At 31.1% G+C, this 72089-nt stretch overlaps 5 protein-coding genes and 2 pseudogenes across 11 annotated transcripts in view; 4 read left to right on the top strand and 3 right to left on the bottom strand.

Moving 5' to 3' along the window:
* Nucleotides 1-420: 420 nt before the first annotated feature.
* LOC146886121 (protein FAR1-RELATED SEQUENCE 5 pseudogene) lies at nucleotides 421-1095 on the top strand (annotated as a pseudogene).
* A 19208-nt stretch (nucleotides 1096-20303) lies between these two features.
* Nucleotides 20304-25637, top strand: LOC114185058 (uncharacterized). Of its 2 annotated transcripts, none has more exons than XM_085673531.1 (5): nucleotides 20304-20450; nucleotides 20983-21122; nucleotides 21208-21261; nucleotides 21484-21535; nucleotides 25162-25637. In XM_085673531.1, exons 2-5 carry the CDS (start codon nucleotides 21037-21039, stop codon nucleotides 25369-25371), a joined length of 402 nt encoding a protein of 133 aa, XP_085529657.1. In that variant the 5' UTR covers nucleotides 20304-20450; nucleotides 20983-21036; the 3' UTR covers nucleotides 25372-25637. The 2 variants fall into 2 exon arrangements, with proteins under 2 accessions (XP_085529657.1, XP_027928355.1); XM_028072554.2 differs by having other exon boundaries at nucleotides 20971-21122.
* Nucleotides 25638-26555: 918 nt separating this feature from the next.
* LOC114185057 (large ribosomal subunit protein uL13w) lies at nucleotides 26556-28202 on the bottom strand. The gene is made up of 4 exons (XM_028072553.2): nucleotides 27840-28202; nucleotides 27263-27379; nucleotides 27065-27152; nucleotides 26556-26887 (listed from the first exon to the last, which is right to left on the bottom strand). Exons 1-4 carry the CDS (start codon nucleotides 28109-28111, stop codon nucleotides 26744-26746), a joined length of 621 nt encoding a protein of 206 aa, XP_027928354.1. The 5' UTR covers nucleotides 28112-28202; the 3' UTR covers nucleotides 26556-26743.
* Nucleotides 28203-32413: 4211 nt separating this feature from the next.
* LOC114185056 (cytochrome b5-like) lies at nucleotides 32414-34331 on the top strand. 2 transcript variants are annotated; one of them, XM_085674080.1, is made up of 4 exons: nucleotides 32472-32606; nucleotides 33405-33515; nucleotides 33639-33705; nucleotides 33806-34331. In XM_085674080.1, the coding sequence occupies exons 2-4, from the start codon at nucleotides 33468-33470 to the stop codon at nucleotides 34060-34062; spliced, it is 372 nt and encodes a 123-aa protein (XP_085530206.1). In that variant the 5' UTR covers nucleotides 32472-32606; nucleotides 33405-33467; the 3' UTR covers nucleotides 34063-34331. The 2 variants fall into 2 exon arrangements, with proteins under 2 accessions (XP_027928353.1, XP_085530206.1); XM_028072552.2 differs by lacking the exon at nucleotides 33405-33515 and having other exon boundaries at nucleotides 32414-32606.
* Nucleotides 34332-51947: 17616 nt separating this feature from the next.
* LOC114184389 (DNA-directed RNA polymerases IV and V subunit 2-like) lies at nucleotides 51948-55636 on the bottom strand (annotated as a pseudogene).
* A 7377-nt stretch (nucleotides 55637-63013) lies between these two features.
* LOC114183132 (uncharacterized) lies at nucleotides 63014-66651 on the top strand. 4 transcript variants are annotated; one of them, XM_028070030.2, is made up of 3 exons: nucleotides 63014-63171; nucleotides 65130-65528; nucleotides 66108-66651. In XM_028070030.2, exon 2 carries the CDS (start codon nucleotides 65173-65175, stop codon nucleotides 65521-65523), a length of 351 nt encoding a protein of 116 aa, XP_027925831.1. In that variant the 5' UTR covers nucleotides 63014-63171; nucleotides 65130-65172; the 3' UTR covers nucleotides 65524-65528; nucleotides 66108-66651. The 4 variants fall into 4 exon arrangements, with proteins under 4 accessions (XP_027925831.1, XP_027925830.1, XP_027925832.1 ...); XM_028070029.2 differs by having other exon boundaries at nucleotides 66094-66651; XM_028070031.2 differs by lacking the exon at nucleotides 66108-66651 and adding an exon at nucleotides 64823-64908 and having other exon boundaries at nucleotides 63024-63171; nucleotides 65130-65819.
* Nucleotides 66652-69456: 2805 nt separating this feature from the next.
* The window catches only part of ICK3 (Cyclin-dependent kinase inhibitor family protein), a 3071-nt gene continuing 438 nt past the window's right edge, over nucleotides 69457-72089 (bottom strand). The window contains exons 1-3 of one of the 2 annotated variants that reach the window (XM_028070684.2): nucleotides 71955-72089; nucleotides 69981-70169; nucleotides 69457-69873 (exon numbers count right to left, since the gene is read on the bottom strand). The exon at nucleotides 71955-72089 is cut by the window's right edge and continues 438 nt beyond it. In XM_028070684.2, the coding sequence (XP_027926485.1) occupies nucleotides 69804-69873; nucleotides 69981-70169; nucleotides 71955-72089 (394 nt within the window). In that variant the 3' untranslated portion in view covers nucleotides 69457-69803. Of the gene's footprint in view, nucleotides 69874-69980; nucleotides 70173-71954 lie in introns of both variants that reach the window. The other variant, XM_028070683.2, reaches the window with a different exon arrangement.

Genomic DNA, 72089 nt, shown 5'->3' with positions numbered 1-72089 from the left:
CCCTTCGAAGTCCACCGTGCAGGCACGAAGTCCACCATCCGTTTCGAAAATCCACCATCACGACGAAGTCCACCGGTATGATTTTCATGTGAAGAATATTTATTATTCTCCTGTTTCAATTTTGTCTCATATTTTTTTGTGTTTCATTTGTAGATATGTAATATTTACTTTTGTAATTTTATCTATGTTTTTAATCAACCAAAAATGAACAATTTTTTTTGAAACCCTAATTTGACATCTTTGACTGTTGTAAGAGTGTATCTAACTCTTTTGAAATTGAGATCAATTTTTCATTTGTTGTCATCCAGTTATACGAGGCATATCATGTAGTCTTTTTTTATATTTTTTGGTACATAGGTGATCCTCGAGTTTGGGGATGTTGTATCGTTTGATACAACGTACTTAACCAATAAGTACGACATGCCATTTGCACCATTTGTTGGGGTTAATCACCATGGTCATTCAATCTTACTAGGACGTGGACTTTTATCTGCAGAAGACAGTAGTACATTTGTGTGGCTATTTCGATGTTGGTTGCGATGCATGGGAAATAAATCCCCTGAAGGCATTGTCACTGATCAGTGCAAGGCTATGCAAAATGCAATCCAAATGGTCTTCCCCAACACACGACATCGTTGGTGTTTTTGGCACATAATGAAGAAACTTCCTGAAAAATTGATTGGTTATAGAAACTACAAGGAAATCAAGCATACCATGAAGCAATTGGTGTATGAATCATCTACTGCAGAGGATTTTGAGAGTGGATGGAATAATTTCATTGAAATGTATGAGCTACAACTAAATGAATGGTTGTACACCCTATTTGAAGAAAGGCATCGATGGGTGTCATGTTATTTGAAATGTGATTTTTGGGCTGGCATGTCGACAACACAAAGAAGTGAGGGGATGAACGCCTTCTTTGATGGGTTCATAAACTCTACAACCACACTCCAACAATTTGTGGTTCAATATGACAATGCCCTTCGTTCCAAGGCAGAGAAGGAGTACGAGGCGGACTTCAGATCTCTTAATACTACCCTTCCTTGTGGATCTCAATCATTTATCGAGAGACAATTTCAGGAGGAACTAGTATAAGACTCGTGCCTACGCACTGGTCATTTTTTTTTGTTTTTTTTTTATTTAGATAAAAAAATTAATATAATAATATTATATTTGAATGAATTATTTATATATATAATTATATTTTACTATTATATAATTAATATAATTGGTATATTAATAATAATAATAGATTATATTAATAATAATAAAATTTAAAAATAATAATTAAATACGATTTTATTTATTTTAAATCATAAAATTGATAATTAATTAGTAATGCTTAATAAAGTTACATGATTAAAATTTAAATAATATTTTTGAGTTATATACTATATTAAAATAAAATGTATATGCAGGGTCGTGGTTAAAATAAAATGTAGGTATATTGTGTAATAATGTCCCGTACAAAATAAATACAATATGAAATTGATGTTAAAATTTTTAAATAAAAACACATGTAAAAATAAATACATGTATATTATATTAAAATGAAATTCATATACACATGTTGTTCTTAAGGTAAAATGCAGGCATAGTGTATAATATGGTCTCGTACAAAATAAATACAACATGAAATTGATGTTAAAATTTTTAAATAGAAACACATGTAAATGTATAGATGCTTGTATGTTATATTAAAATAAAATGTGTATGCACGGATATGGTCGTGTAGAAAATAAAAATAACATGAAATTAAGGTTAAAATTTATAAATAGAAACACATGTAGATATCTACAAACACATAAATATTAAATATATTGATATATAAAATCAAATATAATAGTACTAACATTACTACTAATAATAATAAGAATAATCTCAATAATAATAGTGTTACTACTACTATTGCTCATATTAATTTAAATAATAATATGATCATCATGTAAAAAATATGCACATAATCGAAATATGGTCCCATAGAAAATAAAAATAACATGAAATTAATGTTAAAATTTATAAATAAAAATACATGTAGATATCGACAAACACATACAAAGATATTAAAATATATTGATATATAAAATCAAAGATAATAGTACTAACATTACTACTACTACTAATAATAATAATAGTCTCAATAATAATAATAATGTTACTACTATTGTTGCTTATATTAATTCAAATAATAATATGATCATGTAGAAAATATGCACATAATCGAAATATGGCCCCATAGAAAATAAAAATAACATGAAATTAATGTTAAAATTTATAAATAAAAACACATATAGATATCGACAAACACATACAAAGATATTAAAATATATTGATATATAAAATCAAAGATAATAGTACTAACATTACTACTACTACTAATAATAATAATGTTACTACTGCGCAAATAAAAAATCACTACAAAACTTAAGGATATATTAATTTTCGTAAAAACAGTGCAGACAGAAAAATATATTTATTAACCACGTATGATATTAGTTTATGTTATATTAGTGTATGTTATATTTTACTTCCAGTTATATAATAATAAAAATAAATAATGTTTTATTTTATTAGTTTCTATATTATTTTACTTATCTATTAAAAAGTAATTTGATGTATTGGATTTGTAATTAAGAAATATCAAACTATAAGCTGGAAGGGATAATAGTAAGTTGTGTTGTTGGATTTCATGACCGCAAGTAAACCATTGCATTTGAGGAACTTTTTTCAAAATACGTTGATGAGTTATGAAATTGGTGTTGTTATTGATTATCGACTAATTGAATAATATAGTTATATTATATTTAAATATATTAGAGGCATCACTTATGTCAATGGTAAGTGTACTGTATGTCCTATCGGTCTATCAGCCATACCCAGTCCTCAGGTCCATTGAACAAGGTTGGGAAGGCTCGTGTATAAAACATATCCACCGGTCGAACGACATTACGGATGAACTGTATAGGACCACCGGTCAATCAGTTTCACAAATGAACCACGTATTATATCGTAAGGAACCATCGGTCGATCGGTCTCGCAAACGAACCACGTTAAGGGCCATCGGTCTATCGGTATCACAAACGAACAACATTAACTTATAGAGACCAATCGGTCGATCGGCCTACATATTAATTTCGCTTTACTCCTCAACGAACCATCGGTCATTCGGTCTCACACGAACAACGCCTTAACTTATAAAGGACAATCATTTGATCAGCCACCAGGTCGATCAGTCGGTCAATCTCCTAAGATTTGCGTAGTGCTTTATATATGATCATCGGTCGATCAGTTATAAACGAATTATTCACTTGTTAAAATCAGGAGATAACCAGCCTTGTCAAGCGGCCATCGGTCGCACGGTCAAACAACACTAGTCAATCGGATTAATTAACGTTAAACAAGTCAGTAATATTGATTAGAGGATCATTAGGCCGTGATTAAGAAACCCTAATCACAGGCCCACACCGAAAACTATAAATAGGGCCCAAAGGTAGGTTGGTGAGGATCTTTAATTCGCATTTATTACGACAGTTATATTGATACACTAATCGGTCCAGTAACTGACTTAAGCATCAGAGCCTTTTAGACAGGTACTTCGATCGTCTGCCCAACCGATCGAGCGAGGAAGTGGATTTCTTGGAGAAGAAGTTATCGCAGCTGCGAGGAGAGGAGATTTCGAGAAAAGGAGTAAGATCGAAGAGGCTCTTAGTAGACTCTTGGTCCCTACACCCGAAACAGTAAGGTTGTGCAAGATATGATCCTTAGATTGCAATATGTGGAATGTAATGAAGTGAAAATTCGTTGCAGTGGATTGATCTTCTTGGTGCTAAGGGCATGTGATCTTATTGTGAGGTGTTTATGACTTCATGCATATAAGCTGCTTTTATGCCTTGTAATATTTAACTTGAGGTCAGTATGAACTCATTAATAACGGAATGAAGCTTGCATGCATCAGACACTACTTCTGCCTTTAAATGCTCTAGCATTTCTTATTCATTTGGGTCAAATTTCACTCCAATTGGTGAGCCCAGGAAGTCATGAATTCCACCCTAACAGTTCATCACACGTACAAGACAAATAATTAAAGGCGGTGCGAAAAAAAATCTTTATCAAAGATTAAAGCATCTAAAATTTTGAAACCTCTGAACAATATAACAAAGAAAGCAGCGACGAAACATTAAATGTTCAATCTTCATTACATCAACTACTTGAAAAATCAGTTTTTTCTTTTTCTTGCATTTACAATTAACCTCATTTTTCATCCACATAAATAATCCTCCTATTGGTACTGTTATATTCAAGGCTATGGTTCAGAGGTTGCTACTTTTTTCCCATTTACTTTCCTTTGGGAGTTGTATGTTCTAATTGAAGAGGGAGAAGTATGGAAGAACAGTGCCACACTTAATTGTCTTTGAGACAAAAACAACCTAATAAATTAAGACATGCCCACATGATGTCTCTTTATTAAGGACATGATGTCTACATACTAAGCACACTCATCTAAAATGTTAGAATCTACCATGATAGGACAAAACTTTAGCCTTGTAGAGAAAACTACTGAAACCTATATTTTTACTAAAAACTACCGAAAGACATGTACATGCCATGACCAAGTTAAATTTTCAAATCCATTTTTACAGAAATAGGTTAAGCTTTCTTTGACTTCTATCCTTTGTTTCACAGGCACTCAAATCTCATCCTTTGCTTCACAAACTCCACAAATTCCTCAGCTTCATCACACGCTACTCTAAAAAATTATGACATTTTTTGGGCATCTAACACATTGGCAGCAGCAAAAATAAAATCTTGACAGGCATTATCAGAGGATCCACTACGATGTCCATTGGGTTGTTTTATGTTAACCAAATAAATTCTAAGATTCTTATAACTACAAATCCTAATGAAAAGTGACACTAATGGAATTAAAGCTCAATCATTATGGGTGTAAACAATTGTTTCTATATTACCTCTTATTTGGAAACAGATTCAAATCACACATTTAACCAACAGAGCATTTAACCAACAGAGGAAGGGAAACAATAATAAATTCAGGACCAATTAAAATGGGGCATGGGACAAGGAGTGAATATAAAAGCTTACATGTTCATGGGTAACTTTTCCTTCACAACCTTTTTTCTGGGTTCAAAATCATTTCTTGTAGCTAAATTTTTCAGGATTTCTAGTAATAAAATTATAAAAAGATCAAGATCAAGATCAAGGAACTAACATTCAAGAAGAAAAAAAATCAAACCTTTTTATTGCTTTGTAAGTGACGATCTTCTTCCTAACAGGAAACTTCAATCTCTTCAATTACAAAATGGTATTGTCCCTACTTTTCATCACAAAGAATGGAACGTCAATAGGTATTCGTACAATAGGTAAAAAAATCAGATGAACACTAACTACAATGCAAAAACCAAATACCAAAAAACAAAACAAATTCAATATATAAGTCATAAGCATGAGTCATTATGGTGGTAGAAGGCATTTTGATAATGAAAAACTCTTTTGCAAGATCTCAAAGTCCTTCATTTTTTACTCAAGACAAATGTAAACTATAATATACAAAAAGAAAAACAAAACAAAAACCTAGACAAATTTCTAAACTCATTTTTGCCCTCCATGCGATGGAGATCTGGAGAGGAAGGAAACCCATCAAAGAAATGTGAAGATATGAAGAAGAAGAAGAAAGAGCGGAAAACCAACCATTCATCATTTCCTTGGTGTACATCTGATACAATGACCTTGAAAATACAAAAGAAAAGTGTTAAACACAAAAGGAAGAAAAGAAAAATCATCTCAGAGCAACTGAGCTCTATGATCAAACCAAAAACTCGGACACACAAACGAAGAAAAGAAAATGATGTTAGAGCAAGTGGGGTACTGGATTGAACCAAAAACTCAGACACAAAACGAAAAAAAGAAATGCCATACCTAAACTGGAGAAAAGAAGAAGCAAGAACCATATAAAAAACGAAACCACTAAACATCACCCTTAAAAAATGATTTCAAACGCAGCTCAGATAATTAATGCATGCAACATCAATCAACTCATGGACAATATCCCTCCTTCCAACACTCAACAGGCGGGAAATATGAAATTACTTTAAACCCCGGTCAATGAAGTCATATTGAGTCTGGAGAAGAGGGTTACATGAGTAAAATACTTAGCATTGTGTTGCAAATCACGGGTAATCACATGGTAAAAGGTTAATTTACGAAAAATGATGTTAAAAGGACACGTGTCAACGAATTAAGTTAGGGTATTTGGGTAATATCCATAGGTGAAGTTGCGAAAAAACCTGTAAAAAGGACACGTGTCAATGTATTAAGTTTGGATATTTGGGTAATATCCAGAGGTGTTTGTTTTCTTATAGTTTAGATACACTCATGAAAAATTTAGGGAAGTGCAAAATGAATTTCGGTGCAAAATGAATTGTAACGTGAAAAATGTTGCATTTGATGGGATTAGGACAAAATATTTTGTCAAAGAAACTTTGATATGGAAAGACCAAAGTGCAGACAAGATGCATGAAGTTTTATTTGATCCTTCAACAAAAGACATTGAATGCTCTTGTAGGCTGTTTGAGTTTAGAGGTATTCTTTGTCGACACAGCCTAATGGTCCTTGCACAAGAAGATGTGAAATGTGTTTCACAAAAGTATATTCTGGGTCGGTGTAGCAAACAGATACGTAGAAGGCATACTTTGATACGAGCATCATACAACACTAAGAAAGACGAACCAAATGTTAAGAGGTATGACTTTTTGTGTAAGAAATTTTATGACATTGTTGAGGTTGCATGTGAAAGTCAAAGTGGAACAGAATTCCTTGTTGACCAACTGGAGTCGTTGTCAAAAAATGCATCCATAAGATGGTCCAATGTGGGGGCAACTTCATTAGGGGCTCAAAAAGACATGTCTTCTACACTTAATACTGCAATTGAACACAACAATATACTAAGCCCAGCCCATGTGAAAAGAAAGGGTCGACCATGAGGATTAAGGAAGCAATCAATCGTTGAAAAGGTTTGCAAAAAAAAATGTAAAGCTGCAAGGAACAAAGCATGTAGGGATGGAACCTCAGTCCATAACGGTGACCTTGGAACTTCTAAACAATCTACTGATGGAGAAATGCTTGAAGAGATACAAACAACATGGTAAGTTTTATTGTAATAAGCATGTCTGCTGAGTTATACAAAGTCATTAATTATTTTAAATTATGCAATGGCCAGGTTTGTGATGTGCAGTGCACATGCTTTGTATCCTTGTTAACATCAGTACAAAGCACACAACTTTTTCATGAAAGTCAACACATATTTAGGTCAAATTCAGATCTGAGATCTTTAATTATAACTACACTTCATCACTTCTACCTATTATGACTGTAAGTTTTGTGTTATATGCAGGAACTAGTTTGCAAAGAACATCTACTTTTGGATTGGTTGATTTAATCAACATGGCATAATCAAACACCTTTTGATTTTGGATTATGTGTTTGTGAATGACATGTTTAGTTATGGACATAATTATTTTGCTTTAAATTTTAATGTAGGTGAACTTCACTGCAGTGTATCCTTGTACAAAAATATTGTCATGGGTCACCACTTATTTTGTCAAGACTCATCACATTTCACAAATGCTGATAAATGTTATTAAAATAGTTTACCCTACAAACATTTTTATGGATGTATTTTATTGCATTTAAAATGCATGTGGAAGGAATGGTAGTTTTCGAGTGGATATGTGGTGATAGCTTCCCTCATTCATCTCGCTTGCACAACAGACAAATTTTTATTCTAATGATTTCAGTTAAGGCTTTAAATACCCAATTTTAAAAGCATATTGAATTAGCAACACTTCCTATTGATGTGATCCCAACAAGCCCAACCTCAAATGCATCAACAAGCCCAAGTCCACATCAAGGCCCAATCATTAGAAGCATGATGAGAAAGATTCACATGGGCCTCTCACAAGATGATCAAGTCAATCATGGGCTTTTTACATTATTCACATGGCTAACCTTCTCCTTCATCTCCTCTAGCCACCTTCCATACCATAGCTCCACTTCTACTCTTGATCTTCACCAAATTCTCCATTTCCGAGAGCTATTTTCATCTATTTCTCCAAATTCCGCTGCACTTCATCTCCTCCTCATCATTCTCCATGGATTTCCTTCCTCTCCTACACCAAGGACGTCCATCACCTATGAAGGAGTTGATTTATGACATTGCATAACTAATTTAAAATGATATAACTTCAATTTACTTAAAATGAGTACGTCGAATTGATTGTATGGTTGGTTTCATTTATTTGGTTAACTAAATTAACTATCTCTTTGGTGAGAACTTTCTTTTAAACAAAAGAACATAATTAATTTTTACTCCATCACTTAAGTAAGTTAAAGGTCATGTCAGTTTAATCATTATACATGAAATAAATCATTCAATTCAAAACAGGAGTGTAAACTACCTTATTAACTAAACATCTTGTCATTTTAATCATTGTACATGAAACGAACATTCTTTTCAATTTTGGGGACAAGATATTATTTATCAAACAACCCAATATTGACATAGAAAGTTGCACTTCCATTTAACATGGCCACAAAGTTACATTAATAATTGTTGTCAAATGCATTTAAAAATTCTGATGTCAATATTTAAAAGCGTAATCAATCTACAAAATATTCAAAAGACCATTGCACACCCATATATGGACAAACCCCCATTGACTCCCATATAGTATTAATTCCTAAGGTATGGTTGAAATCTTTGAAGAACAATCTCTCTATGCAAATTTTCTAGGTCAAGCAACCATTCACAAATGTAATGTTGTCTCAAATGTTGCAGCTCCTCTTGTAATTCGGAAAATAATTAGAAAATTCCTATTTAAATACCTTAATTTTAGGAAATGAAAGTTGAAGGCAACCACTAGGTTTTCGTACTTACACAAGAGTATGAAGGCATGTTCTTTCCATCAAATCTTTTAAGTCCATCCCACATCTGAAGATACTTTAAGACCAGAATGCCACAGTCATGCCTGAAATCACCAAAAATTAAATGTAATCAAATATACACAAATTTTTACAATGCCATTGCCAATATAGAACATCGATGTCCATACAAATTTGGTTGATGAGGAAGGTCGTCAATGACTAGTTCAAATGTTGGTTTCATTTGGTTCTTATCATTCATCAGAAGCCAAAAAAGGTTCTCCACATTCTGCATCTGAAAACACAAATATGTTACAATTCAATTGTGCAAATTAAGTAAGCAAACAGATTTACAATTATCCAAATGCTATAACATACTTACAACATGATTATCTATTTGTTTTTTGCGACGACAATTGTGAGGAAGAGAATCCAATATAATAAATTTCTTGCTGTGAAATTGGATAGCATAACACCACCAGTGTCCATCGTAAACCATTGGTGCAAATAACTAAATGGAACAACCATTAATTAAAATAAAATTCAATTTTTTAAATTCATTACTTTATCACATGACATTGGATACTAACCAGATATGCTCTTAAAATTTCTTGAATAGAACACAAATCAGGCGGAAGGTAATGCCTATACTCGTCCATCACTCAGAGACCAATCCAAAACAACCTACACAAAAATTAATATATTTTAAAAAAATTTAAACAAAAAAAAAACAGAATTACATAACACTAAGTTAAAAATCTCAATTTTGCATACCTTAGTCTTTTCAAAAAGGGACTCGATGTTAACTGTCCTAATCTTAACCAATGGCCAGTGCAAAATTCTTGGGAATTGATTTTCAGTTTGTACATCTTCTAACCTAAGTCGACGGGTAGCCCAAATCTATATAAATGAATAATCAATTAATATATCAAAATTCATAAAAATAATTACAACACAACTATTGAAATTATTAATTACTTGTATAACTGCAACATAACCGGCTATGTTAAGGCTACTTGAATTTTGGTTTTCTAGTAGAACCTTATGTCCACGATTCATACCACCAATCAAAAAGGTATGAACAGAATCAGCCCAATTAAAGTCACTAAGGTTGTTCAGATTGTCTAAGATTTTGAAAGGCATATTGTTCACAATCCTAGATGTCCTAGGAAAATAAAAGACAGAGAAACAAAGTAACAAGTACAACCTACAAACACTTTGTACATCATCATCATCATCACTACTAACATAGTTCTTAATCTTGTTACTTATATCTCGGACTGAAATAGGTTTGTTCTCAAAAAGTGAACCTACCAACCCACTAACTTCACTATCAAATGGAACAGATTTACCAACCATACTAAGACCTAAGCATATATAAACATCATATATTGATAAGCGAACTAAGTGCGGGCCAACACGAATGAATTCCCCATCTACAACCCACCGATTCAAAACTTCCCTAATCAAAGGGCAATTTATTTCCAACACCTTGTCCAAAGATAAACACCATCTAAATAGTGTTCCTTCAATCCGCTTACGGTGGGTTGCTTTGACAACATTGTTTACTTCAACAATGTATTTCGTATCACAACGATACAGGATCCTCACCTATGATACACGACAGTACAATTTAGTTGAACAATTAGTAAACATAATTTCATTTAAATGGTCATAAGGAGTGAAAATTGACCTGGGCATCCTTCTCCATCTTGGTCTTCTTACCCTTATTCCATGAATGCGGAGAAGATTTCACTTCCCTTTTCCCTGCCATATAACTAATTCAACTATTAATCAATTATAATAACTAAGACCAAAATAAATAAGTAAGCACGAACAAATGTTACATAATACTTTTAATTATCAATAATATCCATACTACTGAATTCATTCAAGTAAATTCATGGGATCAAAAACTTATAATCTAAAGTGAAAACCCACAAACATTACAACGGTATACTTATACAACACTAACAATTGAGATTTCATATCAAAGTTAGAATTAGATTATTTTCTTTATAAAAGGTATTGCATTATGAATGACTAAATTAGATTAAGTACAAGGTACTTCATTATGAATGAATAAATAATAGTTTTAAACTAGTTCTATTTGGGAGAATTAAAATCAATATTTTCTTTTTGATTCAAAACTACATATATCAAGTGATGACTTACATATGGATTTCAATTCTCTGATGATTCATGAATTGGTATGATTTCCTATAGCTGACAATGGTCTAAGGCTTAGAATAGCAGAAAATGAGTAAATTACTTGCTAGTCACAGCTCCTACTATTTATTCTATTACAGATTCGTCAATTGCATGAATTATAAAGGTATTAGGATAAGGATGCTAAGTACAACAGTAAAATACTTGTCAACACAAATGCACTGATCAAAATTACTACAAATCATTCAGTCAATATTACAATTAAATAACACACTACCAATCAAAACCTAGATTCAAAACAACTATTATCATGCAAATCTTAAAAAAGTAAGTAAACAGTGATATTAGAGATACATTTTTGATAAAATCCACCATTATTAGACATATATTTTTCAATGTCACACCAAAACGATACAACCACGACGTCAATGCTTTGGGGAAAACAAAAAAATCATACCTTGAACCAAATGGAAGAATACCTTGCAAATGGAGAACACTGTGATGTTAAAAACCCCCTTTCACTGGAAAACCATAACACTTACCATTCACACAACAACACAAAGAAGGTACCTTTCGGTGTTTCGGGGTGGTGGATTTTCGAAGGAGACCACCAACACGGTGGACTTCGCAGGGATGGGGGACATCGCAGGGACGGGGAACTTCGCAAGCACGGTGGTCTTCGCAAGCACGGTGGACTTCGTCGTGGTGGTGTATTTTCAAACTGGACGGTGGACTTCGTGCCTGCGCGGTGGACTTCGAAGGGATGTTGGAGTTCAGAGGTGCGGTGGAGAAGAAAACTTTTGGTATGGAAGCTGAAACAGCGACTGCAAAGTTTTTTCTGCAATTTCACTTTTTCCTTCTTTTTTCAATTTCACGGGAAAGCTGTTAATTGACGACAACATGTAAAATGGTAACTTAATTTCATATTTCTTTCCGTCACGTGCCACTCCATTTGATGCAACTAAATAAAATTAAATATTATATTCCACGAAGGTAGTAAATTGGGTAGTCAAATTGGGTAGTCATTGTGCCATTTTCCTTAAACAAAATATTTATTTCAAAAATGTAAGATTGAAGATGTAATTAAATCAAGAAAGACTTCATGCAAACTATTAACAAAATATTTATTATTATCCACCAAATATGCGTTGTGTCATATTATATATCTCTTAAATAGTGTTCATTTTTTATTAAGAAATATGTGATCCTTAATTTTCCGTTATAAATGAAAATACATAGGACCAAGATTAATTTTTGTCGAGTTCACCAAGGAATAATTCAATAATAATTTTTCAGGTAAGGTTTTGATCAATGTTATTGAATATTGGTCATGGCGTCGCCATGGCGGAAATCGGTACCGGTTTTCGAGCCTGTCGTCATAACAAGGCGGAGGCGAATCAGATTTTCTATGGCGGCCGCTTTGTGCATGGCGGGTTGTGGTGGCGAAATGGTGGAGGCGAAAATATCGAACTGAGAAAAAGAAAGGATGAGCGAAAGAGAAGAGAAGAAAGGACTTGGGGCAGCGAAGAGAAGAAAGGACTTGCAGTAGCGGCGACAGCATGCTTGTGAGGAAGAAAGGAAACACGTGGAAACCTAACTTATTTAACCAATTGGGCCTGACCCACACCCACTCAAATTTTAAACATTTTTCTTCATTCTTACTTTTTTACCCTAACTTCCTTCAGCCCTTTAGCCACCAGCAGTGAGCCCTTTAGCCACTAGCAGTGAATTCTGTGCAATCCCCACAATCGTTTTGCAAAAAATATTCCACTATAATTATACATAATATCATTACTTTTTCATTAAAATTATATGTGATGGTATTATATTTTTTTACTGTAATACTTCCGCCATAATCCGTTATGATTTTCGTTATAACTTTATAACGATTTTTGGAGTTGCCGATATTTTCCGTTATCCGATATCAATAACACTGGTTTTGATTAAGAACTACGTGATCCCTCCCTGATTTCCCTTTCTGAATTGAAATACCTAGAACAGAGGTTAATACTTGTCGGGATCCCAACAAAAAATAATAATATCTCAAATAGTTAGTTTTATTAAGAACTACATGGTCCCTTATTTTTTGTCATGAATGAAAATATGTATGACCAAGTTGTCGGGTTCACCAAGTAATAATTAAATAATTTTTTATGTAATGTTTTCCTTAAGAACTACGTGATCCCTGATTTTCCTTTCTGGATGGAAATACGTAGGACCAAGGTTAATCCTTGTCGGGATCTCCAAAAAAATTAAATTATCTCTGAAATAGTTTTTTTTATTAAGAATTATGTCATCTATGATTTTTTGTCATGAATGGAAATACGTAGGACCAAGGTTAATCATTGTCGAGCTCACCAAGTAATAATTAAATAATTTTTCATGTAGTGTTTTCATTAAGAACTATGTGATCCCTGATTTTCCTTTCTAAATGGAAATACGTAGTATAAAGGTTAATACTGATCAGGATCCCCAAACAAAAATAAACAATCTCTCAATTATTTTTTTTATTAAGAACTACGTGATCCCTACTTTTTCGTCATAAATGAAAATATGTAGGACCAAGGTCAATCCTTGTCGAGTTCACCAAGTAATAATTAAATAATTGTTCATGAAGTGTTTTCATTAAGAACTATGTGATCCATGATTTTCCTTTTGGAATGAAAATATGAAGGGTCAAGGTTAATCCCTATCAGGATCCAAAAAAAATTATCTCCCAAAAAGTTTTTTTATTAAGAGCTATGTGATCCTTAATTTTTCGTAATGAATGGAAATGTGTAGGATCAAGGTCAATCCTTATCGGGCTCACCAAGTAATAATTAAATAATTTGTCATGTATTGGTTTCATTAAGAAATTCGTGATTTCTGATTTTCCTTTCTGAATAGTAATATGTATGACCAAGGTTAATCCTTTAAGGGATCCCCAAACAAAAATAAATAATCTCTCAAATAGTTCCTTTATTAAGAACTATATGATCACTGATTTTCTGTCATGAATGAAAATATGTACGACCAAGGTCAATCCTTGTTGGTCTCACTAAGTAATAATTAAATAATTTTTCATTGACTGTTTTTATTAAGAATTACGTGATCCCTAATTTTCCTTTCTGAATCGAAATACGTAGGACCAAGATTAATCCTTGTCGGAATCCCCAAACAAAAATAACTAATCTCTCAAATAGTTCCTTTATTAAGAACTATATGATCACTGATTTTCCGTCACAAATGGAAATACGTAGGATCAAGGTCAATCCTTATCGGGCTCACCAAATAATAATTAAATAATTTTTTATGTAGTATTTTCATTAAGAACTACGTGATCCCTGATTTTTCATTCAGAAATGAAATACGTAGGACCAAGGTTAATCCTTATAGAGATCCCCACACAAATTCTAATAATCTCTCAAATAGTTTTTTATTAAGAACTACATGATTCCTGATTTTTTATCGTGAATAGAAATACGTAGCACCAAGGTCAACCCTCGTCGGGTTCACCAAGTAATAATTAAATAATTTTTTATGTAATGCTTACATTAAGAACTACGTGATTCTTGATTTTTCTTTCTGAATGGATATATGAAGGAGCAAGGTTAATCCTTATCGTCATCCCCAAACAAAAATAAATTATCTCACAAGTAGTTTTTTTCTTAAGAACTATGTAACCCCTAATTTTCCATCATGAATGGAAATACGTAGGACAAAGATCGATACTTGTTGGGCTCATCAAGTAATAATTAAATAATTAGTCATGTAATGTTTTCATTAAGAATTACGTGATCCCTGATTTTCCTTTTTGAATGAAAATACGTAGGACCAAGATTAATCTTTGTCAGGATCCCCAAACAAAAATAAATAATCTCTCAAATATATTTTTTAATGAAAACTACGTGATCCCTGATTTTCGTCATGGATGGAAATTCGTAAAACCAAGGTCAATCCTTGTTGGGTTCACCAAGTAATAATTAAATAATTTTTCATGTAGTGTTTTCATTAAGAACTGCATGATCCATGATTTTCCTTTTTGAATGGAAATACGAAGGACAAGGGTTAATCTTTTTCGGAATCCCCGAACAAAAATAAACAATCTCTCAAATATTTTTTCTTATTAAGAACTACGTGATCCCTGATTTTTCGTCAAGAATGGAAATACGTAATACCAAGGTAATTCATTGTCGGGTTCACCAAGTAATAATTAAGTAATTTTTTCTGTAGTGTTTTCACTAAGAACTACATGATCCCTGATTTTTCTTTCTGAACGAAAATACGAAGGGCCAAGATTAATCCTTGTCGGGATCACCAAACAAAAATAAGTAATCTCTTAAATAGTATTTTTATTAAGCACTACGTGATCCTTAATTTTCACACATGAATGGAAATACGTAAGATCAAGGTCAACCCTTGTTGGGCTCACCAAGTAATAATTAAATAATTTTTCATGTAGTGTTTTCATTAAGAATTACGTGATTCTTAATTTTCCTTTCTGAATAAAAAAATGAAGGACCAAGGTTAATCCTTATCGGGATTCCCAAACAAAAATAAATAAATCTCTCAAATAGATTTTTTATTAAGTACTACGTGATCTCTGATTTGTTGTCATGAATGAAAATACGTAGGACCAATGTCAATCCTTGTCGGGCTCGCGAAAAAATAGTTAAATAATTTTTCATGTAGTGTTTTCATTAAGAACTTTGTGATCCCTATATTTCCTTTCTAAATGGAAATACGAAGGACCAACGTTAATCCTTGTCAGGATCCCCAAACAAAAGTAAATAATCTCTCAAATAGTTTTTTTATTAAAAATTATGTGATCCCCTACTTTCCGTCATGAATGAAAATACGTTGGACCAAGGTCAATCCTCGTCGAGTTCACCAAGTATTAATTAAATAATTTTTCATGTAGTATTTTCATTAAGAACTACAAGATCTTTGATTTACCCTTTTGAATGAAAATACGTAAGACCAAGGTTAATCGTTGTCGGGATCCCCAAACAAAAATAAATAATATGTGAAATAGTTTTTTTTATTAAGAACTACGTAATCACTGATTTTCCGTCATGAAAGGAAATACGTAGGACCAAGGTCAATCATTGTCGGGGTCACGAAGTATAATTAAATAATTTTTCATATAGTCTTTTCATTAAGAACTACCTGATCCCTGATTTTACTTTTTGAATGGAAATACATATGACCAAGAGTAATTCTTGTCGGGATCCCCAAACAACAATAAATTATCTCTCAAATAGTATTTTTATTAAGAAATACGTGATCCCTGATTTTTCGTCATGAATAGAAATACATAGGACCATGGTCAATCCTTGTTGAGGTCACCCAATAATAGTTAAATAATTTTTCATGTAGTATTTTCATTAAGAACTATGTGATCCTTGATTTACCTTTCTGAATGAAAATACGAAGGATCGAGATTAATCCTTGTCAGGATCCCAAAACAAAAATAAATAATCTCTCAAATAGTTTTTTATGAAGTACGTGATCACTAATTTTTCGTCATGAATGGAAATACGTAGGACCAAGGTCAATCCTTGTTGTGGTCACCAAGTAATAATTAAATAATTTTTCATGTAGTATTTTCATTAAGAACTACGTGATCCTTGATTTTCTTTTCTAAATGGAATACGAAGGACTAATGTTAATCCTTATCGAGATCCCAAACAAAAATAAATAATCTCTCAAATGATTTTTTTTATTAAGAACTACGTGATCCCTGATTTTCTGTCATGAATTAAATTACGTAGAAACAAGGTCAATCCTTATCGGGTTCTCCAAGTAATAATTAAACAATTTTTCATGTGGTGTTTTCATTAAGAACTAGGTTAATCCTTTCTGAATGATTAAATAATTTTTCATGTAGTGTTTTCATTAAGAAAAAATAATTAAATAATTTTTCATGTAGTGTTTTCCTTTCTGAATGAAAATATGTAAGAAATAGGTTAATCCTTGTCCAGATCCCCAAACAAAAATAAATTAGCTCTCAAAAAGTTTTTTTATTAAGAACTACGTGATCCCTGATTTTTCGTCATGAATACATATACGTAGGACCAAGGTCAATCCTTATCTGGTTCACCAAGTAGTAATTCAATATTTTTTCTTGTATTGTTTTCATTAAGAACTACGTGATCCCTGATTTTTCTTTTTGAATGGAAATAGGTAGGACCAAGATTAATCCTTGAGGGGATCCCCAAAGAAAAATAAATAATCTCTCAAATATTCTTTTTATTAAGAACTACAAGATTGCTTATTTTTCATAATGAATAGAAATACGTAGGACCAAGATCAATCCTTGTCGGGTTCACCAAGTAATAATTAAATAGTTCTTTTATTAAGAACTACGTGATCTCTAATTTTAAGTCATGAATGGAAATACGTAGGACCAAGGTCAATCCTTGTCGGATTCACCAAGTAATAATTAAATAATTTTTCATGTAGTGTTTTTATTATGAATAACGTGATCCTTGATTTTCCTTTTTGAAACGAAAGACGACGGACCCAGGTTGATCCTTGTCGGATCCCAAAACAAAATTAAATAATTTCTCAAATAATTTTTTTTAATTAAGAACTACGTGATCCCATATTTTCTGGCATGAATGGAAATACGTAGGACCAAGGTCAATCCATGTCGGGTTCACAAAGTAATAATTCAATATTTTTTCATATAGTGTTTTCATTAAGAACTACGCGATCCTTGATTTTCTTTTCTGAATTGAAATACGTAGGACAAGGGTTAATCCTTGTCGGGATCCCCAAACAAAAAAAAAATCTCAAATAGTTTTTTTATTAAGAATTTTGTAATTCCTGATTTTCCATCATGAATGGAAATATGTAGGACCAAGGTCAATCCTTGTCGAGTTCACCAAGTAATAATTAAATAACTTTTTATGTAGTGTTTTCATTGAGAACTACGTCATCCCTCATTTTCCTTTCTAAATTAAAATACGAAGGACAAAGTTTAATACTTGTCGGGATCCCCAAACAAAAAATAAATAATCTCTCAAATAGTTTTTTATTAAGAACTACGAGATCCCTGATTTTTCATCATGAATGGAAATACGTAGGACCAAGGTCAATCCTAGTCGGGCTCATCCAATAATAATTAAAAAAAAAAATTCATTTAGTGTTTTCACTAAAAACTACGTGATCCCTAATTCTTCTTGAATGGAAATACTAAGGACCAAGGTTAATCCTTGTCGGGATCCTCAATTTTTATTTTTTATTTTTTTTAATTTCTAAAATTTATTTATTTATTTTGACATGTGTCACTTCACAGTTGTGCCACATGTCAAAGTAACTCAATTTGGTCCCTATATTTGTTTTTAGTCTCAATTTAGTCCTATTTTTTGTAAAAATGAAGCAATATTGTCCTTCCTTAAATTGACACTAAATTTACTTTTTTATAAATTTTATGGTGATATTCTTTCTAAAATTAACGCTTTTATTAAATATTTCTATAAATATTTTAAATTAACTTTAAATTTTACACAAAACATTAAACTTTGGTTTTGTTTTGAACTTGAAATTTAGTTCATAAACTTATGTGTGACAAGTTATTTGATTTTTAATCTTTACTAAGTTTGTATAATATGATACACTTGATGCCTTTATATATGATGACAAAATTGTTAGTTTTTAAAATTAAGTTTGAGGTTTAACTTTGTTTAATAATAAAACTAAAAAAACTTATTTAAAAATATTTCTTCAAATATTTAATAAAAACGTCAATTGTATTAAGAATATCATCATAAGTTGTATACAAAGATTAAATTGAGTCTCAATCTAAGGAAGGACAATATTGCTTCATTTTTTACAAAAATTAGAACTAAATTAAAACTAAAAACAAATATAGGGACCAAATTGAGTCATTTTGACACGTGGCACAACTGTGAAGTGACACCTGTCAAAAATAAAAAAATTTAAAAAAAAATTAAAAAATATTAAAAAAATACTAAAAAAATTAAAAAAAAACAGAAATTGACGTGTAAAGTTGACTTTAACACCGTCTGGTCAAAGTTAACGGTGATGACCAAATTGAGTCATTTTTAAGAAAATGAGGATCAAATTGAGACAACGAAAAACTTGAGGACCAAACTGAAATTTCATGACAAATAGAGGAACCAAAAGAATAATTTAACCTAAATTTAAATATTGTTTTATTCAAACATTAGATTGTTCATTATGAAAAATAGATATGAATATTTGGGTTAATAATGTTTTTAGTCCCTGAACTTTGGCTAAAAATTGGAATTGAAACTTTGATAAATTTTGGTTTCTAAACTTTAAAAATGAATGAATATAGTCATTTGAACCCAATTACGTTGATTTTTTTTTCAACATGTGGAATATGTTTCATGTTAATATTGGAGTTGTTTACGCCGTTTGACACATTCTCGATTCAATATTTACTAAGAACTGCGATCAAAACCTAAAAAAGAGTTAACAAAATTGGGTTAAAAGGATTATATTCATTCATGATTAAAGTTTAGGGGCCAAAATTTATTAAAGTTTCGACTAAGAACAAATTCCAATTTTAGGTCAAAGTTCAGAACTAAAAACATACTTAACCCAAATATTTTTATACATACGAGGAAAGTTCAAGCTCATTTTAAATAATCATGGATTTAAAGAAATCATAAACCAACTTCAGAAATAACTATTCAACTAATCCAACATGGGTGTAAGTTAATTCAGTTAAAAATATTTAATGATAAATTATTTCAAAAAAAATTCTTAAAAGTACTAAAATATTTATCATTTTATTTTATTGTACATGTAAATTTCTTGTCAATAGTAAATATTGATAAATGTTATTAAAACTTTAATTTAAATATGATAACATAATTTCTTATACTTTTCATATTTTCTTTAAAAGTTAACTTATTAATTTATGTTTAAGAATTTACACTTTAACATCGTAAAATTATGATATTATATTTTTAATAGTATTTATATATGATTTAATTATTGTAATAATTTGTTCCAATTAAGCTCGAATATTTAACGTAAAATCTCGAATTAATAAAAAATTTTTATAAAATAGTTATTGTAAGTTTCAAATTTTAATTATATAAGCATAAACATTTACACTGTACATTCAAAATACTACATTTATATTACTTCAACATTTTATATTTTTATTTGAAAAATATTAAATAACAAAGTAATTTGTAAAAAGATTATTCGCCCAAAGATCTATGTTTTTGAAAAAAAAGAAAAATCTCACGCAGCTTTATCCTTTTCTGCTGCAGCTTCGAACAAACCCATTTCTTTCTTCACACCATCTACACAATAGTTGTTTTGAGCCACACCCATTTCCAAGCTTCAACTTTTACCCAAAGGTAACTCATTTCCTTGTATATTTTCGTTTTCCTGTACTTGTGGTACTTCTGGGTTAGTTTCACGGTTGGAAATGTCACTGATTACGTATTCTCCCCGTTTAACTTATCGGTTAATTCTCAGAATGAAGAGAACTTTATGTTCTGTTTAAGGGTATACAATTTATACACTAACGTCGTCTGTGTTGAAAAGTTTTCAAAGTTGGATGCTCAGTAACTCTTAGATTGGTGTAATAGTTATATAGCAACCCCACTGGTGAAGGTTTCATCACAATCTTTGAACTTGTGAGAAATTAGGGACAAATGTGGCTGTTTGTGGCAACAATAATCATTGTCACAGACTGTTTTACAAAACCTGGTGAAGAGTATCGGATGAAATTGTATATTAACCCTAGTAAAGTTTTGCTAAGGTGATATATTTTTCGAGATTGGATCAAAATAAAATTAAAATTATCTATGCAAAATGACCCCTATGTTGGATCTTAAACGAATATCTGACTGTCTAAATTCTTTGTTGTTATAGCTTCTTTTCCAGTTATCAACTCAAAGGTACTCCTTATTATCTCCGTCTAGCAAATAAGTGTGGTAGATGGAATCTACAAACTCAAGAGTCAATGTTTCAAATTCCAGACAATCTTCTAAGCAGCTTCTGTTTGACCGTCGCTATGGATGGGTGTAATGTCTCTACCCTATCTGTCTCTTTCATATGTATTAATGTTGTCCCCCTAATATATTTTTCAAATATTGGTTTGTCTGATAGAATCGATGAGTGGAAAGACCCAGCAGAGGAAGCACTTGATGGAGGCAGAGGAATGTAAGATATTTCCCTTTTCTATTAAATCTTTTTATGTGGCTCTTGAATGCACAAAAAGAAAATTATGTACTTTAAAAACAGTGTGTGCGATCTACTGGTTAGCTTTCTAATTTATGGAGTGCAAAAAAGTAAAGGAAATTCTATACGCAAGCTAAGCAACAAAACACCTTTTTTTATACTTGATTACTTGCTAATTATTTTTCTTTCTTTCTCTGTCTGAAGGTTTTGCATACTGCCACTTGCCAAAGCCTTGGTGCAGAAGGCCTCACAATCAGTATGACTACGATTTTATTATTGTTAGAAGCATCATTTTGTTTTGAGCCAAGCATTTACTTCTTTTAATATATTTCTATTTTCTTGATTTTATCATCACCATTGGTTTATTGCTTACATTGTTTTTAGCTGGCCTATTGTTGATTTATTCTTATACCTTGCTCCGATATTTTCATCTTTGTTACTTCATTATAAGTTTTATCATTGATTGTCTTTGATGTTCTTAATTGGTGGATTTTTTTTCAATGACACTGCGAGCATGACTTTGAAAATGTAACTGATAATATGCATATAGGATCAAGATTCAAGGATCATGACCATCAAATGTATTTCCTGAAACGTGTATATCTACTATCCTTAAGGACTTATCCGTGGTGTGTTGCACAAGTCCTTCAAGATATAATAGGAACTTCCTGAATATTTCGAGAAACTCATAAACAAGCAAGAAATATTCTTAGAAGAGTAAATAACCAAAGATTTTCAGAAAACATAGATGGGAGAGAAAGAAAGAATGAGAGAAGAGAAGCGGAAAGAGGGCTCGAGAATATGTTTTTGGAGGTGAGCATAAGCCCTTATTTATAGGTGGAGGAAGGGTTTATGATGAGCCAAAAATCTCCTAATAACTTGTTGAGGAAAACTTCAACAACAAATGTTCACACCATCGTGGCTTGTGGAAGATGATTTGCAACATTCAAGAATCAATTGTAACCCTTTTAATTAAAAGTGTAGGTACCGCTGGTTTCTTATTATATAAAAGGAACACTATTGGATAATACCTTCTTTAACACAAAAATCACTAAAACTACTGCAAAAGCTTGTTCCTCCTTTTTTGCAATAAGAAACCAACGGTGTCTACCTACCTTTTTTATTAAAAGCGTTACAATCGATTCTTGAACGTTGTAAACCATCTTCCGCAAGCCACTGTAGTGTGAACGTTAGGTTTGTTGCTTAAGTTTTCCTCCGCAAGTTAGGGGATTTTTGGCTCATCATAAACCCTTTCCCCATCTATTTTGCTCACCTCCAAAAACATATTCTCGTGCCCTCTCTCTACTTCTCTTCTCTCATTCTTTCTTTCTCTCCCTTTTATCTATTCTTAAAATCTTGGGTTATTTACTCATTTAAGAGTATTTCTTGCTAGTTTCTGAGTTCCTCGGAAAATCCGGAAAGTTCCTATTGTATCCTAGGGAACTTGCACAACACACTGCGGCTAAGTCCTTAAGTGTAGTGGATATACATGCCTCAAGACATACATTTAGTTCATGTTTTCATCAGTTTTTCACAACACAAATAGACAGTTAAATTCATTGCACATGACTCATGATCAAATACTTGCCATATGTATAAAAGAGGCCGAGTTACTTTACTTCTATTTGTTTAAGTATCATATCTAATGCACTATGATGTTACCAGAGTGACTATTAGTTGATGGGGAATACTATCGTATTTTGATTATTCCGAAAGGTACCAAATTCCATATTTCCTATCCTCTCTTTCAAAGTGTTTATACCAAGACTCTTCATATACCTTCAAAGTGGCTAGCAAGGTTGTGGGTATGGTGTGCATGAAGTTGTGGGTCTCATTTGCAGTTTTTGTGTTCAATCAATTCAATTTGTGATTGGTTCCCCCCATTGCACGTGTGTTTGATAAGGAGGTCCAGGTCCTTTTTACCATTTGATTTATATACTTATTTTCTTTTTGTCTTTGGTTTATATATATCCAGATTCGTTATTTTTTGGCTATGTGAACATTGGGGACCCTTGCCCTAGATGTCTCACCATTGAACCTTGAATGGCTACATTGGCCTACATTGGCCGTTGCACGTTCTATGTGAATGTTGGCCCCCTCCTATTCTGCAGTCTTAATCCTTCTCTTTCATAACTTAGTGAGATTCTGGAACGTGTAACTGTGTAGGTCATGTTTTCATTCCCAATAAATACTTCCCTCACCTCTCCTCCGAAATCACACTTTCACTCGCTCTCCTCTTCTTCCATCTTGGATTCTACTTTCTTGTGCTTGCTGATTCTTTGATCCTTAGCATACCACCCATGAGGTTCCTGTTTTACTCTAGGACGCTTGCATAATGGATGGATTATATATATATATATATATATATATATATATATATATATTAACTGATGTGGAAGGTGTTCAAATGTAAAAGTGTAGGCTTTAGGGTTGGAGCATTTATTATAATTCTTTGCCTATATAAAAAAAAAAAAAAAACTATGGATAAGTCATTAAGAGCAATGCTCATTCACGCCCTCAGGAAACCACATTGTTCCTGTTTTAAGCCAGCTTTTACCACAAATACAGTATCCCTGGATCTGAGATCTACAAATTGATGTATAATTTGTAATGAAAGTTGGTTAAGAACACGGATAAAATGATTCCCTAAGGTGTGGATGAGCACGGTTCTTAAGGACTTATTCGCAGTATCTTGTGTAAGCTCCCAAGGTACAATAGGAACTTTTTGAGTGGTATTGGGAATCACAAAACTAGCAAGCGCTCACCAAAGAGTAGAACCCAAGTGGGAGGAGAGCATAGAAGGAGTGAAGATGTGTTTTTAGAGGAGAGACTCCTATTTACAGGACATGGAGACTTGACCTACACAATCCTCCTTAGGTTACAAAAGAAAAGGATGAATGTTGTGGAGAAAATGGAGGCCATGGAACCTGCTAGCCAACGTTTACGTAACGTGGAAGCCAAAATTACCGCAAGCCAAGGGTCCAACATTGACTAGGCAAAAAAATAGGAAATCTGATAAGATTGTGAAGTATATACATTAACCAAAGGCAAAAGGAAAATAAATAATTAAACCAAGCAGCAAAAGGACTTGGACATCCTTATCACACATGCAGGGGAGAATTAGCAAGAGAATGAATTGCAACATGCAGCCCGAACTAGCCCCACAATTTCATGCAGGCAAGTCTCGCCCTTTTGCTACCCACTTTGAAGGTACATGGAGAGTCATTGTATATAAACCTTTTGAAAAGTTTGGAAACTAAGCAATGTCAAACCACATGCCTTTTGTAATACTGGCAATGCATAACATAATTCACATTTACAAGCCTCATTAATTAAACAAACAGTACATGTTTTGAATGCCACAACTTTGTGATCAACGTTTTGCCTTATATAAATGAGGAGGAGAGCCTACCCATAGAAACAAATGAAAGACGTGGAGTAGGCTTTATTAAAGTCATCATTATTTTGTAGTTTGAGTTATAGTTAAATAGGTTTTAGAAGTAGAGAGGATCAAAATCATGTAACGATTGTAAGTTTGAAATTGTTTGGCGTATATGGTCAACTGAAATGTTAGAATTTGTTAAATCAAATTTTGTTTCCAGTGTTGATTAACCACGTTATTGAGGTAAATCAGTAGTGACCACTTCTTAAATAGTTTGTTTGTATTTCTTATGAGTAAGAACCGTTAATTTTTCAAAAAAAAAAAATAGTTTTATTTTAATATCTAAACAAATACAGGGAGCAAAGGTAATGTGATCAGAGCAAAGTTGGTGAAAATGCTTTATTGTATCTAATTACTATTATGATATGAATGAAAAAGTGTTAATGTGTCGAAGTATTAGTACTCCATTAACTTGTGACTTTCACAATCTCTTTTTGCAGATAAATTTTGCAGTAATCTCGGTCAAAAAAGCTTCAGAAAAGCCAGAACTGTTTTCCCCTCAAATGCTGCAGAGTAATCTAGATGACGGTGTTAAGAGTTTTATGACATTTTTCAAAAACATTGGGAGTAAAGGTTTCATCCTCAACAAGAATTCTGAGTCACATGCCTCCAATAGCTCTTCCCTCTCACATACAGAAAGCAATGGATGAAGAAACAAAGTTTGTTTGTTATCAATTTTTTTGTTCTAATACAACCATATTGGAATGCTTTATGATAATTGTCGGAGTGTAGAATTTAGTTGATCATCAAGAGAAAAATATTATAACTGGCTAGAAACGACAACTAATTGGATGCCATTTCGGCGTTTTTGATTGGCAATACGGTACCTTGCCTCATTTCTGTATCACTTATAACTATTCTTCACACCTTGTCTTTCTAAGGCCAAGAATTAATTACATTATCACATTTCATTCAATAGGTATTCAATTGACTTCTTATTCTTTAACTTTGCAATATTGCCAATGTTTTATTTTTATGTATAATGACATGAAAAATTGAAATTAGAACCTAAAATATCACGAACTTTTGTTTCCCTCTACAAAAGGATTCTACCTGGTTTTGATCGATTTTTTGCTTCCCTCTTATTTTTAAATAAATATTCTTCATTCCTCAACATTCAAATTCGTAAGATTGATTCTTCTTGTAATCTGGTAAAATTATGGAATATAAGAATTCAATATATAGGATAGCTACATACTGTAAATTAACGATGAGAACATTCATGGTCAGTTTATGCTCTTTTTATTGTCATTCAATTCTATAATATTAATATTAAATTTTTAATGAATCTCTACTTCAACACAACAAAAGGCATAGTAAAAAAACCAAGGAATGAAACTATCATCTTATTGAAACTTAATATTAGCTTGACAGTGGCATCAATCGGTTAATCTATTTGATCTGTCACTTATATTTTGCCTTGTAGTTCAAAAAGAACATAACGACTTTGTAATGCATTAAAATTACATGACTTTCACAACTTTTTTGACATCCCATCATAAGGAATTAACAAGTTGACGAAGACAACATTGGTAGATACTATTACATGTTAAAAAGATTGTTTATAGCAATTTCACATATTTGATCCTTTGGATCAATTGCCTTTCAGATCGAATCCGTTAACGTGTCGAACGAGACCAAATTGGGGTATGCGTTCCCCTTTGATATCATATTACATCATTTCAGATCACAGTTGATCTCTATCGAATTACACAATTACAAATACTAGAAAACGATGTATCGTGTTGAGCATAAAACTTAAGGTAAAAATTGCATTTAGTCCATCTTCATGCAGGAGGTAAAATTAAAATGCCACAATATATCACACCATAGAGACAACAAAAAAAAACAATATGTAATAGAACTTAATCAGATGACATAAAAATTCTAAAGCAAACAAAGTAAAACAACTTCCAAGATAGTCATATCTAGAGTCCAAGATGACCAGCAAAACTGAAATGGAGTTCAATTGGGTATACACCACAAACCAAAACTTCAAAACACTAACTACCATACACCTACTCAGTACTTAACGGGAGCAAGGATTTCAATTTGGGAACCGAGCTTCTCCTCTGCAACCTTCTCAGCCTTCACCCTCAATTTTGCAAGCTGCTTCTTCCTCTCATAACACAAGTGTGCTCTCTCTTTCCTCTTCTTTTCCAGTTCCTGTTACCAATATAGCAATTAGAAACCTCAGAATAAGAAATTTTCAAAAAAGTGACAGAGCTTCAATCTAGTCCCCATTATGCTACACTGAGACCAAATTGATTTAACTTGACAATTCACCAAGGAAAAAACGAAATTCGAAGTACAATAAAAAATACACAGAAGGCAAGAACTCACCCTGATGGTATCATAATAGTTCCATCCAACCTCAGATGACAATTTGCCTAGAAGACAGTATTTGTGACCCTTCTGAAGCCTCAACACCCTAGTTAATTCCATTCACCAGTTCAGTATCCACAATAACAACAACAATAATATCAAAACAGATTGAAGAACCAAAATTTAATTTTCTAAGAAAACCCAAGTAAAACTCACTTGAGAGCATCAGGGACAACCATCCTCTTAGTCTTGTCGTACGGAGGAGGAATACCCTCATAAACCTTCAATCGATCAAGAGCAGCTTCCCCACGCTTAGTCTTGTGAGGAATCATCCTGCAAACAAACACACATTTCAGAGAAACTTCCCACGAATTAACAACATCAATACCCTTCATCGCAAACCCTAATATTGCAAAAATTACACAGTAATCCCAAAACATCGAAAAGCCCTATCCCACTATCCATCATTGAAACATATCTATCATTGCAAAAATTATAAATTAATCCCCAAAACACAAAACGCTATCCATCTAGTAAAGGTTGAATACAAAGATCACTTAAACCCATTATGTACAATTAAAATTCAAACACTACATTCATTCTAAACACATAAATTTTCATCTGTAAACATCAATCCACGTCAATTAACTAAGACCTTCATAATTTTATGGGAAAAAAAAGCATACTTTCAGAACTCAAACTTAAAATTATACACAGTCATACCAATTGCAAACATTTAAAAAGCGACAGTTCATGATTTTTTCAAAGGGGTGAAAGGAGTATGAACACTAACCCGCGAACGGTGCGCCAGAAGATCTTGGCGGGAGCCCGGAAGTGAATGGGGCCGTGAGAGGGTTTGGTGTTCATGCGCTTGCGGAGAAAGCGCATGTATTTCATCTTCTGCCTCACGAGTCCGCCGGAGATGCAAATCTCCTCGCACCTCACCACCACCACCTTCTGCCCATTGAGAAGCTCCTTGGCCACGATCGAGGCCAACCTTCCCAGCATGTGGTGGCGAGCGTCCACCACCACCCTCTTCGCGCAGATCCCTGACCCTGAAACCATTTTTTTTTCTCTCTCTTCCTCTCTCCCACACAACACTGAAGGTTGGTTCTTTGGTCTCTTCTGCTGTGTGCGACTGCTAAGGTTTTGAGTATAAGAGGGAGGCGCAGAGGGATTACTGGATTAGGGTTTTTTGCTGTGGGAGAGTGTGGGTTGGGCTTTTCATCCAACGGGCCTAACAAGTTGAACTGTAAACCCAGCTCCTCAACCAAATTAAAAGTATTTACTTTTTTTTTTATATTTTATTAGTTTTTTTTTTTCTTTTTGCTGCTCAGTTAAATTATGAATATGTTGTTGGGTTTTAAGTTTTTTTTTTAAAATTTAATGTTAATTATATGGTAATTCTGTCACATTAGTAAAATTATATCATAAATGATTAAAAAATTCAATTAATTGCATCAATTAAGTAAGCAATCATAAAAAATAAAAAAATCATCATCTAGATTTAGAGAAGAGGTAAAAATTCTTTATGGCTTTGCTTTTGTGGTAAAAAAAATTCTAAAATATTAAACACAAGTTCCTTGATATTCTTTTCAATTTTGACTCCGGGTCAATATTTTGATAATAAAAATTCAATGTTTTCAATTTTATCTTTGAGTTTAAAATGCAAGCATACCAATATATTTATATTTAATATTTTTCATGCATACCAATATATTTTATATTTAATATTTTTCATATTTAACTATCACCTATTGACTCATAAGTTTAATTAGATTATTCTTGTCTTTTACATTTTTATTTAACAAACATTGAATTTTTTTCAACTTGTAGAAGGTAAGATTTGAAAGTAAGATTAAGATAATTTGTGGTAAAATTGAAGGTTAAAGCGTAACAAAAATTTGCAAATGTGTTTAACACTTTTACTTTTCCATAAGAGGATAATACTCATAAGATTCATCAACTAAAGTGTAAGCTTAGGAACAATGTTGATACATATGTCTCATATTTGGTCGGTAATACATTAGTCTTGTACAACATTTTATTAGAAAGACCTCTTTGAATAAGCTAAGAGCATTAGTTTCTATGACTAAAAAAAGTAAAATATTTGATGTCATTGGACAAAGTAACAATTATATTACTCAATCAACAAATAACAATAATGTGATGAAGTATGAAAATTGATGGAGTTTTGTCTCAGTCAACTAAAATGTTGAGATAAAGTTGTAATATCTAGATCCACGATTAGTGTTGACAAACTCAACCTATAAAATAAATAAAAGATGCTAGAAGTGGGAAAAGAAGTGAGGGATATGGTACATTTTGATTCAAAGTTTGAAGAATAATTAATATGATTGTTATGTTATAATAAGGAAGTATTTTCCTAATTAATTATTTATATGCTATATAATAATCCAAAATTCATGTCATATTTAGTCCTTGATCATATTGTTAAGATAGCCATTTAGAAATGTAGGAAGTTTGAAGAGGAGATGTGTACAATGATAGAAGAAACAAAGATGTTTTTAGATGTAAGTTGTGTTCAAGAGATCAAATACCCAACCAAGTGGACAAATGTTATGATGGTAAAACAAAACATTGAAAAAGTGACATGTGAAAAATTTTCACAAATCTTAATAAGGAAAAAGCCCAAAGGATTTGTACTCTTTATCAAACATAAACAATTTAGCATATGAGACATCTGATTATGAACTTTTAACCTTTATGGATGCATATTCAATATAAAATCATATCTAAATGCACATGAGAGATGAAGAAAATATATTATTTATGGAACAAACCTCAAACTATCGTTACATAGGGATGTGATTTGGTTGCCACTTAAAAACAACTCATGAATAAGTTACTTCAATCTTGCTTGGCAAAAATTTGGAACATTATGTTAATTTTGTTGAATTGTTTGACACAATAAGTATCCATTAAAGTTAAATTTGAAAACTAGATGGCAAGTTTGTTGGATTTTATGTTGATTCAAAGAGGCATTGAGAGCAATATAAGGAAATGTTTTAATATCATCAATATGCAAGTCCAACTAGTGTCAATGAAGTTAAGCAACTCACAAGACGATTGACATCTTTATCAAGGTTTTTGTCAAAGGTAGATAACAAATGTTTTTCATAATTCCAATGTTTAAGAAAAACATGAATGGTTTGCAAATCTATGTATAGCTTTCTACAACAAAATTCACTGGATAGTCTCACCCTCACCTCTCAATACATGGGGACTAGATATTTTAGACCATTTTTCACAAGTACTAAGACATGAAATTTCTAATTGTTGGTGTTGAAAATTTTTCAAAGTGATCAAAGATGAACCTATTGTTGTTATTTCAACAAATTGGGTTAAATAGTTAACACAAAACCCCATTATGTTCAAATTTAGAGTTCCTCAAATAATTGTCACAGACAATGGAACTTAGTTTTCAAATAAATATGAAAAATGTTATATTTAGATTTGGATATACAACAAATATTTATATCAATAAAACTTCTACAAACAAGTGGTCAATAAGAGGTTATAATAAAGTATTGATAAGGGTTTTGAAAAGAAAATTAGTTAACACTAAGTTAAGACACTTCTACATGTGTTATAATCATATCACACAATGCTCTAATCCACGATCAAGGAAACCCCACTTTATTTGATGTATGGGATATATGTTATGTTACTAAAAGAGATTTCTCAACCAACAACTAGGTTTTACCTTTATACTAAAGAAGGGACCTAAGCATGATGATGGAGTGACTTGTGTACTATTAAAGAGAAAGAGAGAAAGGTCATATTCAAATTAAAGTTACTATAGAGAAGTGGGTTAAGATATTCATTTGGGATTCAACCATGAAGCTTCAAGATTTTATATTGAGTTTGAATAAAAGCTCAACTCAAACACGTTATCAACAAATTGTCGCGTAGATGGGTGAGACCAATTGAACTTTTGAAATAGTTGGAAAGGAGGAATATCACCTTCAAACTTTAGATGAAACACTCATATTTCAAACATGGTACTCTAGTGGTCTTCACTTCTATTACAGTTTGAATTCTTCTTTTGTGTTTGTTTTTAATTATTATTTATATTTTTGCCATACATATTAAATTCTTTCCTCCAATTTTTTTTTCTAGAGGAATTTTTTTGACTGACAAGGTTTTAACAACAATAGTATTAATAAGATTATTTGAGTTAATAAACATTTTTTTATTAGGACTAGATTGCTTAAATCATCATTAATAGTATAATTGTTTTAAGGATTTTATGCTGGTAGTTGTCATCAACAACATAATTGTTTTAATAATTTATAATGAAAGTCATCCTCAACAATATAAGACCATTTTAATATGAAAGTTATGATCAACGATATATCATTAATAATTTAATTGTTTTAACAATCTTGTAATGAAAATAACCATCAACAACCTGGCTCTTATAACAATTTTATAGTGAAGATTGTCATCCATAATGTTATCATTTTAATGATCTTATAATTATCCATAACATGATCAATTAATAACCATATAATCATAATTTGATTACAGATTTAAATATAATTATAATTATTAGACATGATTAATGTAAATATTTAGATATTGTAAATCATTTATTGTTATGTAATATAATTTTTGTTATAGTGTTTTATCTTTCAAGTATGCTTTTAAAAACATTATATTACAAAGAAGCAAGTCTAAATAGTAAAATCAAAGTTTTTATGTATCGATTTTTGTACGTACGTGTTGTGATTCAAAATAATTTATTTAATTAATTTTGATATATTTAAAATGTTGAAATTACGTAAGTTAATTACAAAATTAAAATATTTAAAATATGTAACTACAAAATATATATATATATATATATATATATATATATATATATATATATATATATAATGCGTCATTTTTCAAATTAAATTTTTATCATGCACCTATTACAATTTTAATTAAAATAATTACTAATATTTTACTAATTATAGTTAACACAGTTTGATAATTTAAAAACACTAAAATAATAGTCTTATAATTTCATAAATTAAATTTAGTGACTGCATGCAATCTTACGTACAAACAAATTTAGATTTAATCGATCCATCTATTGTTTACAACATTTTTATTTTAGTTATTATATATAGAATTTATTCATTATTTTAGTTTCTATACATCTATTAAGTCCTTATACATTTTGAAGAATTAAAAAGTTTATAGGAAGCAAAATAAATAATTTTAAATATAAAAGTTGTACAGTGTGAACACAAAATGAGTAAAACATCACAATACTATTTGGGCCCAAAGGTAACTATCTCTTCCCCTTAATAATTTCATATAACTAACTAACTAACCATTCTTACCGATCTACATGTTGCACGCTTTGAAATTCTTTTAACATCTTAATACCAAATACCTTCCTTAATCATCAATTTCTTCAAAAAGACAACATTGTATCATTGCTCTCCTAAGATAAATGGGTGGGGAGCGCATGGTTTACACTTTGGCGCAAGTTTCTGAACACAACAACTCCAAAGATTGTTGGCTTATCATTGATGGAAAGGTGTGTGTGATATTACCAATGCATACATGCATCGATGCAAATATTTTTTTGATTCTACAATCTAGGTTTTGTGTTTTTGATTTGGGTATTCATTAAAAAAGCTCAAATGAAATGGAATCATGCATAACAATGAATATTGGATCTGATCTTGAGATTCCCTTTGTATGTATCTTTCTGTCTAGTCTGAATAACATTATATGCTAGTGATTGATGAAGCATGCATCCTTTTCACAAACACATGGTGAACGTTTTGGATATTTGTGTGGCGGGTTAATTTTGGTTATCACTATTAATTAACTCTGGTTTGCAAATGGGTGTTGGTATTCATATTTCTGCTTGCAATGTGAGAAGTGATTATTTGTGGATCACATGAATCACCATAAAATTGATTCTTTTGGTATTGAACTATCTCTGAAATTCAATTAATTTTCTGTATATTCAATAAGAATTTCAATTACGCAAATCAAGATTAGATTGATTTTGTTGTTATTCATCGGTGTGCTTAATACAACACATTGTTTGTTCACAACTCCTAAACCTGACTAATACAAATGATATGTTCATAATATCACATTATTATTATCCTTCTTTTGTATCCCTCTTTCTATGGTCAACTAAACATTGTTATACTAATTCTCTTTGTTTTTATAATCAACTTAAGTGATGTTCCGAAGTTTGATGTATATATTACTATAAATGTCATTAGAAAAGGAGTGAATTATGTTATCTACTTAAACATTAACTACAACATGGGAAAGTTTTAAATAATTTTATAACATTGTTTTTGTATTGTGTTAGTGTGTTTTGCATCTAAGAGTTTTTCAAAGCATATGAAGCTTCTCAAAAGAATGTGATATCTTAATGCCACTGTATCCACTACATACACACAAACATATAAAAGTTAATGAAGTATGGATTTCATTTCTCTCTTTCTCATCATATTTAAATTTTAATGAGCTTTCAAGTTAGGTTAGCAAGCACTTATTAATATATTGTTTTTAGTATTATACATTTTTTTTCTTTTTGAAACAGGTTTATAATGTCACAAAGTTCTTAGATGACCATCCTGGTGGTGATGATGTCTTGTTGTCTTCCACAGGTGTATATTTGATTTACATATACCAACTTGATGTCACACACTTGAGTTATATGTTTTCAAATAATGTATTTTTGACAACCCAAAATGTCATTTGTTATAGGGAAAGATGCTACTGATGACTTTGAGGATGTTGGTCATAGTAAGAGTGCTAGAGCCATGTTAAAGGATCTATATGTTGGGGACATTGATCCAACAACCGTGCCTGCCAAAGTTCAACAAACTCCTCCAAAACAAATCCAAAATAATCAGAACAACGCATCATCAAGTTTCATGACCAAGATGTTGCAGTTTCTAGTTCCTCTGATTGTCTTGGGTATTGCAATTGGTGTTCGTTTCTACAATAACAAATCAACATAGCCACTAAAACTGCATGAACACTTGAATCTTGTTCAACCATTAATATCAAATATAGATTGCTTTGTTCTATGAAACTAGGATTTTGTGGGATGAATAGGATATACCACTCTGTTTTTCCTTGTCACTGTCATTTGTTGTTGATTTTTTGGTTGTCTTACCCTATCCTTGATAAGCTACTAGAACAATTTTCTGCTCCTTAAAGTTCTGGTAGTTTTAGAATTTGAAGTGTATGAGATTCTGGTTACACTAATAAAGTTATCTTTGGAAAGCATATTGAACATTTAATTCTTATGTAAAATTGAGACTTATCATTCCATTTTCACTATTATGAGAAAACACTATTTTTAAATCTACACAAAGCATAACACTACTTTAACAAGTGCACTTGGAAGATGGTTAAGGTTTCTTGGAAGAAATGTAATCCATTTTCTTTATTTGTGGGGTGTCTTTTCAGAGTATTTATCCAAGAGAGACACCTGATCTTGATAAAATATTAATATTACTTCTACCTTAAGAATTTTATGACGATAAATTTATGAGTATTTTTTTATATAGTTGAACTTTATGATCTTTACAAGTTTAAATTTAACTATTTATATGGTAACGAAAAGATTGGAATATGTTTGATATACATTGAAAAATACAGTGTTATCAACATATTACTGTACTATGATTTCCAAACGCAGTGGCTGTGATCAAATGCATATATAGAATTTGCTTATTTGAATATCATAAGACTTAATAGACACCAATTCAAAAAAGTGTAAAAAGAATTTAAAATATAATAAATATATAATTATAATCGTGGATCCAAATTAAAAAATAAAATATTATAAACTATTTATTTCATAGATTAGATCTTTCTCTGTGTGTATAAAGTATCTTAGAATGTCGAATTAGGATAAATATTAGATACGAATATAGTTAAATGTCACAAATTTATTGATTCTTTGTGCAATGCTTTCTTATATAAAACATAAACCATTTCCTTATAACTTATAACAGTGTTGTATACGCTTAATTATAAGAGGGAATATTCAATTTTGATTAGAACTAGGATTCACTTCGTCCGATAAATTTCAAATTGATATTAATCTAAAAATCGTAAAAAAAAGTTATAGTTAATCATGTTGAAAAAAAAAAATTATTTCAATTGATCTAAATAATTATAGTCAATTTTAATTGAAAATAATCTAAATCAATTTTAATCAAAATTATTGTTTTTTTAGTTAAAATATTTAACTAAAAAATAACATATACTAACATCAACTAAAAAAATATTATACTAATATTTTTTAATGTGATTGTTTAATATTTAAATGATTATTAATTGAAGTAAGATAATTAATAAATCCACATTGTTAAAAATAAAACAATTTAAAGTTATATCAATTTGAATTTAAAAATATGCATTTTTTTCTACAGAAACGTAATTTTAAATTTTTAAAAACAAATTAAGAAGAAAAGTCAGATAGATTGAAGAAAAACAAAGTAATGGGGGAGGGTGGTTAATAGGAAAACTTATGAATAAATGATAAGAAATATAAAATAAATATATTTTTTGAATTCACTATCTTAATATATATATATATATATATATATCAGTTTGTAAGTGTAATCAACTTGGTTTTGATGTATAACTTTTAAGTAAGCTCACACTAAACCTTATATTAGTCTCGTAGTTGTAAATGATGCCAAATTTCGAATAATTTGCTTAAATTAACTCACAATTACGTTTTTGTTAATCTTAAAACCTAAAATAATTAGAATTTTTACATGCTTACTATCAACCATTCCATTCTTCTTCAAGATATGAATATTATATTCTTTTTGGACACATGAAAATCCTTTCTGAATTTTGCAAAATTTCAATACCAAGGAAGAATCGCATTATTTCTGGGTCTGTCATATAGAAAACTTGCATCATAGTCTTCTAACACATTTTTCTGGTCACTTAATTCTACATATGAAGGAACACAAATTGGATGTGTCATCCCCTACATGTTGCAAGTATCACAATCCTCCTTGTTATATATCCATGCATGCAATAAAGACAAAAACATTAGAATAATCAATTTTACGTTGTTGGCAGTATCCATTTGCCACTAATGATGCTTTATACTTGTCAACTACAACAAACTCATAAAACTTTGTCTTAAAAATCTATTTTCTTCCTTTAATTGAAGAGTCATGTCCTTCACAACAAATGTTGGACATTGAAGCTTGAGCATAATGGTTTCAAATTCTTTCATGCACATCAAACTCTCTTATCAAATTAAAAATTAACCGCTTCAAACAATCATTACCCTCAAATTTCAAAAATAGTTAAGTTTAAGAAAAAAAAAGTTAAATTTAAATAAAACAGAAACTTCAAGGATAAAAATATATTAAAAATGATTTGAGTATTAAATTAAAAAGAAAAAGAAAAATATATAATAATGATATGTTATAAGAAATTGTTAAATTATAAACAATTATTTATAGAGGAAAATAAATTTGTTGGTAAAATAAAATTTACTAACAAATTTTAAAATTTTAATTATTGATAAAAATATTTGTTGTCAATAAAATTCATAGTTAAAATTTATCGATAAATTAAAATTTTTATTACTAATAATGAAAATATTTGCTAAGAAAATTCATTAATAATATAAATTTTTTATTACCAATTGATATTTCCGTTGGTAAAATGAGTTCCAAGTTTTGAACTTTGACCATTTCTTCACAAAATTCATTAATAAATGTTAGTAATTGATTTCTTTTAATATGCTAGGAACATATATTTTTTAAAATCCATTGGTTATAAAATTTCTTAAACATATATTAAAATTTCTTTTAATATGCTAGGAACGTATATTTTTTTAAATTTGTTAAAAATTGATTGTTTTAAAAGCCAAAAACAACAACGTTGGATGAGAAAGAGAAGGAAAAAGAAAAATATTACGATATTTATTTAAGATCAAAATTTGTCGATAATTACCTAAGGATTTTGGTTATCGGTGATTACTTATGGATAACGACCGTAAGGTCCAGTTTTCTGCCCTAAAGTTTTAAGGGCTGTCTTTAAGCTATTGGGCCTAAGGGCTGGCCCAAAGGATAAAACCACCTCAAAGTCTGCCCTAATTCACTCATTCTACACTTTCAGAATCTGCTCCCTTGGTGCTTAGAGTCGCAGCCGTCACTTCGTTAGGGTTTCAATGTTTAACCAGATTCAAGCCTAGCTCAACCTCGTTCTACTCACGTAAGTATTCCCCAACACATAGCTTCCAATCTCTAGTCTTATTGTGTAGCCAATGTTAATGTTTCCGTAACGTACCCACTGCTATTCTTTTTCCAGCTCCATAATCCTTTCCTAGAGCTGTGGTGTTCCTCTATTCAGCGTCAAGGTCTTGTGCTAGATTATTCCTAGGTAAGGGAAGCTAGAACCCTCTAGTTGTGTGATGCGTTTTTTGTGGTTGTGTGTTTGTATCGTGATTGGTTGAGATTGCATGTTGTTGTGAACGTATGAGATGGCTGGAAATATTATTTGGGTGCGAACGTATAGCTGATGCAGGTTGAACAATGGTGTGGTCTGTTAATCCCGCCCAAGCGACTTGGTCTCGCCTAGGTGAGACTTGTAGAGAACCAACCCTAGCTCGCACTCGAGCTCTCGCTCAGGCGGAGGGTCTTAGTTTTGAGTGAGGTGTTATCTCGCTCAGGCGAGAGACACTCGCCTAAGCGAGCTTGCGTGGGAGTTCGAGGATGGGTCGCTGCAGTTGCAGCCCAGGCGAGGGGCCTCACTTTTGGGCGAGGGGTGGGCTCGCTCAGGCGAGGGAGGACTCGCCTAAGCGAGTACGCGAGAAACACCCATTCGCCTCTGTCGCAAATCTCGCCTAAGCGAGGGCCTATCGCTTAAGCGAAAGGACTCCTCTCACCTGAGCGAGGGCCTATGGCCTAAGCGAGGGTTGGGCGAGAGGATGTGTGGGTACTGTTTGGAATTCTTGTTTGGGGTATTAAGTACATGTTTGGTTGTATTGTTATGTTAAAATATGAATTGAATGAGTATACATGAAATCAGAGGGCGTATGAGTTATGATTTATGAGCTTTAACCTGATGTGAGTATGATATATGCATGAGATGATTCATGGAATTGAAATGATGAGTTTGGTATTAGTTCGACATGAGACATGAAAGGGTTGGTATCAATGTGGCATGATAATGATATGAGACGGAGTTCCATATTCATGGTTCGAGAATAATGAGTTGGTATGGTTTGACTGAGAATACGAAAGAGGTGAATTATGAGAAACTATATGTGATGTATATGTATATATGTGTATGCATGCTGAATTCGTTTGATTGATTAAGAATGTTGGTCCGTGTTAGTGCGTAATTCCTTGGGATCTCTAGGTGAGATTCTCAGGGTCGTGCTTCAATGGTTGGGACGTAATCCCATGGCCCCTGTTAGTGGGTGTCCATGGTGGTGCCCCATTTGTATAACTAGGTAAGGATTCAAGGTAAGGTTGCATCCTGACACTCTAAGGAGTCAGTTAGTCTCACCTAGAGCGGACTGACTCCTGTGGTGAGAGTAGTAGGAGGCCTGAAATTCATTAAGGGCTAACCTTGTGGTGAGGGAAATTGATTCATTGAAACACTTGTAACACATAGCTCGGGGGTGAGCAGAGGTATCCACCACAAGTGCAAGCATCCGCTGAATCTGACTAGGTTATATGTATCCGGATGAGTCGAGTCTTAGTGTATTGGTTGGAAGGTCTTAACATGCCTGTGTGATGTATGTATAATGGACTGTGAATATGTATCTGATTACTTTGGCGAAATGGTTTTGGCTCTAGCTTACCCTTGCTTGTTTGATTGTGTTGTATGTTGTTCTTCTACTTTTGCGATGATCATCAATTTATTGATGGGAGCAGATGCGAGGTCTACCTGGGCTGGACTTCATGTTTCTTTGGGTTTTTCTTTAGGGCTATGGCCCATGTACTACTTTGTTCTTTAGTACTCTATTTACTATTGTGAAGTCCTTGGATTTCGTTTGTATCCGGCATCGTGGTGTGCCTTGGTTTATCCTAGCATCCTCTAGATATTGTCAGGAGTAGCGTTTATACTCCAGGGCTTGTCACTAAATTTCTATCTGTGTAGCATTTCATTTAAATTAAAGTTATTATTTAAATGGGGTGTTACAACGACCGTCGAATTTTATCCATTAGTAATTCTATTTTTTTATGATAACTTATTTAGATTTGTATTAAAAATAAATAAGGTTTAAATATATATTTGGTCTCTATTTTTGTTGTTTTTATTCAATTTGGTCATCATTTTTGTTTTATGTTCAATTAGGTCCTCATTTTTTTGTCAATTTTTGGTCAATTTGGTCCTTTTTATTAACGGTGTTTAAATAGTTTTTGAACAATACATGCCACGTGTCAGCTCTTGTATTTTTAATTTTAGTAAAATTGTCCACGTGTCAAGTTATAATTGTGTCATATGTCAATGTCAGTGTCACGTGTTAGTTTGTGGTTGTGATTTTTTTTTGTTCAATTTAGTCTTTATATTCGTTATATTTGTTCATTTTTGTCCAAATATTAGTTAAAATGAATCAATTTTGTCCCTTTTGAATTGACACCAAATTTCATATCTTTTATAAAAATTATACTAATATTTTTTCTAAAATTAAAATTTTATTTAATTATTTTTTAAATTCAATCATAAATTATTAAATTTAATTATGAATTGAATAAAATTCTTATATTTAATTGTTAAATAGAATACAATTATTTAAAATATTATTAGAATATAATTACTAAATGGTTTTTTCTAATATTTATATTCTAAAATACTTATACTTTTAAAATTTATATTTAAAAATATTTCAAATATTAGAAAATTAAACTAATATTTATAAAATTAATATTTAAATATAAAACATTTTAGATTTTAATATCTAAAATGCAATAAAAATATTAAATATTTTAGATTTAAATAATGTTGATATATTTTTAAAATATTTAATAATTATATTTTAATATTATTTTAAATAATTATATTCTATTTAACCATTGAATCTAAGAATTATATCAATTTATAATTAAATATAATAATTGATAATTGAATTTAAAAAATAACTAATAATAATGTAAATTTTGAAAATAAATATATAATATTTATAAAAAAATAAATTTGGTCTCAATTTGAAAGGAAAAAATTATTCAATTTTAACAAAAATTTGAAATAAATTAAACAAAAATAACAAATATAGGGACTTAATTGAACAAAAATAACAAATATTAAGATTAAATTGAACAAAAAAAATAATACAACTACAAACTGACACGTGACACTGACATTGACACGTAACACAAACATTGACGTGGGGCACAATTGTGACTTAACACGTGGATAATTTTTTTAAAATTAAAAATAAAAAAAAATTAAAAAAATTAAAAAAATTAAAAAAATTAAAAAAATTAAAAAAATTAAAAAAATTAAAAAAAAATTAAAAGAATTAAACAAAATTAAAAAAAATTAAAAAAACCAGGAGTTGACACGTGAGACGCATTGTTCAGAAACTTGCAAAACGAAAATAAGAAACAAATTGAACAAACACAAAAATAGAGATCAAATGTGTATTTAAGTCATAAAATAAATAAAATACTGTTTTTTTTTCTTAACTCTGATAAAAAAACTTAAACCAGCATTTTATAAAAATATAACTGTTATAAAAGAATCTCATATCCTTGCTTTATTATTTGGAATTTAATTATCTACATATCAATTTCTTTAGATTCATTGTTAACACCGTGACGGTGAACGTTGTGTTAATCAATTCTGAATTTCAACCATCATTGTTGGTTGTTAAATCCGAACAATTCTATCTCCTTGCAAATAACATTTTTACTTTTACCCTTATGCCAACTATATGCATCAACATTTCTTGTTATAAAAGGTGAGAAAGAAATTCATTATTATATTAACTTATAGTATTCATATAATATGTTTTCCAATATTTTTTACAATTTCAATTCTTTGATCCATTTTGTTATATTTCTCTTCTATTTATGCCACACACAGTTATACAAAAGTGAGAAGATCAAACAAAACCTAGAATTATATATATAGAAATCAGTGCAATAACTTTCATAAGAATATAGCCACAGAATTTTATATAAAATAGTAAATTATATTAGTTTAAGTTAGCATTTTATATAATCTCTGCAGTAATTTTATGTGCAAATATAAATTTCATAGATTAAACTATTGAAATGTGATTATATATTATTTTCATTTACATTGTTAGTTTTTTATACAAAAATAAATAGTATCAAGAAATTAATTCAGAATATATATATAGAAAAACGAGTAACTATTTTTGAAAAGATAATGATATTTTGATTCATTCTTTTGACTCATTTTTAACCCATAATTTCAATCATTTTTAAATTATTACATTACACCACTAAAAAAATAAAAAAAATATTAAAAAATAATTAAAATAATAAATTAAAAATAAATTAAAAAAAATAAATTAAAATACCATTATTCATCTTACATAGTTACTTCCTTAATAAATCTAAATCGTAAAAGACTAACAATATATTGAAATTATTTACTAAATCTGTGTAACTTTCCTCGAGCTTCTGAAGAAATAGTTATCTCAGAACAAAAACTGAATGACCACGTGACACAAAAATTGGATATACTGCATCTTAAGCTTAGTTTTGTTACTAGGATCTTAACGTTAATAATATCAAAAACATGAAAGAGATTTGGGAAAGATCTGTTTGTCTAAAAATTGTCTTTTCTAATCAAAGATTCCCCTTGAGGAAACTGAAAGAAACAAAATACAAAAAGGGAAATTAACAAAGAAAGTGAATCATCCAATGAGACCAATTCTTAGAGCAAGATTCCCTTTCTCCAAAGATCATACCTAGGAGTTCTCACTTGCTATGTCATGACATGATACATATGTTACAAGCACTACTTTGTTTCTAACACATTACACTAACATTACCTCACATTTCCTGTTTGAAAAAGTTTTCTGCATAACTTTTGAGAATGGGAAGCATCAAAAGAGAGAGAAGGGTGTTGAAACTGGTGCATCCTGGTAAACATGTTGAGGTTCACAGAAAGCCAGTGAGAGCAGAAGAGGTTATGAGAAAGAACCCTAGACACTGCATAACTAGACCAGATGTGTTCAAGTTTCCATGGATTGTGGTAAAACCTGAATCAGTTTTGCTTCCTGGAAGTGTGTTCCTCATTGTTCCACATCACACAATCTATGACCTGTTAAAGGCTAGCACAACACAAAGCATCAGCATCAGCATCCAATCACAACTTCAAACACAAAACCTACCTCTCACAAACCATATGCACAACCAACTCAAACCAGAAGCTTGTGATGATGGAATGAGTTTCTCACCCCAAATGCTCAATCAAAGCATCAAAGTTTCACCTTTTGAGTTTAGAACTTATTACAAAGCCTTGAAATATTATGAAGAGTACTATCACAGCATGCACATGGGGGCTGAAATGGTAGACCTCAAGAATGGGGTTAACTTAGAGTTTGTATCAAGTGAACATGGAGTTTGTAACATTACTACTGGGTTGAAATCTTGTTTAAGAAGACCCAATAGCATGCGTAAGAACCTTAAACTTAAGGTATCATTCAACGTAGAAATCAAAAAACAGTGAAGGGATGGTTATTTTTCTGGCTCCATAAATTGGTAACATGTACATTTTTTTTTCCTTTGTCTTTTGAGATTCTTGGTGTTTTGTGAAATAAGTTAAGTCTCTCAATTTCTACGCCATGTGGTATCTATCTTGTTTAACCAACGATCATGTATAATAGGTTAGTTTTACCTCAACTTCTAGATTAAGATCCTTTGATCTCTACCACCATGACCCCATCTTTAACTTCCTCCTGCAATCATCAAATGCTCAGAACTAAAAAAAAAAAGAATAAAGTATTTTTTTTTAGAAGTACCAAAACAATAGAAAATGTAAAGGAAGTGATCCTAGTGTCAATAAAAGTAAGGATCTAAGATTTCAGTAAAGTGAGATTCTCCTCGAAGATTTTGATAAAATTGAAAGATTAATTAAATTTTAAGTACTTTGTAAAGTTTGAATAATTTTAATTTAATTATTATTATTATTATTTTTCAATTGAATACACAAATCTTTTATATTTTTCATGTCATCTCTAGTTTATTTGTTTTTGTGGTTAATATAAAATGATATTGCAATTATTAAATAAGTTTTATTAATTATTTTCATTGAAAATGAGTTTGATAACGAGGTCGTCATATTTTTTTATGACTTCCATGTCATTATCTCACTGCAAGAAAATTATTAAATATCGACTGATTTTATGACAAAAAATATGTTTAGAAATTAATTTAGAAATCAATTTTGTAATTATAGATTAATTTAGAGATCAATTCTTTTAGTAGCCAAAACCTATGTAAATAATGTTAGTGACCAATTTAGAAACTAATTTATAATAGAAACTATTTTAGTTACCAATTTAGAGACCTATTATAATTTTTTAAAACTATTTTAATTATCAATAATTTTTAGTTTATAAATTTATATCTAAATTGATCATTATAGTGACTAATTATTTTTTGTTAGCCAAAAACATTGTCAGGACAATGTTAATTGAATTATACTAAACTTTGGATTAATTATACTAAATTAAATATAAATACGGAACCATATAACAAAATCTGAACTGAACTATTATACAATTGAGTTTAACAAAAATTGAACTCCTGAAAATTAAGTTCAGCTAATTGTCCATAATTAAAACTAGTATTTTATTATTTTCTGTCCAATATAGAAACTGCCCAATTCACAATTGAACCACTTCTCGTGTTGTCCACTGTCCACCGTTGCTCTTCGTCGGCATCAACACCGTAAGATTCCAGGTTTCTCAATCTAACTTCTTCTTGTGAGAGTGTTTGCTTTTTTTTCTTTGAGCACCAATTTCACTTCTGTTTTAGCTTTCCAAATAACATTTACTTTTTAGGTTTTTCGTTGAGATAACAAAGACCCAATAATTGATACTTCTTTGCTTCACTTATTACTTCATCTCAAAATCAATCAAGGTTAACACATTAGTGCAAAATAAGCTTTTTATACCTACATTATTATACCTGTTCAAATCCACCAGGTATAAAATAAGAGACGGATGACAATTTTGTAAATAATGTGAGATCTTTTATCCCAATTATACTTTCAATAGGTATAAAAATTAATGCGATAACATTTTTTACAATATTGAAAACAACTTTTTATACCAATTATAGCTAGAATTGGTATAAATTTCGTGTATATATATATATATATATATATTTCTTTTTTAATTTTTAAAAGAAATATTATACACTAAAAAAAATATTTTTTAGTGATTATGACTTTTTAGCGGTTAAAGTAAGCCGCTAGAAATAATTCTACTTTGTGTTAATTTTCTTAACCGCTAGAAAGGTTAAGTTGATTTTAAGATAACATCGACCCAAATTCAATTCTATTACGATGATGATGCTTCCCTTCTCTCAACGACAATGATGCCTGGCGCTTCGTCTCTTTTTTCTCAAGGACGACGATGACATTTCCTTTTCTTCTCAAGGATGATGATGACGACTCCCCTGTTCTCCATAATCGCGCCTTGCGACTTCGTCGTCACGAGCTTCGTTGTCATTGATGCGCTTGAGCCCGACCAATCTATCATTTACTTCAACGCCCTTTTTGAGATTCACCGATTACCGTGCAGAAAAACAGCCCAGTCACAACGGATTAGTACCTCTATCAAGATTTGTCATTAGGTTTAAGTTTAGGTTTTCAGTTCACAATTCTCTCTGCCTCAAAACCCTAGGAAACCACGGTAGAATTTTAATGGATGGTTGTTAATGTGATGGTTAGGGTACTGAATGCTGCTGGTCGATCGAAATTGGAATTCTGTTGCTTGAGATTTGTGTTAAATCTATTCATTAACTCGGTAAATTATGTGAATGTTGTTATCAGTGGTTGTAATGCTTTACATTGAGTGGCAGAGAAGTTAGATATATGAATTGTGTGTTTTTATAAGTATATGGCTAACTTCTAGAGCTTTAATTTAATGTGTTGGAACGTTATGCCAAAGATGCCGATTGAAACTCTTAATTGGTGTATTTTGAATTGAACAGTAGTTGTACATGCATTGCTTGTGTCCCTGGAGGTGATGGTCTTGTCGTTGTTTCTCATTCTGGTGGTAATTTGTAGTGTGTATGAGAAGGTAAGTATCAATTATCAGTAGAGAATCTTGTTTCATGGTTCACTTAGAATGTGATATTTCTTATAGTAAGTGAATAAGACATGTAGCTTTTCTTTCCCATTTCAGAACAAAGATGGTGCTGGTGATTCTTCTTTTCTAGTTGTAAAAGATTAAACTCAATTTTCCGTTGCCATGCACGTTACAGTGAGGTATTGAGTTTAATGACTTTTTGATTTCTAAATAATTTACTAATATAAATCTTTTTTAACCCTTTTCATCTAACTATCTATATATTTTAATTTTTCTGTAGTAAATTCAGCCTATATCACTTGTTAGTATAATGATTGCTTAGTTCTTGTGGAACTTCGCAGCTTTCACACTAAATACTTCATTGGCAATACTACTAATACATCCAAGGCATAATTAGTTTTTGGTTTATATGAACTCTACATGTTGTAGTTCTGGAGAATATGTTTATTTTTGCAGAGTAATCCGATAACCAAATGAAATATATGCCAGGGTTCAATTACCAATATGGGAGGTAGGATATGGCGAGGAAGGAATAGAGATTCCTTGGTAATCTTTTTTTTCTCTACAAATGCAAATTAACAAGTGATTTTTACAGAAGCATTTATGAATCTCGTTAATGAGGGCGGTGGAAATGGGCTTTCATTCTTTTGTTCAACCAACTTTCCATGCATGTGCTTCTGCATAGCTAAAAACTCAGTCAGAATTTCCCCAATGGAGTTACATAGAAATGCATCTGAAAGTACGTCATTTGATCTTGCTTTCTAGTTGCTTATTCTAGTTCCCTCTCTGTGTTTGTAAACTTTTTGTGTGTGATAGTTCTAAATTTCAAATTTTTATTAGTGGGTGATTGTTAAGTATAATTAAGTATTATTTTTTTAATAAATTAAAAAGCATGATTGTAAGTTATATAAAAATTAATGTTTAGATCACTTATCATAGGTAAATCCTTTTTTCTCTTTTCCATAAAAAAGGTTATCATGAGTGGATTATTATGTCAGATAAATTAATTCTGCATATAGAACTACTAGGATACTTACCAATAATCACCCTATGATTGTTTATGCAATGACTTCGAGGAGTATTATAAAATGGTCTCATTATCTTGTTAATTGGATCATTATTATGCTTAAACATTGTATTGACCCTTTTCAATCTCTTCTACTTTCTCTTTTAGATATCAGTACTAATCCTTACTATTTTGGAAGTTAAGTATTATTCACTTTTGTTTGCAGATTTGATGCTCTTTATGCTAAGTCTCTTCCAGAGTCCATTGTTGGTGAGACATTTTTGAGCAACATGAAAATCATAATGATGTTGTCACTATTATTGATTACAAGCGTACTTACGTAGTTAAAGCTCCCACAACGCATCCAATCTATGAAAACTTTCGAGTCAAGGTGAGGACTTCATTAAATAATTAAATTGGTTACAAGTAACTGATGATTAGTTCTAGTTTTTGCATTCTTTTGCCCAATTATTATGTACAAGTCTCAGCAAAACTCTCATGTCGTAATTTTATACTTCAGAAAATTTCTTTGTATTTCTTTTTTTTGGAAAGTTAATTATGTAGTCATGCCAGTGTGTGAGATTCTATAACTCGGTCTTTATATTTGGCAAATAACTGTTATATTATGTAGATCATAGGATGGTATATTTGAATACTTTGTCACACCAAATTCACATTCTACAAGAGATGTTGACTCTTAAACACATTTTTTCATATTCGTAACTTTCACCTGGTATCATGAAGCAAGTATATGTCTTTTTCCTATAATAATTATTTGAATTTTAATTAATTATCCATCATATTTTTTGCAGACCTTCAAAGCACTTCTATCATCTGCATCTTCAACCTATCAGCTTGCATCCTTAGGAGAACTGCTATATCAGGTACATCTACAGCTTCAGTTGATCAACTTACCATGATAATAATTTTGGATGAACACATGATAATATTGGCTTTGGTTCCTATTTTTAGTATTTTAAATTCAATTTTTTACATCTTATGAATAATGTCTGTCCATAATAAATCATTCACTTCCTTTTAACATTTTTTGTATAACAGGAAGATCTGAATAGTTAGTTGAATGTCTATATTATTTATTGTTAATTGAATTAAAATGCAATTAACAGACTTATTACTTGTTTGATAGAAAATTATTTTCCTGTCCTCTTTTTGAATATTAACTTTGGCATTGGAATTGAAGAAGAACACCAAACCACAAATCGGGGAAAGTGATTGAGTTTTAACTATCTTATGCAGTGCAACTACAGCTACAGTGCTTGTGGACTTGGCTCTGATGAAACAGATAGGCTTGTACATTTAGTGCAAGAGTTGCAGCACAGTGTTGAATCTAAATATGAAGGTGGAACTTTATATGGAGCCAAGATAACTGGTGGTGGTTCAGGCGGAACAGTTTGTGTAATTGGTAGAAACTGTCTCAAGAGCAGTGAACACATTTTTGAGGTATTCATTTCATTATGAGTTTAATTTAATACATTATCATAACTAAGAAATACTGAATATCTCTTGTGGATAAAAGGTAACTAAGGCTTTCAGGATTAAGATTCTACTTGAAAATAAAGTTTGTTTATCCAAACAAACTTTCAATTGTTTTAGTTAAATTAAAACTATAACTAAAAGCATATTTAAACAAAAATTTTCTCATAGTAAATGCTATTTTTTTTTTCTCATGGTAGCATCTGAGTCTTTCTTTATAGAACTTTGCCTTAGTGAGACATCACAATAAATTCCCAATTCAGGTGGAGTTGGAGTTCTTTTCTACAAGTGCTTATCCAAAGAATTTGAGTTGGAGTTCTGGATAAGTGGTTCTGGATATATGTGAGGCAGCAGTGTTCTGGATAAGGTTTTCCCAGATTTTCACCTTGAGGACAAGGTGGAATCTATAGAGGGTTAGTATTGATGGGCCTAAATAGACCTATAGGTGTACGAGGTGAAAGAAACAAGTGTAAAGAAGGAGGAAAGAGTAGTGGGATCGAAATGACAATTGACTGCTGGCAGTTTGAGAATGGAAGAGGAGGATGTGGTAGTCATGCTAAGAAGAGATAAAGAAAGGTTTATTTGGGGGGAAAATCAAAGAATGGAGAGGGCATGAACAGATTCTTGAAAAGTTTCAAGGTAGTTTTGGGGTTAGGAGAGCAGCTGGTTCTCTCTTAGCAGTTTATCACTAAAAGATTGTTGACTCAACTATTCATTGTGTAGATTTTCAATGACACATCTCCGATGGATCAAGGAGTCTTGAAGGAAGTTCGTGAGCAGTGGGCTTCGTTTCTTTTAAGTGTTTATATAAGATGATGTAAATGACTTATATAGTAATTCGTTTTGGAGTAGTATTATATTTCATATAAACATTAGATTCTATTTCATGTAAATATTAGATTGAATGAGATTTGTTTTCTGGATGTTTTGGGTAATTATATACGGTATGTAAGATGATGTTAGGTGTTTTATGACTTATATAGTAATTCGCTTTGGAGTAGTATTATATTTTATATAAACATTAGATTCTATTTCATGTAAATATTAAATTGAATGAGATTTGTTTTCTGGATGTTTTGGGTAATTATATACAGGTTTGGTATGTGGTAAGAAGCATAAACGAATTTTTCATAAAAAATAAGAAATCACTTTTTATACCGGTTGAGGTCATACTTGGTGTAAAATGTGTAATTTTTTATACCGGTTGGAACTATAATCGGCATAGTAAGTCATTTTTTCTTACATGACTTTTCATTTTCAAGAGGACTTTCTATACCGGTTTTAGAAATGGTATAAAAAAAATAACTTTTTATACTTGCCATGGAACCGATGTAGAAAGATCAAACCTTCTATACCACCTGCATTTATATCGATGCTAGAACTGGTATAAAAAGCCTTTTTTAACCGGTATAAAAAGCCTATTTTACACTAGTGACATTTACATTTTCCACCACAAAGTAATTTACTATATTAAACATGTAACTTATTTTCCTAGCGGCTATTAGTTAAACATGTCATTTATTGTCCTGTATGAGGTAAAGTATGAAGAAATAGTAGAATCACTTGCATGATAAATTTTCTATGGTAAAAACTTTTATTAGTTTCAACTTACTCCACTAACTTATCTTTTTCAATTTCAGGAGATTTATGAATTTAATACATCCCCTAGATAAAGTATTAAATGACAATGATCATTTTATGTCTAATTTATTCTTGTTGTTGTGTTGGTCACCATATTCATCAAAGGCAGCTCTTCTGAAACAAGTCAGTTTCTACATTTTCCCTTTCACCTCGTAATTGTCTAATTTTAGAGTGATTTGTTTTGTAACTTATGATGTTTGTTCGAGAATGATCCCTTTGAATATTTACATGTGATGTAGATAGTTACAATATATTAAGCAATGAAAATCCAGCTCTCGAGATTAGGTGCTTTAATACTAAGTTGGAAGAAACAAAACTTGTATCTTAGTTGTATATGATGTACAATCATTAATATGGCTTTTTGAAATGTAAAATCAACGAAGAAAAAACCAAAAATAGAAAACAAACATCTCATAATATCCTAAAGACAACTATTGTAATACGAATAACAACACCTGCAACAACTAACACCAATAGCTTACCAAGTAAAATGGTTAGCAAGGTTAGTGAACTCAAACTAGCTAAAGAAAATAAAATTTGCACCTAAAACCTGCCTGTGGCTAAAGAAAAAGAAAACAGATTAGTGATATGTATCAGTAAAACAAAATGAATCCGGAAATAAAATAATATTAGACTTATACGGTAACATCTCAAAATTTATACCACAATATTTTCATTATATTAATATAAAAAATGGTTAACTAATTATAATTATTTTTTTCAGTTATAAAAATATATAAATTTCATATATATATATATATATATTAATATTATAAATATTATATATCAGAATATATGTAGGTATAATATTTAATATATATATATATATATATATATATATATATATATATATATATTAATATCATAATGTTATAAATATTATATATTATATATATATATATACGTATAATATTTATATATATATATATTTTAATATCATAATGTTATAAACATTATATAATAGATTACATTTACGTTTTAAAGTATATGTATATATATAATATAAGTTTATCTTTTAGAATAAATGATGCAAGACAACATTCAGTAATGTATAGAATTTCAATTAATAAGATTCTTATTCCTGTACTGCAAATCTAAGATAGGATTGGGTGAATTTAATGATTGAATCTTCAAAGCATCTATATAAAGAGATAATGCAGTGAAAGCCATACGAGGAAAAGCGAAGAGCAAAAAAAAAAAAGAAAAGATCTAAGAGTTAGAAAAGCACATTAGAAGAAGGGAAACGTAACATTGAGACTCAAAAGGAGAGATAAGAGTTGAATCGTACATTTATTCAGACATTTTTCAATCTTTAAGTAAAGGAAGGAGACATTTATCATTCTATTTTTTGACTTTTATTTTTCTTATCTCCTCATAATTTATTTCTTTTATATTTACCTTTAAGTGAGGTATCCCTAACCTCATTTTAATTTATATTTAGTTCTCATTCCTATTTATTTATTTATTTATATTCATCTCCAGTTATGCACTAGTCATATTTATTCAATTTATATTTATTCTCATTTACTTATTTATATTTATCTCTAGTTTCGTACTGATCTTTTCTATTTATTTATATTTATTTTAACTATTCATTGATCCTATCTATTTATTTATATAATTATATGGTTTAATATTGAAATAAAATTTATGATAAATAAAGATTTGATTATTGTAGTTGAAGGTATAACCTTGGAGATTTAAACGAGTTAGTATTGCTCAAGATGAGATGTTATTGAGTTACTTTGTTGGCCATGAGCTCATTTATCCTGACTAGTCACTACAAAATTAATCAATATCTTTATAAAGTATGATAAAATCCAGTTTTATGATTTGGGAGAATTTTCATTTTATTTTATCTTATTATGATATGTTGTATTTTTTATGTGATATTTGTCTCACTTCCCTATTTTATGATTGTGTGTGAAAAACAAAATTTTATAACCTTATCATAGATGACTGCTCCAAACATGCCTGATCCATTCTTCGTCGACATTGTGGTTGTTTTCCCGGGGAATGCATGGCAAACCAATGCAGTAAATAATTCTGTAACATTTCAAGGAACAAGAAACTCTATTATTACTTTTCTCTCTGCTCCAAACGTGTCGATTGTCATCGAAGGACAAATCGAAGTTACCTTCTATTTACCCCCAACAGTCCAAGTGAATCCTATCCATAACCTTTTCTCTCCACCTATTTGAAAACCAGTATATGAGGGGGGAAATGTAAATAAATAACACTTTTTCCTCTTCTAGTGTAGGAAATATAGGATGTACTAAACTGTGTGGATATAAGATGTATATAATATTGTAAATACATACATATATATATATATATATATATATATGTGAATATTTTAAGTATAATTAGATATCATTGTAAAATTTTGTCTTAAAATTTTATAAGTATATTGTAATAATAATAATAATAATAAATAAATAAATAAATAGAATTTTTTTTTTGTCCTCACATTTGATATGACTTAGCAAAACTCCTTTTAGCTTGATACTCCTTGTTAGCTAAACTCTAGCTTTAAAAACAGTCCAGTTCGGAAAACAGGTTAGGTTATAGTAGTTCAGTTTAGTTTATATTGTAGTGTAGTTCACTGCAATTCAGTTCACTTTCTTAGAATAACAAACAGTTCACTTCAGTTTGTCTGAACTATTTTTTAGTTCAGTTCAGGTGAATTATTTTTTAATTTACTGTAGTTTTTAACAATGCAGTGCAATTCAGTTCATTTTGGTTAGCCCTAATTTCACTAGAAAACCTAGAGAAAGGTCACAAAAGTTCAATTTAATTAGAGAGAATTTAATAGATCACTCCAAGGCAGATGAAAAGAAACTTAATAATAAGGAAGCTACGAGCATGAGGAATGCTTTTGAGATTGGTAGAGCACCTTTCTTGCATGGTCATGATTGGCAAATTGGACAAGTGAACAACTTAAACCCAATAAGAAAGACATATAAAGTTCATAATGCGTGTACTTGACATATCTTTCCCCCTCTTTTCCAAATAAATATTGAACGCCTCAGGCAATACAACAGTCTTCCTTTTCTTTAGGTCCAATTAGCTCAACAACACCTTCTTTTAGTAGAATAAGGAAAAAATAACATTCTGATTTAAATCTTTTAATTTTTAAGAGATTATCAACTACTAAAAGAGGACGTGGAATTCTTCTTGCATCAGAGTATATACACACTTCATGTTGAGACTGATGTCTCTTGATTTCCATATACAATGGAGAGTAGTAATCACTAGGTTCAAAAGAAATAGAATCAGCAAAACTACTTCATGCTGACATATTGCAAATATCGCTACGAGGAGAGTGAGAGAATGAATGTTTGACAAAAAAGTATGTTCCCCAATAAACTTAATGATAGGACAAGCAGAAAACAATATAATCACATGAATAAAATGTTCACAAAGCCTGATAGAACAACTAGCTATGGATGCACATAGAGAGATAAACCACTGAAAGCCCAACAGAGGAATGTGTCTTCAAACAATAAAATCATTCACTAAGAAAAGAGTGTCCAAATAGTTAAACCATTCATGTGATGCAGGTAAAGCATTTACCACATGTTACTCATTAACAATTATAGTTCTCACAATGACATAAACTTATCTACAAAATTACCCAATGTAGACATAAGTTTCCAAATGCTTAAACAATAACTATATCTTTTAATGATGCATCATTTATGTGGTAGGTTGTCATGCATTAAGCTATAAAACCTATTGACCTTCACTAGAATTGATGGTCTATAGGCAAAATTAAAACCATATAACTTCAATAGCAAAAGCCTTTGCCCACAACTCGAGATCCATTCATTCCTCAAATTAAAAGAAAGTTCCAAAAGATATATAAAATGTGACTAGGAGAGCATACACAACACATTAAAAGTGAACCTAGGTAGTTCATTTTTTTGTATTTTACTTCGTAGCTTAGCCATAAAACAACTATAATCAGGGCACACTCCAACCCAATCACCGTTTAAGAAGACTTTGTCCTTGTTTCCAAGATGAGTTTTAGTATCATTGACAAGTTCTCCCATCCCACAATCCAACAATATAGGCAATATAGATTCAGATGCATTAGATACATTAATGCTTACTAGTCCCGTGACAACCATATTTTTTCCTAGTTCACAACTTTCATCATCTAGGGTAAAGAGAAAATAAACCTTGCCCTAGTGAGAAGGATGCCTGCAACTGCAAACACATGTTATAATAAATTAAAGCAAGTAAAAAAGGAAAAGAATAAGTCACAACTTTGTGTAACAAACAACATGAATTAAGAAAGAAAATAATATAATAATAACTTGAAGTTACTTACAAATATCTGGCAACCCCAACTTTTTTCGTGTACTGAACTTGTTGCCTCACTCTTCTTAGCTCAACAATGGTTTCTAAGGGGTTAGTGCGCCTAACAATTGCAACAACACCATAAATCCTTTCCATCCTCTTGTACAGACATGGTTATGCTCCTGTTGAAAATGCCCTTTGCAAACCATTTGTAATTATTGACACATCAGCATAATGCTCAATAGGGCGTACATTTCTATCTCCATAGAGATCCCTTTGCAATGCCTTGGACATTCTCTCGCAAACATGTGCTATATGCACTCTCAACTCACGGTCAAGAAGCTCATTTGCCAATTCAAGCCTCTTATTACGGAAATCATCCCTATTGTCGTGTTTTCTGCGACTAGTATAAGCCAGCAAGAGACACTTCACCATATATGCAAGGAAACACACCTTTACGTTTAAACCGCTATTCCTGGAAAGACATATATTTCAAGGCACTCCTCAATAGACTTAGAAGGCAAAAATTGGACACTTTTTATACATTTCTCTAAATATTGAAATGCATTCCTAACCCTAAAAAATGTGCCACATTTCTCATTAGCATTATAAACAAACACAAGGAGAATATTATGAATTCTAATATTATAATTATCACAACCAATGAGATCTACAACATCTTTATTAGATTTGACACCAACTACGAAAAATAGTACCCACACAGGAACCTCAACAGATAAAAAAAAAATACACAGTAAGAAACATGTCTCCATTTTCCCCTTCTTCATTCCTAGAATTGCCTACCAGTCTAAGAACCATCATATTTCTCTTTATCTGTGACTTGTAGGCTATCATCCAACCTGGATTGTTTGTAACCCAAAGCCTCTTTAAATACAATTGCTCATGTGCAATAAAAGTCTATGAAGAAGATTTTTCACAAGAAACAAATTCTATATCACTAAACATACCCTAAACATTAAAGAAATGCATTGCAAACACGTAATAACGATCAATAGAGAATTTTTTATTCACGTTTAGAAAATTTGCTAAATATGATTTTAAATTTAGTTATTGCAAAACTCAACAAATAAAATGCCTAGAAAATCAAAGCAAGAAATTAAATTCAACCTAAAGTCATTAAAAATTAAATACAAACCAACCTTCTCGGCACCCTTGATGAGAAAATAACCTCCATGATCAAACTCACAATCATCTATTTCACTTATCATCCAACATAAATCTGACTTGACCATGACATTGAATTTCCTAATGATGATCTCTTTCTCGTCTTCCTTTAGAATCTCCTTATCAAGGAACTTTTCCTTCATAGTCTTAAACTTATCACTCTGAATCTTGTTTGGAACATACACCGACAATTCCACACAAACACACATAAGAAATTGCTTTAACACAGGTAACAAACCTACATTACCCACACACACATTAAAACAACACCGATACTCTATTTTTCCTACCTAATCTTTAACCAAGATATTCATTTTCGATGCGTAGGTCGTCTTCTAAAGCCACGTGTGTCACAAAAGCATATTCAACTCTTGGTTATTTAACTTACCGTCCTAACACGTGGACACTTCCTTTTTGGAAGGGTCAAAGTCGAGCGTTACGACCAAATCCCCGAAGCCATCGAAGGTTCTTTGGAGGCCGACATTGATGTAGTGGTTGTAGGAGTTTATTTGGTGGTTGATCAGACTGTACTCCTCGAAGAATAACATTGAGAACTTGTTGCAGTGGAACCAGAATGCGTTCTCTGTACCGAATTCTTCGAGGATTTCAGCGTTGGTCAGGTGAGATCACCGAGGTCGTCATCACCGTCACCATCGATATCCATCATTGCGACTATCATTTTGGAAGCTAACATTTTCAGACTCCTCTAATGGCAAAAGTAGCATACACAAACACCAAAATCTAAACTCACACTACACATTCAAAGTGTAGAAGTTTCGAAAAACATATGGTAGTGACAAGACTACATCAATAAGAAGTAACTAGACAAAATACTCCAATGTGATTCTATCATGTTCTACAAATACACCTACCTTGTTTCTTAGTCAAATCTGCAAATTAGTTGTTGTGTTTTCTCTCTATTCAAATGTTATGATTAGCACTTTAGATTTTTGGACAAATGTTTGTTGAATTTTCTTTTAGCTATGTTGAAGAAGCAGAGCACATTCCTCTCATTTTCCTCAAAGTACAACAATGAAATTTACTAAAATATTAATAATAACAATAAGTAATAAATTATAGTGGTTTGGAAAGGAAAGGTTATAATGGTTTGATTAAAGGGAGATGTTGTCAGTGTAGGGATTTATGTTTATGGAAGTACAACCGGGTTTAGAAAGGTATAAGAAAAAGTTTCCATAGTAAACACATTATGTTATAGAGGATTATCTCTTTATCCAATACAATAGTGAATGAATCTTCATATGACACGAAGTTGAGGAGAACCTCCCTTTAGAATGGAAGGTATTATAAAGGACTATCTCCTAATATATACAAAAAGAACTTGAGGAGGAGCATTTAGTATTAAAAGGACATGAGACAGGAAGATCATATAATTAAAAAATAATTTATATAATTAAATTCAATTATGTAAATGATCCATCATAACATTTTTTTATTATTTTTTGTTATCTTTTAATATCTTTGTTATCTTTTGATATTTTTTGATATCTTTGATATTTTTTATATCTTTTTATATCTTTTATTATCTTTGATATCTTTTGATATTTTTGATATCTTTTGTTATCTTTGTATATCTTTGATATCTTTTCGTATCCTTGATATCTTTGATATCTTTTGTAATCTTTGATATCTTTTGATATTTTTGGATATCTTTTGATATTTTTCCATTTTTATCTTTTATCCTTTAAGTCATATAAATACCAGGTTTACAACATTTGTAATTACTTTTTCAATCATTAATAAAATTAGTTCATTAAAGAGACGACTCTCTTGGTTCTTGGCTTAGGCCTCAAGGTTCTTATCAAAGATTGGGATCTTTGTGGTGAATCTTCTTTGACTTAGAAAAGAATATGATCTTTGTGGCGTCAATATTATTAGGTTTTTATCAAAGACAAATGATACGATCCTTACCGGAAAGATGACGATCTTTTCAGAATTTGAATATCTTCTATAAAGAACAATTAGAATAAGAGTAAAGAACGCGAAATAAGACAAAGATGGAATGCGCTACAATATAACAGATTGATAAGCAAATTAAGATTCGCTACCAAGAGGTCCCTCTTTGATAAGAACACAATCAAAAGGGTAGACACTACAATCAAAGATAGATAAGTCTAGACGCCACAATCCAATCCAAGATTGATAAGTCTGGAGAAGGTTTGCCACAAAGATCAATGTCTTTGATAAAAACTAATAATATTGATACCCTAAAGATCCCAGTCTTTGATAAGTCAAAGAAGATTGCCACAAAGATCCTTGTCTTTAATAAGAACCTTGAGGCCTAAGTCAAGAACAAGAGAATCTTCTCTTTAATAAACTCATTTTATTAATTACTGAAAAAGTGATTACAAATGTTGTAGACCTTGGTATTTATAAACCTTAAAGGATAGAGGATAAAAGATAAAAATGGAAAATATCAAAATATATCCAAAATATCAAAAGATATCAAAAATATCAAAGGATAACAAAATATATCCAAAAATATCAAAGATATCAAAAATACCAAAAGATATCAAAGATAACAAAACATATCAAAGATATCAAAAGATAACAAAAGATATCCAAAAATATCAAAGATATAAAAAGAAATCAAAGATATCAAAAGATAACAAAAGAAATCCAAAAATATCAAAGATAACAAAAGATATTAAAGATATAAAGAGATAACAAAAGATATCAAAAAATATCAAAGATATCAAAAGATAACAAAGATACCAAAAGATAATAAAAAAAGATAAGTTGGATCATTTTACATAATTAAATTTAATTAATAAATTTAATTATATAAATTATTCTTTAATCGTATGATCTTCATGTCTCATGTCCTTTTAATGCTAAAAGCTCATCCTCAATTTTTTCTTTTATATATTTAGGAGATAGTCTTCTATCATTATCTTCAGTCAAATAACATCTATTTAGTATAATATTGTTTATGGTGATTAAATTTGGATATAAGCTGAAAAGTGATATTATAAGCATGTGTATAATTGTATAATTTTGAAGTATATCTCCAACATTGCTATTTTGGAAATTTAACTAAAAATGTATTAAGTAACAAATTGGTTGGCTATATTCTCATCTGACTAAACATTTTGTGGACAATACATGCAAAAAACATTGAAAATTAGGTCAATTATAGAACATTCAAAGGAAAAAGAGAAAAGTGACTAGAAAATACCAAAGTAGTTTATATAAACTCATTCCATAGTTTCATAGTATTTTTAATCATTAAATTAGATATTTGTCGCAATGACAATATTTTTAATTGTTATATATAATCCCTTCCAAACTTTGTTCTATTTTACATTTATTTCCATTGGATTGGTTATAATGCACTAAGGTTACATCTTTCCATCTATGACACAGTTCCCAAACTCTCAATTAATATTAGATGAATCAGATGGATTTAATATTTGCCAGAAATTGTAGAAACTCTTACACCAACTACTTCTGGAATTTATCCTTTACCTCATTGTATCGCTACATCGTCAACTGAGCATAGAAAAGGTTGGTAAAAACTAGTGCAGTTCAATTAAAAAATAATGTAGTTCGGTTCAAAAATAGTGCAATTCAGTTCAAAAATAGTGTAGTTTAGTTCAAATATAGTGCAATTTGGTTCAAAATATTGCGATTCGGTTACAAAATAATGCAATTTAGTTCAAAAATAGTTAAGTTCAGAAAACAATTCAGTTCTTATTGTAGTGTAATTTAATGCAGTTCAATTCAGTTTCTTAGAATAACAAATAATTTAGTTTGTCTGAACTATTTTTTTAGTCCAGTTCAATTCAAGTGAACTATTTTAAAGTTCACTGCAATTTTTAACAATGTAGTGTAGTTCATTTCATTTTGGTAAGCCTTAATTGTCACCATCATTGATATAGGTGACAAGCATTATCTCTTATTTTCTAACATGTTTTCAATCAAAGAAATAAAATTTACTTGTCGTTTTACTTTAATTTTAATATCGTTTATATTAATCATGAAAATTAACATTTTTTAGCATGTGGAGACAAGTAAACAAGATGACAGACTAGATAATAACCACATTTAATGCAAAAATTAAATAGTAGAGACTCAATTGAAAAAGATATAAATTTTGAGAATTCAAAAAATGATAAAATGTTTAATAGAAATTCAATTGAAAATATACTCAAATATATGAGGCAATTGAAACTTAATAGAGCCTTAAATTAATCAATTTTTCAGCTTTATTTTTTGTCATTGCTTATTTCTTTGATAGGTCACGATAGGATTTATCCATGTAAATTTGTTAATGTGTAAACACAAGCTAAATAGAATGAAGGTTTGAATATTGTACTTAGAATTTTCCAAAAACTTATCACAAAGCTTGGTTTTATGCATGTGATAACTAATGAAGTTTTGTCAAAAATAACTTTAACAAGATAAATACATTTTTTTTAAAAAATAGTTTTTTCAAACTTTTCCTTCTTTAATTTAATTATATCCAAACAAATAGCATGCAATATACAAGATAATAGATAAAGAGATTTATGCAAGTTATTTTTATAAGTATTCGTATAACAAGGTAAGATTATGTCCAATTTTTTATAACCTGATCAAATTTCTACTGATGTAGACTAACGTTGCAAGATGAAACTATTATTTGGACCCACCACTTTGAATAAAAAGCAAGTATTGTTTTGACATAAACACTTCTAAATAAGCTATAAGTGTTCTTTGGACATAACCACTTCTGGCTAAGTTACGCGTGTATTCTTTGGACATACCACTAGTGCAATAAAGATATTTGGCTGCGGTTATTTTTGCTATTATACCCCGGTTTTAGAACCGAGGCATATGAGAATGAGGCCAAAAAGGATTAGACTTTGGTTTCGGGTGTTACCCGAGACAGAAAATCCATTTTATGCCTCAGTTCTACCGAGAATCGAAGCCATATCTCTCTATTATACTGCCCTGGTTCTAATGCAACCGAGGCCTAAGACGTTTAAAATTTAAAAAAAAAAATCAAAAACGGGGTTCTGGAATGCGTCCTTCAATCACCGGTTATGGTTCCTAACAAACCTCACCACCCAATCTCAATCACCTGCACAAAATCACCAAAACAGAGACTATCAAACCATCACAATACAATACTGATTACTGGATTTTACCCCTGGAAACAAGATGAATGAAGGACAAGGAAGGGAGTGTGGAAATTGTCGAAGGTTGGGGGTTGGTGAATGTCGATTAGAGGGGAAAAGAAAGGGTTCGCGTTCCTGAGAAATCGGAGAGCGATCTCCACCTCGCCTTCGCACGAGAGTGAATGCGCCACCAAGCATGACACCACCGCCATGGCTCGCGAAGGAGCAACGTTCTTGGTGCTCCAACCATCGCTATTGCCTGGTTTAGAGGGTTCGGTTAGGGATTCAGATGTGGAAGGGTCTGGTCCAATCAATCTTCAACCACACTCAGATTTGTGAGTTTCTCTTTTTCTATGTGTTTTGTGTTGAGCAAGTGGTTCCCTCCCGCACGCGCCCTCGTCGTCCTCTCCGCGTTTCGCCAAACTCGTCGCGCCCTCGCGGCCAATAAGCATTCCACGCACGCTGTTATGAGTTGCGAGGTTGAAATGAGAAGAAGATGGAAGAAGCATGTTATGGAGAAGGGTGAATAGAAATGAAGGAGAAAGAGAAGTGTTAGGTTTGATGGAGTCTGCGCATGAAGGATGAAGAAGCAGGGGAGTCTGGGGCATGAAGGGTGAAGAAGCAGCTTGGTGGGTTTGTGGCTTTAGGGTTTCCAAAGGATTGAAGAAATGAATTTGGGCCTAAGGCTGGCCATTTTAACGGGTTGTATTGCCTCAGGTTCAAATAACCGAGGAATATAAGGCCTTACTGCCTCGGGTCAATATCAACCGGTGCATAAAATTTTTGTTTTAAATTTAAAGCAGGAAGCGGGAAATTTTGGAGAGGCTTTAGGCCTCGGGTCTCTTAGAACCGAGGTATAAAACTAGTTTATGCTTCGGGTCAATTAGTAACCGGGGCATAAAATGTTGCATAAATTACAAAACTGCCACCGCGTGTTTATATGCCTCGTTTTCATTATGACCGAGGCATAAAGTCCGAGTTAAAAAGTGTAAAATGTACTAGTGTACACACTTCTAGCGAAGTATTGATATTATTTGAACTCAACCACTCTATGCTAAAACATTTTGATGAACTAAGAGAGTGATCTAAAAGATTACATGATTTTGCTCACTAGAGATAAACATCCTAAAATAGATATAAGATGATAAATACTCTTTTATATTGTTATGAATGTAAATAATGTTCTTCCTCACAAACACAAGGCTAAGGATTACTTGAAAGCATTAAGAAGTATTTCGTAAGCATCATCAACCTTATTCTTCAATGAGAATATATAGAGCTGAAAAGAAAAGAGCTATTACAAATCTATTTGGAGGCATTGCGCTATCTAACAACCTTTAAATCCTTTTTGGGGCCGTTGTGAAATTTACAAGCTTTCATCTTCTTCAATGTGACCATGTTCAAGCACATTCATACATTAAATGTTTTTCATGCAACATTAAATGCATGTTGCTTGTTTATGCAACTATTCTCATACACAACATGACTTATGAGGTCTAAGGTAGACAACTCTAGCATAAAGCATAGGACCTAACAGAACTTACTAACTCTGTAACATTAACATTTAGTCCTTTAAAAAAAGTTGTTTGTATGTTTCCAAGAGATCATGTTGATACTTCAAAACGAGATCTTTTTAGAAGAAATGAAGAGACAAACATTCATTGCACAAAGATAATAAACATTTATAAGTTTTCAATATGTATCATGAATACTCTAGGCTTATTATTTGTTACACAAAGTATATCATTATCTGTCCAAGCAAAATCTTATCAAACAAATAGTAAAGTATAATGTTTGGCTAAATTATTTACACTGTTTGACACATTTTTTCTTCAATGTTAACTTAAATACTATCATGAAATGTGCTTGAAACGTCAGATAAACTTAACAAAATTTGGTTAAAAGGATTAAATTCACACATTTTGAAAGATGAAGGACTAAATTGGTATAAAGTTTTGATGAGGGACTAATTCCAAAATTCACTGAAACTTGAGGGACCAAAAACATATTTAACCCTTTTAAAAATTAAAAGAAAAAGTTAAAAAAAACACAAAGTGACACGTGATAGTCACTATTCACCATCTGTTAACGATCTAAATGACGTCTGTAAAATTGACCAAATTGACTACAATTTACAAATTAAAACCATTTTGAATATTTCGAGAAAATGAGGACCAAACGAAACATAGTTCACAAAAATTGGGACCAAATAAAGTATTTATGTCTATTACTAATTTACAAATTTCAATGATTTTTAAAATATTTATTAATTACTTTCTTATAAAATTTTAAATTTACCCATATTAATTTTAATAAATGAAATACGATTTAAAACTTTATTATATGATTTCTTTTAAACTATTGTTTTATTAATCCATTCACACACTTAACATTATAATACATTTATAAAAACGTTTAATAGATTCAATTTAAAAATACTATTTTTTCTTTAAAGAAAATCTCAAATATACCTTCAGTATAGTATAATATATATATATATATATATATATATATATATATATATATATATATATATATATATAGTACTGTAATATACTTTTTATAATATACTATAGCAACTTTTTCAGTAAACTCTTAATAAAAGATTTTTTAATATTACATTTGTAATTTTGAATTATAAAAATTATTCAAATGTGTTTCCAATGGAAAAAAATACTTAATTTAAATTAAAAATCGATTACAGTACAATATTATTACAATATTAAGATAAATTCAATCAAATATTAGCAGTCTTTGCTTTTATTTAGAACAATTATAAATTTTAGTGATATAGAAGTGATATTATGATGCTGAATAAGTTAGCAAATAATTCATTAAATACAAAATTATAAAAAATTTCTTCAATAAAATTAATAATACAATATATACAAGAAAAGTCTCTGTATTGTAAAACGTTCTTTTGTAACCAATAAAAACAATTTTAATAATAAATTTTTTCCGATTAATTATGGAAATTGAACCTAGGCCTTACCCAGTGCCCAAAACCCCTAGCTTCCTCGCCGCACTGCAATAGCCACAACCAAGCTAGCTCGGCCGCTCGCCACCGTGGCCTCACCGTCAGGTACCTCTCTTTGTCGTCTCTTGTGGTGATTCTGTCTCTCTCTGTGGTTCTGGACAAACATTTTCAATGTTGCAGTGAACTTTTTTGCTCGAACCTGTCTTTCTCTAACCCTTAACTGAAACTTGCTGACTTGAAAACAAGATTGAACTGGCATGTAAAAGCTTCTATAAATTAGTTTGCTTAAGAGCTAATTTTAATGTATTTTTAAGATTTTTCATTTTTCTCTTAATTTATATTTCTTTGTGCGTTTGGAGATTTTGATCCAAATAGATTCGGAAGTTGTTAAAGTGAAATTGCGTTGTTATTAATCATAACCTAGGTTGTTTGATGGATTTGAGTTTTCTTTTTAAGTATTGTTAAACAGCAATGAAATTTTATTTGATGGTCAATATGGATGCACATAGCATTAACCTAGATTGTTTTTGTCTTCAGTTGCATTGTGCATAGTAGATATATATGCTACTATGCATAATTTTGTGTCATAAAGACAGTATGTTAGGTTAGTAACTCTGAAGGGGTAAATGTCAGTGTAAAGTTTACATTGGAAGATGATTGGTATGGTGCACATAAGGTTGCATTCTTTTAAATGTTTCCCAAGTTCACATGTTTAGAACTTATAACTTATAATACATCTACTTAGTGCCCTTCTTGATCAAAGAAGCTTCTCACTATGAGAGTTATTTATTTTATTTCTGCACATAACGATTTATAATTCAGGCAGTATGTTGGCATGTTGTTTGCGGGCAAGGTTATCTTTAAACTCTTCTGTATGATTCATGTCTGGACTCTTGATCAATTTCTATTTTAGAGAAAGCTAGTTAAATGAAGCCTTGCACTTCATGTAGAGCTTGTCCTTCAACACTGACATCAGGGTGGAATGCTCTTGCCAATTTCTGTGGTTTTGTTTATTTTTTATTTTTTATCTTCTGCTCTGTCTTTTCAGCCGGGACAGTGGAAGTATATTTCTAGATCACATAGTTAACATGTATATTATGAGAATGCTAAGATTAGCCACCAGAAATCATGCTTTATGATGCCATTTTATGTTAACTTTTTAACTCAGTAATTTTTGGTGCAATGAATTTTATGATCAATGGCAGAGCAAGTACGGAAAATACAATGCTTGGTGATAGTGTATGAATGTTTTATTACAGTCATATACTTTCTGGAACTACGGACAGGATTGTTAAATCTCTTTTTACTATCTCCTTCACTCCTCTCCTATTCCTTATGTGTTTTGTGCATGAGATTTTTCATTCTGCTTATATAAAACTGCCTTTTTTGGTTGACTCAGGAGCTTTGTGTTCCTGGTGACCTTTTCCGAACATTTGAACAATTGATCCTAGCTTCGTTGTCATTGGAAGCCTTTTATCTGAACCTTTTTGTTTAAAAATCTAGGGAAACCAAATGTGTTATGTCTGCTTGGGATGTATTTTGGCCTGCTGTTTCATATCTTTTCAAATAAATATTTGCAATATTCCACATTAACATTGTTTATGTGAATATCCGTCCTCATCTTTTTGGTTTATTGATACATCGAATGCTGGGCTGAGATATATTTTGTTATGTCTTGGCATGTTTCATACTGTTAAGTGTTCAAATTAGCTTGCTTATTCTCCCTTTTGCCCCATGCTTCCTTGGCTCTTCATAGAGGAAAATGTCACCGTTTGAGACTTTTGGCTTTTGTGCTCTAAAATAGAAGGAACACTTGAAGACATCTCAGTGGGAGAAAGCTGGGTATTGAAACTTTTGAAATACGACCATTTTATTGCTTATGTATTTGGATTTGTGGGATTAGGAAATTTTCACTAATAAATATTTGAGACAAGTAATTCAGTTTGGGGAAGCAATGGGTTTGAAGAATTCTGCATGCCTGGGAACCTTTGCTTAGTTTTGCTAAATGAGTTTTGTTCATTTTCAAAATAGGTGATACTTAAAAAATGTCAATGTTTTCGCAGTTTCTTTAAATAATCCATTTCTGGAACTATACAAGTAGAAGACATGGAAAACCAACGAAAACAAAACCAACAATCAACAAGCTCCGCTCCTCCCATCCAGAACAATGAGGAAGATCAAGCAGCCAGCACTGCAATGGGCTTGAAAGAGTCATTGCAAAATCAATATCTAAAAGTCAAAGAGCATGCAGAAACATACCCTTATGTTTGGGCTTCCTATATTGTTGTATATGGTGGCCTTGGTTTCTGGACTGCCTATAGATGGAGAAAGCTTCGCAAAACCGAGGACAGAGTAAGAACACTTCATGAAAGACTTCGGAAGCTTGTTGAAGCTGAAGAATCTTCCAGCTCTACCAAAGTGAATGAAAAGGTTTCTGCTGATAAATCTTCCAAATAGTAACAGTAAGAAGAATCCTTATCATGGTCAAGTTGTCTAGTTTACTTCTATCAATATCACTGAAGCTCACCGTTGTAGTTGCCTGGGGTATGAAATAAGATTTTGTTTTACTCCCCTGATCAACACATTCATTAGAGGAAAATACTCAATTATATTGATCTTTAACAAATTGTTAAAAACTATATCTGATATCTTTCTTCCTAAAGTTGAGACAATATCATTGCAGTGTACACAGTTCACAGACCTTCGGTTTCTATATTGATTACAGAAGGGCCAATGCATTTTTGTTATTCTTACATAGTATTTACAATGATGGTAACTTGTATATTGCAAATACATTTGAGCTTCATTTCAGAATCGCGTGTTGATTAGTTAAAAAATGCTATATTCTCTTTTGCTTAGTGTTCACATAATTGTAAGGATTTGCCTATCAAGACATTGCTTATATTATCTACATTACTTTACTATCAGTGTTTTAGTATGTTCCTTGCCAAATAAAAATAAAAATAAAAATACCAATATTCTCTGTTTGTGCTGTTAATTGGTGTATATCATATTTTTGACCGTTAGGGTGAATAATGAAGGTTTGGAAATTCACTGCTGGTGTAAACAAATCTGTGGATGGGCTGTGTTTAAGGTAACTGTCAGCAGCAGAGGGAACAGTGTGGACCACCGGTGTCATGGTCACCTCCCAGATTTTGTCTATAATTTTATAAAAAGGTAATTTTGTAGCAGCTCTTTATAACTCCCGAGGCAATTTAATTTGGTTAGTTCTTGAATATATATATCATCACGACACAAAAACAATGACTGGAATGTAACAATAGAGATTCTGCTAAAAAGCAAAGTGCTTCAGTCCTTGCACAATACATTTGTGACTTCATTAAAGAGTTTCCTAGCAGCCAACACTGGTGCTGTCTGTTTAGTTATTAATTATCAGTGAAATTACAGATTTTCTTTGACAATGTATAATAAAGATACGAATTAAAGAATTGTTTGGAACCGATCAGTCATGAAGGGTGAATTTCTTTTAGCACTTCCTACCTTCTTGCATAGATGTGGGACAAGTTCAGGTTGTGGAATTATTTTTGAATTGTATAATCCGAAAATTTATGGAATTATTTTGAATTGTATAATCTGAAATTATTATAAAATGTATTATAGATTCTATAATTTGAAAATACATTATAAATTGTAGGATTTATCTAAAAATCTAAGATATGGACATTTTAGATTTTCAAACACACATTAACAATTGTCCAATAAGATGCATTTGCGTTGAAGCCCTGAATGTTCAACCCAATGAAGCCTTCTTAACCATTGAGCAGATGAGCGATGACAAAACACCTTTTAAATAGGTTTCAATATTTCAACTGAGTTACTTGAATAAATTTCTTAATAAGTATTAGAAAATTGAACCAAGCTTTTTCTAAAAGTAAAACTAACTTAATATATGAATATTATAACTACATTTTGAAAAAACTATTACAAAAAAAAAAAAAGTCCTTATAATTTAATTATCCCGACACAACAGACTAAGGGAAACAAACCACGGTCCTTCATATATGATTGTATGTATAAGAGATTGATTTGAAAATAAAATAATTTACTAAAAACTGAAAGTAATTTTAACTCTTGATTTAGAGTCATCACAGTTAATTTTTCTCACATTACAAGATTGCATAGACGAGTAAACAAAAAATACAAAACAAATTAACCATTTTTAATCACTAACAACATTGACTTTTGTCAATATTTTTCAAAAAAATTGAAAAGGATGAATCTATTAGAGTTCAGATTCTTCATTCCTAGTAAGATCTGTCACTATTAAAGTCTGTCATTGACATAATTACTTTAAAAGTGACATTCTTGATATTTAATTCATTGAAAATCTATTTTCTAACAATTATAATGAAAAAAAAAAAAACAGTATGCACCATATTATAAAGTGCTTATTAATGTGAAACTATATTTTTCTTACTTGAGAAAGAAAGGAAAGAGATTGATAGAGAGGGACATAATGGTTACCAAAGTATTGAACAGTGAAAGAATGTTGATAATATATTCTTTGATATATTTGTCTACACTTTATTATTATTGGATGCTAATGAAATCTTATCCAAATCTACAAAATGATTTGGGTCACTCTAATAATGGGTCATAGTCAAATTTCAAATACTTACAAAGACAGTGACATAGATTGTGATTGTGGTGTTAATAATTGTTTCGTATTTGAGAATGATGTTTGCTACAAAAAACCACATGTGACATGTGACCACTATCTAATTCCTACGGACAGATCCTATGGATATTCTTAAAATAAACCCATTATGCCACATTTCCAATTTTCCCTTTTTTTTTCTCTTTCTTTTCAAGTGTTTTGTTTTTGTGGCTCTTATCATAAATATTTTGAAGTTTTTTTTATAAGCTTAAAGGTTTAAAAGAATGGAACATGTCTGATAAGTATGCTGAGAAATCATAGTCAAAACTCAGAGATCAGAAATATAAATAAATAAATGCTTTGGAATGGGTCCTTTAACTGTTACTCTTGTCTGTTTTCTGTTGGAGTCGCATTAATAATTTCAATTTGTATATATAATACTCTTTTTTATTTTAAAAATAATTGCCATTTATAATTGATTAATAATTTAATGCTTTTTTTGTGTTTGTGGAAATTTAACTCTTACTGAATCTCATCCCAGTAGGCAGAGAGGGGAAAACAAACCTTTAATACTTATTATTTAAAATTCATATCAATGATAATTTAAAACAGTTTCTGAATTTATAATTTGAGATCATTAAGCTTTTTCTATCAGCCTACTTTATAAGAGACTGAAACCAGCTAAAAAAGAACAAATTTCAAGTTTATTTTTGTTTTACTATTATAAAAGACATTCTTTTTACAAGAAACCTGATTCCATGAGAAATTGTTTAACATAAATTTAATCATTTTAAAATGCTAAAACTAACACATGGAAACTCTATAAATTATTTAAAAAATGTGATTCTCTAAAAAGAATTTAAAGAACATATCCTTGATCATTAGTTGTTATTCACCATTTAGTCTGTATATTGTTTCCTTTGGAGAAAACAATTATATGACAATACACAACAAAAGGCTAACCTCTTTGGTTATATTTTAAAAACTTATTATCATTAGTCATTAATGCAAATAAAAGAGACGTTCGGAGTATTTTGGATTTTGAAAATCAGTTCCACTTCAAACTATTGAATCAAAAATATAGTTTTATTTAAATTTAGTTCAACTATCCGTAAATAATATAGTAAGCCTTTAAAAAATATAATCATATATAGGGAACTCTCTATAAATAAAGCAATAATAATAGAACTTTCTAACTAAAATTAATTTATGTATAAATTGAGAATAATAAAAAAATACATGAATTAATTTTAGTTTATATATATTTTTTCCTTCCTTTAAAAAAAAGATCTGCCTATCTATTAAATTTGCAGAAATTCTTAAATTAAATATAGAAGCAAAGGATACATTGGAAGAAACAAAAAGCAGTGCCCAATCTCCATAAATGCTTATACCCTTTGATTGTCCCCTTTTAATCTTACACATTTATGAAGCTTTAGTGTAAATGTAAATGTAACATTGCTAGAATGAATTTGACCACAGAACAAATTACTAAACAAACTACTACTTACTGAACATAATATTAATTCATGTTATTAAGGGCAAAGAAAAGTTTATTGCATCACTACGCAAAAACTATATTTACCTTAGTGTTCTTTTTGTGTCTGCAGGTAAAGCTATTTATTATATCAATGTCTGCTTCAAAATAAAAAGTTATATTAGTTTATGCTGCAGTGTAGGATATGTAAAAACCTTTTACTGGTTGCATGAAACTGTGGGGCCATGGAACAAGTAGGATGGTCCCCAAGATTAAAATTGAATAGTATTCGAAATTTGAAAGTTGAGGAACTTAAATTGATGAGAAAGAAGACTTTAAATTAACATAATGTCTGATCTGATCCCCACTGAACTATAAACACAAGAAAATGAAATTACAATAAAGAAGAGCTGCAACTAGATATACCATATACCCCCTACCCCCTACAAATCAGAAAGACATAAAAACTCTAAACTACCGAGATATAATAAATTCCTAAACATATCCTTTCCCTAGTAGCTTCTTCAACAACAACCTCAAGCAAAGTAAATGGTTAGTGACAGCTTCTAGTTGTTAAAATACATGTCAGATATCCTTGAAATCCATATTATCACCATATGACACTGAAGCTTATCATCTATCTTAGTGGAGTACTGGGACCCATTCGTACCGTCCAGGCAGTGGTACATCATTGACAATGTCGAAATTGTACCTGCAAAATACAGAAAATTTAGACATAATTACATTGATGAATCAATTAAGAGATCAAAATAAAACAAGTAAAAAACAAAAAAGGACTTGTGGGATAAGGATGCATACTTTTCCATGAACATTTTCTGTTGCTGCTTCTCTGCATAAGCAAAGAACTCCTCCAACTCATGAGCCGGTGGAATGTTCCTTTGTATGTGATCATGCTTTATTTGGAGCGTCCTTTGCTTTGTGGTTGAACCGGGGGTATGAATGACATTTGGGTCCCTTATTAAACTACAGGGTGTGCTTTCCCTAGTGCTTCTGTTTAAAAATGTTAATAAAGATAAGTTTATGGGAAAACAAAATAGCAGCCATATATTATACAAATGCTGACTTGGAATCAAAAGTTTCTACACCAGAAATTGCATGCTAACCGCTGACAGGAAAATAAGTGAGAGAAAAAACAGATCATTTTTTCTCCAACAATCTCCTACAGCTCAGTATGGAACTAGAGACAAAATTTTCTACTATGAAAAAGTAACTGGCATTTATTGGGACAAGTTCTGACTCAGTGGGCTCATGCACTAAAAAAATACAAAGAAAGAGACGGCCAAATCTTTTCTCATTTCACCGCAAACCCAAATAGGAATCCAAAAAAACATCAATCTGCTGCTTGGCCCCATGTAAATGACACATCATTGCTAACACGAGTCATAAGAGTTACGGCTGCTACTATTACTAAAGTCCAATTTTTTCCAACTTGACCATTTACAGAGGGCTAAGCTTCAGGGTCATGCAGGTTTTTGCAGATCAAAAGTAAAACAAGGACAACCAAGCCTGAACGCATTTTGGAGTCACGGCTGAAACATATCTAATTACTAAGCTCTTAAGTTCATCAAAATGTTGAGAAAAATGGAGTAGAAACAACAAAGGAGTCAGCCAAATCACAATTTGTCAACTGGACTGCAGAGGCAATTAATGTACATCAAAGTGCACTCCATTTGGAGATGTTCTTCCTTTTATAATCAATTTACGAAACTCATTTTCCACTTAGGGGTTCCATTTACTTGGAAAAAAAAATGAAAATTGATCAATGCACTACATGTTTGGTTCGAAGGTGGTTCGAAGGATTCAATATGCAGGATAGTTGTAGAAATTAAAGAACGACATACACACATTAATACTGCAGATAAATACAAGTTGCAGTAACTATCCTGAGGACATGCATGCTGCAGAACCCATCACAAGTCACACACAAGTCTCAAATCTCAGCAACCCGTTGTACAAACGCAGCTTTATCACATTGGCTAGACTTGACAGAGTCAAATCATAGACATAAATAACCCAAAATTAAGGGACCAAGACCTCAAGAGGTTCAACAACGAAGGTTAATAATGAAAACAACAATAAAAAACAAGAGAATCAAAAGAATGGTAAATTTCAATACAGAATATCATTTTTTTTTACCCAATAATATCCTTCCACCAACTCACATGGTTCCGCTCCACTTAGAATGAAACAATTTTAGCATCACCAGAATTCAGCAAACGCAAATTCAAAAACTAAAAACACAATTAGGGAGAAAATAGAAGATTAAATAATACCAAAAAATTGAAAAGAAAATAAACACACTCGTGAAAAGTCACAAAAATCAAGGTAACAGTTGCATGCAACAGATAAAAAAGATAAAATAATCCCTCAAATCATTTTAAGATGTTAGTTTCAAACAATGCTTATAGAAAAAGTTCGAATGTTTTTCCTCTCAAATTTCATAAGTAAACCCATCTTTAAAGTCTCTAAATTTTACTAAAATAGAACTTTGAAATACTTTTTTATTACAAACACACACTTTAACCCCCAAAAAATCAACAACAAATGCATGAAGCAAGAAAAAACAGTAAGATTCGGAAGCAAAAACCTAAAAGAAAAACATGCAAAGAAAACAATTGAAAAAAAAAAAACCTCAAATAAAAGTACCAGAATCACGTCGCCAAGAAAAAGGACAAAATTTTAACAAAACACACGAAGAAAACAAAATCCAAAAACTCAAGGGAAAAAGCAGAGGAAGAAAAAAAAGGGGGAAATTGAAGAAAGGGAATATACCTTTCGTCTCTGCCTTCGACGTCTAGGAAATTTTGGCCGAAGGAGCATTCAGCGTTGTCGTCATCTAAAGGCGCGAACTTTTCAGGGGAGCGGGACGACGGCGTTTTGGAGAGCGCAGTTTGGGAGAGGCGGGAA

The sequence above is a fragment of the Vigna unguiculata genome, chromosome 5 (assembly GCF_037176805.1).
Source record: "Vigna unguiculata cultivar grain cowpea cultivar isolate G323 ecotype 2 chromosome 5, ASM3717680v1, whole genome shotgun sequence".
Lineage (NCBI taxonomy): Eukaryota > Viridiplantae > Streptophyta > Magnoliopsida > Fabales > Fabaceae > Vigna > Vigna unguiculata.
Note: the sequence above shows the minus strand (reverse complement) of the source record. Positions and strands in the feature narration are given on the sequence as shown.

Bases quoted from the DNA above. Each gene is read 5' to 3' on its own strand.
- LOC114185058 (XM_085673531.1), top strand. From the start codon at position 21,037: ATGGAATCTACAAACTCAAGAGTCAATGTTTCAAATTCCAGACAATCT. The intron at 21,123-21,207 runs GTAATGTCTCTA...TTTGTCTGATAG, and splicing joins GACCGTCGCTATGGATGGGT to AATCGATGAGTGGAAAGACC. The intron at 21,262-21,483 runs GTAAGATATTTC...CTCTGTCTGAAG, and splicing joins CTTGATGGAGGCAGAGGAAT to GTTTTGCATACTGCCACTTG.
- LOC114185057 (XM_028072553.2), bottom strand. From the start codon at position 28,111: ATGGTTTCAGGGTCAGGGATCTGCGCGAAGAGGGTGGTGGTGGACGCT. The intron at 27,380-27,839 runs GTTAGTGTTCAT...GTTTGTTTGCAG, and splicing joins TTCTGGCGCACCGTTCGCGG to GATGATTCCTCACAAGACTA. The intron at 26,888-27,064 runs GTGAGTTCTTGC...TATTGGTAACAG, and splicing joins ACTATTATGATACCATCAGG to GAACTGGAAAAGAAGAGGAA.
- LOC114185056 (XM_028072552.2), top strand. From the start codon at position 32,520: ATGGGTGGGGAGCGCATGGTTTACACTTTGGCGCAAGTTTCTGAACAC. The intron at 32,607-33,638 runs GTGTGTGTGATA...TTTTTGAAACAG, and splicing joins GGCTTATCATTGATGGAAAG to GTTTATAATGTCACAAAGTT. The intron at 33,706-33,805 runs GTGTATATTTGA...CATTTGTTATAG, and splicing joins TGTCTTGTTGTCTTCCACAG to GGAAAGATGCTACTGATGAC.
- LOC114183132 (XM_028070030.2), top strand. From the start codon at position 65,173: ATGGAAAACCAACGAAAACAAAACCAACAATCAACAAGCTCCGCTCCT.